At 39.6% G+C, this 71867-nt stretch overlaps 5 protein-coding genes across 5 annotated transcripts; 3 read left to right on the plus strand and 2 right to left on the minus strand.

The window, feature by feature from the left end:
- Positions 1-4466: 4466 nt before the first annotated feature.
- ccn1l2 (cellular communication network factor 1, like 2) lies at positions 4467-9358 on the plus strand. The gene is made up of 5 exons (XM_026342266.1): positions 4467-4758; positions 4944-5160; positions 6098-6460; positions 7779-7981; positions 8251-9358. Exons 1-5 carry the CDS (start codon positions 4693-4695, stop codon positions 8548-8550), a joined length of 1149 nt encoding a protein of 382 aa, XP_026198051.1. The 5' UTR covers positions 4467-4692; the 3' UTR covers positions 8551-9358.
- Positions 9359-16140: 6782 nt separating this feature from the next.
- On the plus strand, positions 16141-19629 carry si:dkey-90l8.3 (LIM domain transcription factor LMO4-B). Its single transcript, XM_026343674.1, has 5 exons — positions 16141-16474; positions 17183-17421; positions 17531-17627; positions 17976-18131; positions 18377-19629. The coding sequence occupies exons 2-5, from the start codon at positions 17207-17209 to the stop codon at positions 18383-18385; spliced, it is 477 nt and encodes a 158-aa protein (XP_026199459.1). The 5' UTR covers positions 16141-16474; positions 17183-17206; the 3' UTR covers positions 18386-19629.
- Positions 19630-19734: 105 nt separating this feature from the next.
- bcl2l16 (BCL2 like 16) lies at positions 19735-48271 on the plus strand. Its single transcript, XM_033326141.1, has 3 exons — positions 19735-20512; positions 47371-47644; positions 48221-48271. Exons 1-3 carry the CDS (start codon positions 20445-20447, stop codon positions 48269-48271), a joined length of 393 nt encoding a protein of 130 aa, XP_033182032.1. The 5' UTR covers positions 19735-20444.
- A 547-nt stretch (positions 48272-48818) lies between these two features.
- tubb2b (tubulin, beta 2b) lies at positions 48819-51500 on the minus strand. Its single transcript, XM_026343669.1, has 4 exons — positions 51351-51500; positions 50330-50438; positions 50122-50232; positions 48819-50034 (listed from the first exon to the last, which is right to left on the minus strand). The coding sequence occupies exons 1-4, from the start codon at positions 51405-51407 to the stop codon at positions 48974-48976; spliced, it is 1338 nt and encodes a 445-aa protein (XP_026199454.1). The 5' UTR covers positions 51408-51500; the 3' UTR covers positions 48819-48973.
- A 10049-nt stretch (positions 51501-61549) lies between these two features.
- LOC113150765 (Golgi-associated plant pathogenesis-related protein 1-like) lies at positions 61550-65324 on the minus strand. Its single transcript, XM_026343446.1, has 6 exons — positions 65167-65324; positions 64987-65013; positions 64578-64787; positions 63743-63820; positions 62355-62504; positions 61550-61923 (listed from the first exon to the last, which is right to left on the minus strand). The coding sequence occupies exons 2-6, from the start codon at positions 64991-64993 to the stop codon at positions 61919-61921; spliced, it is 450 nt and encodes a 149-aa protein (XP_026199231.1). The 5' UTR covers positions 64994-65013; positions 65167-65324; the 3' UTR covers positions 61550-61918.
- Positions 65325-71867: the final 6543 nt, after the last annotated feature.

Genomic DNA, 71867 nt, shown 5'->3' on the forward strand with positions numbered 1-71867 from the left:
TTTGGCCCTCTACCACGGGATACTTGCCCCTACTGCTCGGGCCTTGGCTGTAGGTAAAAATAAAAACTCTGGGACCATAATGATTTATGTGGACATCTCTACTGTATATGACCAGTAGTGCCACAATTGCAGCAGGTAGGCCTGCCCAATTTGTCCCACCTAAAGTTTTTTGTCCCACCTAGAGATCTTTTCTTTGTTTCTTTCTATTTTTTGCATATCCAAGTTAACTTTTTTATGTTCTTTCTTCTCAGGAATGGAGTGTAGCACAGCTTTAAAGTAAATTTTTTAAAACTATATAGTGTGTAAAATGTGTACCAATGCACTAGTTCCTTCCTTCATCAGGTCCTCCTGCAAATCTCTGTAGTAATATGAAGGATTTTCCTAGCAGTTTTCTGCTTTGACTGGTTGGGGTGAGTGGAAAGAGAAGAGGGAAAAGAACAGCAGGCAACAAAACAACAACAAGCAGCAAAAACATTGGGCAGGTCAACTGGATTCTGGACTAATACAGCTCCAAGGCTGAGGACACCTACAGAAAAGTACAGAGCGACAGAGAGGAGAAAGCACAACTACGGGAGAGAGAAGACACAAAGTTAATGACATGAGACACAAAGTTAATGTCATGTTCAAATGGAAACTGTAGAATAACGATGGGGAGGCAGTCAGTCAGTTGTGGACTGAAGGTAAAATGTGGACTTGAATATTGTTATATTAATCAGATGTCATCCACCGGATGTTGTGTTCAAAAATATTGTCCTTTGTTTTTGTTATCTGGTGCACAAAGTCGATAAAATTATTACAACAACAAAATGATTTTGTTTGAAGTGACCAAATATTCTATGTAGAGACTGTGGTTATTTATTAATGCTGCAGTATGGTCACTGCAGGATTTTTCTTTCATTGGCAGTGAACTTTTCATTTGTACAACAAATGAGCTTTTATTTGAATCTAACATAAACTCACTGATGTGGGTGCAGTCTAGGTTAATGTTGTGTCTCCTTAGTCTTCTGTGGTTGACTAAGGCATTATGACACCTTATCCTCATCACTCATCCTATTTATACTTTGAATTACTATAAAAATGTGGTTAGGAGTTGTTCTGCAAGGTTTGACCCTCGCCACCACACACTTTCGCAAAAGATCCACAGCATGGTGGACAGAACTGTCCCCTGTGGTACAGAACACAGTGTAGCACAGGTGCTCCACAGGGGACAGTTTTATCTCCATTCCTATTTACCCTATATATCTGAAACTTCAGGTACAACTCAGAGTTCTGCCATCTTCCAAATTCTCTGATGACTCTATAGTTGTAAGATGTATTCAGGGTGGAGAGTACCAGGGAGTAGTGGAAAGTTTTGTGGACTGGTGTGGACTCAACCATCTTCAACTCAACATCAATTCAATTCAATTCAATTCAATTTTATTTGTATAGCACCAAATTACAACAGAAGTCATCTCAAAGTGACAAGGTTTAACACCTTACAGAGTCATCAGTAAAACAAAGGAGCTTGTGATGGACTTCACGACATCTGGGAGTCCTCCTCCCCTCTCTCTCCACAGGGGGAGGAGGTGGAGGTACAAATACCTGGGAGTGTACTTGGACAACAAACTGGATGGGTCAAAGAACTGATCAGCACTGTACAAAAATACTCAAAGCTGGATGTATTTTCTGAGGAGGCTCAGTTCCTTCACACAGACTCATAGAACGTCTGCAGCATGGTGCTGCAGCCACAGGCTCCTCTCCCCTTACATATTCTGTATATACATTGAGTTTTCTGTATTAATGTTATTCTGTATTTGTGTTGGAGTGGATCCTTCCTGGTTGTGGTTCCCTTTCTTTCTGTCTGAGTTGAGAGCAACTATAACAAGGCAAAACATTTTACCTACTGGGATTAATAAAGTTTTTTGAATCTTGAAACTTGATATGTCCTGTTTATTAATACATTTAAGGAAACCTCACAGTGAAAGTCTCTATGGTTGCAACCAGTCACAGACTGAAGTAAACTAAAGTTTGTTTGAATTTGAAAGCACTGTTCACTGTTACCTTGTTTGAGGTTTGTAAGAAATCATACTTTTTAGGACGGATTCCTCTGGTTGGTGGTTGGTTTAAGACAGGGGCGGCAGTAGCTCAGGTGGTAGAGCAGTAGCCGTAGCCTACCGACCCCAGGGTGAGTGGCTCAATTCCTGGTTCCTCCTGGCTGCTAGCTGAGGTGTCCTTGGACAAGACACCGAAACCCTGTAGTAGCGCCGACTTAGTCTGGCAGCTGTCCAAAACGAATTTTCCCAAGGGGATCAATAAAGTATACATTGTTATTATTATTAAGATGTTAAGAAAAAAAAAAACAAAAAACAAAAGCTGTGATGAATCGCAGACAACTTCTGACCTCCATGTGTTTTGAAAATGTATGTCTGGCTAACAAACAATGGTTGGCACATGGCCAGGCAAGAGTCTGCCGAAGTGGCAACCCCCCTAACCCCACCCCTCCGCTTCTCCTGCTGTTCCATCAGTGTCCAACACAACGCAGCCCGTACACACATCCTGCCTTTGTGGGCCAGGAATGTCAAGAATTCAGACTGCTGCCCAACAAGGTGCTCTCAGCCCACCTCCCCTTATGCCCCATCTCACCCCAGTGACCCCTTAACTCCAGCTTCTTAGGGGTTTTACAGCCCAGCCGGCTGCGTGTCCGGGTGGCTGCTTGCATAAGTCTTTTCACTGTGTGTAGTTTGATGTTGTCCTCTCTCTGCACACAGTAACATCACTGCTTCAGTCTGGAGCTATACCACATGCACTCAGGAAACAAGCTGCATGTAGTGTGAGTTATAGTAGTGAACCTTTGCAGAAGTGACCAAACCCTCAAAATTCCTCCAAGAGCAAAGCAACGACTCATCCAGGAAGTCACACAAGAGAGAAGGAAAACATCCAAACACCTGTAAGCCTCTTGCACCTCTACTGTGTGTTCATGGTTTTTCTATTAGAAAGACACTAGTCAAAAGGCCTTTTGTTAGTTTAATAAAATACATAAAATACATATTGATATCACAACATTTCTGGGAGAATGGCTAAGGGACAAATAAAAGCTCAGGGAAACACGTCTGCTCTTCACCTGTAATTTTCAAAGGAGAATATTTGGTCATCAGTCTGTTATTTGAAAACCAAGTGCAACTGGTTTATGCAGCAAATTAATCCAAAGCATAAGAGCAAGTCCATCTCTAGTTTAAAAGAAGGTTTTGAGGATGACAAAGTCAATGGTCTGACTGAAAATCCATTGAAATACTGTGGCAGGACCTTAAACAGGCAGCTCTTCAAAGTGTCTGAATTAAATAATTAAATCTGGATGAATGATCTCCACTTATCTTGGTTTTGACTTGGTTTAAGTTGTTACTACTCAAACAGCCCACTAACTACATAATAATTACCCAGTAATTGTTTCACTACTTCTATGAAAGTCAATCAGTTAGTCTTAAATGAAATTTTGCTTCAATTGTAATGAAATGACGGGCATTTACGGTGATTCAAGTTTAAAATGTTAAAATAATTTGCTGGAAATTGATGCATTGATTAAGACAATATTTCATGCAAATAATGTAAACAGTGATTTGTCTTCAGTGATAATGGTGAAATCTATTACAGTCTTACATAGATTTTCTTTTGTAAATTACATTTACAGTCAGTCTCAGTAGTTCTCTCAGCAGACTGTGTCCACACTGGTTATATAGAGCGGAGGGAGACCTCCAGCAGCACTATCAAATGTGGCAAAATACATTTTCCATGTTCTGTGACAGCATGAGCCATCACTTAAATGTTAGGACTTTCCTGCTTTCAAACAAAACACTTTTTATCTGCCCCTGAGATGACAATAGCAATGCAGAGTCCTTCCTACTAATCATGGGAACCTGAGGATAGGCCTGTATTTCCTGGAAAGCAGCCCAGTTGGGAAGAAATGGGGAGAACACAGGATTTCCTGAGCACAATGTGCCACAGTACACTGCAGAGGACAGGTTGGCCAGAGCTGGTCGAAGAGTTGTTCACAGGGATTCTGTCTACATCATTGCTTCCTCTGTTAAAGATGCTTCCATGATCAAGTGGCATTCCCTGTTCAGATTTTCCATTACACCTGTCATACTATTGTTTTTTTCTTTAACAGAATTTGTCAAAGGTGACCTGACATATCTAATATTAAAGACATTTTGGGTCTGTGTGAGAGAATTGTGTTTAAGTACAATGTTTTCTAATCATTTTGTAACCAGGATATACAAGTTAGTATGAATTATCAAACAATTCCTTCTTGCTGTCCCACTTACACAGTGCTTTTTCAGTATTTCAACCAACGAATCCGAACACCCTTCCATCTGGACACTCTCCTGCCATGTTGAGAGGAAAGTTGATGATATCACTATGGGGGCGGAGGAATGTGTGTTTATAAGTACAGGCCCCTCATGGGGAAACCTCCATGTGAAATAGAGCTGGGTTGTGTTAACCTGTGCCTACACCAAGACACTATAGAAGAGCTAACAGACGGATGTACCCCACAGTGCATGCACTCTGAACTTTGGAGACATTTTCATTAAGACAAACAAGACTTTTTCCTCTTGGGACTGTGGACAGTTGATCTGGACAGCTCCTTACTTGTGCACATCTTTAATTCTTTTAGGGGTTTTGCCAATTTTATCATTTTGTGTATCTGTTGCAACCAGGATGCTTAGCCCTGTTACTTTGCAACACATTATTGGCACCCTGTTTATGCTCAGCAGTGCTACAGTGGTAAGTGACTGTGGCTTTTAGGAGCATGCTTTGAAAGCTTCTGTTTATATATTTGTGTGGATTATCATACTTAATCTTTACAATTAATTATGACTCAATTATGACTGTTATCATCTTGATTTGTATTTTTTTTATCAAACCAACCGCTGTGACACATCCTGACCTGATCTCTGATCTTGACCCAGACAGCAAAGGGTGAGTGCACGACTGAGTGTTCCTGTGCCTCCATACCCCCTGTATGCCCACCAGGTGTCAGCTGGGTGACCGACCACTGTGGCTGCTGTAAAGTTTGTGCTAAGCAGTTCAATGAAGACTGCAGCGCTGCAGAACCTTGCGATCACATCAAGGGGTTACGTTGCCATCTGGGGGCTGGCGGAGACCCAGAGAAAGGACTGTGTCGAGGTGAGGGCAACAATAAGGCTGAGCAAAAACATTTTATTAAATTAACTAAACGTGACTAACCAACATCTACCAAGATAATTTGCATATGTGACAGCTAAATAGCTTTAGGTGTAAGTCACAAGACAAAAACAGTCATTATCATATACATGCTGTCATGCAAAGCGACTTACAAGTGAAGTACAAAGCATGCAAAATATCTAAGCCAAGGAGAAGGACTTTAAACTAAAGTGCTATAGGAAGAGCTATTTAGTTTAAATGGTCTGCACTTATATAGCGCCTTTCTACCTAACTGGTACTTAAACCACTTTTACACTGCATATCATTCACACACACTGATGGCAGAGCTGCTAGGCGGATCTGACTCACAAGGGGCTACTTGGGGTTCAGTATCATACCCAAGAACACTTTGGCACGTAACAGAGCCAGGAATCAAACCACCGATCCTATGATTGGCAGACAACTGATCTACCAATTGAGCCACAGCCAGTGCACAGAAAGGTTGAAGTGCGATGAAAAGTTCAAAAGAGTTCAGTTTTCAGCAAGTTTTGGAAAATTGAGAGTGAGCATGCAGAAGTGGGAAGATCGTTCCACTACTGTAAAACCACTTAGCTGAACAGTTTTGACTGGGATCTCTTGAGGTGAGGTAAGGAAACCACTAGCAGTAATACATTGCAGTAGTCCAGACGAGATATGACCAAGGCCGGCATAATGAGTTGTGTTGTGTAGTCCAAAAGGTAGGGTCTAATCTTTCTGATGCTGAAAAGGGCAAATCTGCATGCCCTTGAGGCAGGGGAGATGTCGATAAAGCTCAGTTGACCATCAATGATCACCCCCAGGTGTTGCATTATGCGAGATGTCAGATCCAGGGAGTCCATCAAGTTCATACTGTAGGTCTCTTTTCAAAGCTCTGTTTCCTGTTTTGTGTGTGTGTTGATAGCTGAGGCCCAGGGTCTACCTTGTGAATTCAATGGCCACTTGTACCAGCATGGTGAGGACTTTCAGCCCAACTGCCAGCACCTGTGCACCTGTATGGATGGAGTAGTGGGCTGCATGCCTCTCTGTCCTCTTCAAGTGCCCTTACCCCAATGGCGCTGCTTGCATCTCCGGTTGGCAAGGTCTGAGGGTGGCTGCTGTGAGGAATGGGTGTGTAATGACAACAACCACATCAGTGAGGAGCCAGAGGAGCTGACACACATATCCCGGTTAGACAACCAGCCCATTCCTAACCACATTGGTGCCCTGCTGCAGGCCCAGCCGCAGCCACGGCACACAGCTCTCACCAGTTGGACAACATCCAGAGGTAAACACTGCAGTGTCTCTTGTCTTGCCTTTTTTTTTCTTATGGCTGCCAAAAACACTAAATATCATCAAAGGAGGTTTTTCATGTTGATGTGCAAGAAATGTACAATACTCTGTGTTAATAAAGTCATGCAATTGCATAGTAAACATCCTGTTAAAAACAGCTTCAGGTTCCAAAAACAATTTCAGGATATTTCTATATTACTTGTTCCCTGCTTGTCCAGGCCATTATTACATATATGTCAGAATCTATTTATCAGACATTTTTCTGCTGAGAGTGGCACTACAGAACAGCTTAGAGTGAGTACAATAATAAGATTCAATTCAATTCATTTTTTATTTTGCACCAAATCACAACAAAAGTCATCTCAAGGCACTATAGAGTGTAAGTTTTAAGACCTCACAAAATATAACTGTACACACAATTATATAGAACACCCAGCACTCCTAATTCAGCAGCACTGGGCAACAGTAGAGAGGAAAAACTCCCTTTAAGGGGAGGAAGAGACTTCCAGAAGAACCATGCTCAGAGTGGGCAGCCAGTGGTGGTATTTGAATGGATAGATGAAAGGGGAGGAGCTCAGTGTATCAAGTGAGGTCCCCCAGCAAATTAAGTCTATAGCAGTGTAACTAAGAGATGGTTCAGAGTCACCTGAGCCCCCTCTAACTGTATAATAATTGGAAAGTTTTAAGCCTGGACCTAAATGTAGAGAGGGTGTCTGACTCTTGAACTTGAACTGGGAGCTGGTTCCACAGAAGAGGAGCTTGATATCTGTAGGCTCTGCCTCCCATTCTAAGTTTGGAAACTTTAGGAACCACAAGCTGCACTCTTAAAGCTTTATAAGTGAGGAGAAGTACTTGAAATTTCAATTCTGGATTTTACTGGGAGCCAATGGAGAGAAGCTAACATAGGAGAAATATGATCTGTCTTGCTAATTCCAGTCAAACCTCTGGCTGGTTCAACCTCAAGGGAATATGACTATGCTCAATAATTAAACCTTTGCAATAGATTTTATATTTGCTGTATTCCACTTAGATTTTTTATTTGGCATTACCTTAGAGTAGTAGTCATATAGCTGCCAAAATCCTGTGAGAGCCATTAGTGTTCACCTTTAATTTGAAGAAAATGTACTCAGATTTGTTGAGAGATTTATAGCTCAGGAACAAACAAAACAAAACAGCTACTAGGCCTTCATCTCCATTCTCAGGTTGTTCCAAGGCTGGGGAAAAATAGCACCCATAAGCATAATTTAGTGGAAGTCTTTGATTCTTGAATGTTTAATTGTAACAAACTTACAGTATATTTTCCTCTCGCACAGAGATTGTGCCCTTCCCCATGTCTAAGGTATTATTCGAATCCAGTTGTTTCCCTCAAACCACTGATTGGACTGAGTGTTCTACCACATGTGGCATGGGCATTTCAAGTCGGGTGACCAATAACAATCCCGACTGTCAACTGGTCAGAGAAACCAGACTGTGCCAGGTCAGGCAATGTGAGCTGCAGCTTCCTGTAACCATCAAGGTATGCTTAGAACATAACCAATAGAAAATTAAAGAATATTTAAGATAAACAAAACACATTAGTAGAGTATAATGGGAATTACACTGCAAACTCATCTGGGTCACAGTACAACACCTGCAGTGAACTGGTTTTAAGTTAATTTTTCATAGATCATGGAAAGTGATTAAATGAATTAAGAAACACCAAACTGTCCCTTATGAACATTAAGTTTATGACTTGACTTAGTTGAATTTTATTTCAATGGAACCTCTGTTTGTGTCATCCATAAGGGGAAGAAATGTCAGCGAACTTTCCGTCCCCAGGAACCACTCAGAATCATCTTTGCTGGGTGCTCAACAGCACAGCGGTACCGCCCGCGCACCTGTGGGGCTTGCACTGATGGCCGCTGCTGCACACCCTCCCTCACTCGCACCATACAGCTCCGCTTTCACTGCCCTGATGGAGAGAGCTTCCACAGAAACATCATGTGGATCCAACGCTGCAGCTGCAACACACGCTGTCATAGTCACAGCAGGCCCTCCAGCCCTTCAGCCAGTCTCCACAATGACATCCATACCTTCAGGCACTGAGGCTGACTCACCATGTCCTGCCCTCACCTGGCAAGTTGGGCTAAGACTCTATTTTTTAAATCTTGGATCTGTACCTACCCCTCCCTAAACCCACTTTCTCCCTGTCTGCCAGCTGGGAGGGAAACTCTGAGCTCCTGTCACCACATTCAGGCAATACACTCACTTGCACTTTAAATTTCCTGCCAAAATGGCATCAGTTTGCCCACATGAGAGGTGTGTTACCTCTCTAGTGCTATGGCAGCACTGAAGACAGCACACATTCTGATGCTGTATTAGACTACTGGCAGACAGTTTTTAATGAAACTTCTGTTATTTAATTGTAGCTTTGCAATTCTGCAGACATTTTGACGATCATGACATTTTTTGTCTGATGGATTTTATATTAGTAAGGAAGAACTAAACGACATACCGTATATTCATTATGGTCTGTCCTTTGTTGTTCAGTGTTTTTGACTGATTTTACCTGAGTGTATCAGTCCGTTTAGGAAATTATGCTTTCTATACTACAACAGTATATAGATTAAAGCATATAGTGTATAGAGACTTAAGGATCACCTCATTTTTGGGGTGTGATTTTACTTTATTTTATTCTGTGTTTGTGTGTGTTTATGTGTATGAGTGTACATACAATGTTTTATTTTGAGGGATGAAATGTTATACGCTTAAGACATATGTGTTCTTGTTCTTGCATTTTTCTGTAAACTTCTGTACATCAAATAAAAATGCAACCTGTCTTATTTTTTGGCTAATCTTTGAATTCAGTGTATCAAGAGGCTTTCCAGTTGTACAAATGTTCCAACACCCATGTACAGTCAGATGTACACACTGTGTACAAATATGTTAATATACAGCAGAACAAAGTAAAGTGTGAATTTAATAATTTAAAAAATTAAAAACTCACAATGTACACATGGTCGAGTGACCAGTGAATCGTGTTTCCCTGTGGATTTTATCATAACGAGAGAGTCTGCAATCATATTGCTGCATTCAAAATACAGCTGGAGTGACCCCAAATCGGATCTTTTTCTGTGTGTCAGAATTTTTTCATTGAAGTTTAAACAATGTGATTCCTTTTCAATCTTTGACAATATGACCGCTGTCAATATGGTTTGATTGGAATTAATCTGTCTTTTAATTGTGTCTCTTGCATGTTGCCTGGCATCATTAGTCAGTGCTGGCACTGTGACTCACCAGGCTCACACAGTCTGGTATTGTCTGCCTTGTTTTGGCCCTGACTGTTTCGATTGTTCACTTTTTTCCCCTGCCTGCACCAGCTGATTTACTTATATGTCTACATTTGGGTCCTATCTGTCTGCTGCCTTTCTTAAAATGAAACATGAAACAAACCTTACCCCAGACCCTGAGTGTCCTGGGGAATTACCATGCCCAGCCTGGACCTAGAGGCTGGTACACCTATAAAGAAGAACTCCTGAGTAGCCCAACATCTGCTAATCTGATCACCCTGACAATCCCATTAGTTAATTTTGGCTAAAGCTTGTCCTGCTGAGGGGTTCGGTCTTTTCTGAAGGCCTCCGGAGGTGCTACACCTTTACAGTGCCCTTCTGCTTACTTTTGTGAATCATGACCAGATGAGGAGGGAGCTTAAAAGCCAAAGCAGCAGTGGAGGAACACAGAGAGAACCTGCACTGGCTCTGCCTTCTGAACTTACAAAATCACGAAGGTAGGTCTGACACACTGACTGTCTTAAACAATTTGTTTTAATTATAAGTCATAATTCAGTCAGGCTTACAGTACATGCTGTGTAACCAGTGTGCTGAGTTTGGTGGTTGTCACTCACATCTTTTTGAGGTCTGCATTTGTATTGCCTCCTGGCCCTACACTTTACCCCAACTGGCTCTGGAGCACAAACATTACGGTGGGCTACTAAATTCCTCACCCAGGCCTCTGCCTCCTTCTGAGAGGAGAGAGTAACACTCTGACCTTCTGACTGCCTCATTCAGAACTACTGACGACACTGCTTCTCTACCAACTCTCAAGTTCCCACTTAACAACAGGACCAAATACATTTAGTTTGTGGGATTCTAATTGAGGCAGAGATTGGCTTATTTGGTGGGTACTACACATTTACCATCAGAAATGTGTGATTGTGACCTGAGATTGTTTTTGGTAAATTTTATGTCAGTGTGCCAGTTACACCTTCATCAGGTGTAAAGTTGTTATGTAGCAGCCTGGTTTCTATTGCACATGCTTTACTCAAAGTGGATATTTGCACATGACAGCGTTGCATTTTGTTGCAGCAGTTTTGTTTGCTGCTGCAGAGTTTTACCAGCTGAAGGAGGTAATTTTCATACAGTGGCTGGAAGCAATCATATTCATTAAATGATTGCCTCTCAACCTAGTATACATGTAAGTTGTGTCCTCATTAGAATTAATCGTTTTTTCATCTGGGCACCATTATATCAGTAACTAATGTAATGTAATGCTGTATTGTGGTAACCCATCAAAATATTCTGTGAATTATGGTGTTGGATTGATGGACAGACAGATGAATGGTCTGATGATATGGCCATTCTTTAAACAGAGTTTTAATGGCATAAACTTATTTTTGGCTTTTTTTGCGGGTCTGTTTCTATGTAGCCAAATATGCAGTAACATGCAATAACATGGTCATAATGACAACTTAAATGAACTGATACTATACCAGCCGAAATTTGCAGCTTGTTTGCACAGAAATGGCAAAATATATAAATATATGTTAAAAAGTTAATTGTTAAATGCTTGGTAGCCCTCAACACAGGTTTAATAAAATCTCTAATACCCACAATATGTCCATGACACAGTTGTTTCAGGTGTGATATATAATATTCATCAATTTTTTTATGAAACCTTGTGGCAGAATACATCTGCAGTACAGTCCCAGCGCAATGTAAAATAGGCTACCTGCGGTAGGAAAGCATTTGTCCAATTCACTACAAAGCAAGTAGCAAGCAAGCAGTGTTCTGACTTTTCATGATTGTCAATGTTTTTGTTGAACTTAGCAATTGTAAATTCAACTGACAACAGGTCAAATATTTGTATCCTCTGGATCCTTCTTCAGTCAAGGCTAAATTCTTTTACCATCCAACCAACACGCTGGAACAAAAAAGCACACATAACTTACCATTTCACCATGGAGATATCCTCACCATCTGCTAATGTCATTGATGGCACCACTGGTTCCCATTTGACTTAGGCCTTTAAGCATTACCCTTGATGACGATATTTATCTGCTTAGGGTGTTTAGTCGGAGTAAATTCAGGGAAATGAACTTTCCAACGAAATTGTTGTACACGAAAGCGGGTGTCGCATGACAACAATTGGCTGTTGTTTTTTTGTCAGTATTACTGGCATTTCAGATAAATAGACATAAATAATAGGAGAAATAACAAGTTTATGCATTTGAGATGAGCTGTGTGGTAAATAATGAGTCGCTGACATTGAGTTAAAGGCTGCAAAAATCATATTAGACATTTGCTTACCCTCTGCCAACTGCAGGGGGAAGCACTGAGGTACCTGATTTTAAGTAAGTCTGCCAATTTTTATTTCCCTTGTAATTTAACTTCTGAGGCATAGTAACTAAATGCTATCCCTCCATGTTTAGCATACACATACAACAAGCAGACACAGTTGGGAGGTTTTATAATTTTATGGACATCCTAGCTGCACAGTGTGCACAGCAGGGAATCAGATCAGAGTCAGTATAGGTAGAACTGAACTGAAACTGAAACATGGTGCAAAGTCACTTGAATGAAAACTGCTTACCTTGCACATGAGCCAACACGATATCGGACTCACTGGGTTGTTTTCTTTTGTACAGCCACTGCACATCTGCATTAGTGTTTCTATCACAGTGCTGGAGTTTTGTAAACATTACTGTCTTGGCAGCCTGTGGTGCTGTGATGCTCCACAGCTGTTTGGGTTGTCTGGGAACCCAGACTGTAAGTTACAGGTGTTGTCCAGTCTCACAGCAAAATCACTTTCAATACTGCCTTGACAGAGGAACAGGAAATATGTAAGATAATCAACAGGACTGGTGGAAATTGGCTGCCAAACCAACCATGGTAGAAAAATTTCATCTCTACCACTACCTCTCCTCCACTTAAAGGATGCTGTTCCTTTTCAGGATATTATTAGTAGGTAATAACACACCTTCCCAGTTGATTGACTTGAAAATGAATGAGCAGAACATTCCCATAAAGAATCCCACTCAAGCTGAGGGTTCACAGTCGAGTAAAAACTGTGACTTACCACTACTAAAACCACTGCTACCACTGTGCTTAACAATAGAGATACTATGACTACCATTCATTTTGATTTCAGTTATTCACATACTCTAAAGCTTTGGGAAAATTCTGACCTGAGTCAAGATAGATAGCTTTAAATAGATATATACTTTATTAATCCCAAAAGAAATTCAATTCAACAGCTCCGTTAAGAACACAGCACCACAGTCACACAAAATGCCAGGATAAAAATAAAAAATAAGAAAAACAAGCAATAGAACAATAAAAAAAAAATCAATCAAATTTAATTCATAATGTTATAACATAATATGTTTTCCAAATCACAACAAAAGTAATCTCAAGACACTTCCCAATGTAAGGTTGAAGACCTTACAGAATATATCAATTCAACTACATAAGGAATTATACAGAAAACCTAACGATCCCACTTGAGCAGTACTAAGTGACAGCAGAGAGGAAAAACTCCCTTTAAAGGAAGAAACCTCTGGCCTCAACCAGTTGGGGTGAGTAAAAAGAGGAGAGACAAATAAACAGAAGGCAACAAAAGAACAACAAGCAGCAGGCAAAACACTGAGCAGTTTGGAAGGACCAGTAACTGCATACTGGACACATACATCTCCAAGGCTGGGGACACCTGCAGAAAAGTACAGAACCACAAGTAGACCTGCACTCTGAGAGCAAAGTGTTCTGCTGGGGCAATCAGGTACTATGAGGTCTTTTAGATATGATGAAGCATATGATGGTGCTTTATGTGAAAGGCGAAGGATAAATGATACCAAATACCAACCCCCGCGTGAGGTAAACTGAAATACGACACAAATATGCAGAAAACTGCACCATTACAGTTTGACCAAAGTGAGAATGTGCTTTAACCTTTGATATTTGATGTTTAGTATACCCTTCCATAAAGAAAAATTCTGAAATCTGTTCACAACTCTGTATATAAATAATATCTGAGTGTGTAATTACTTTTATGAGCCAATGTTATATACTTGAAATATGTTCCTTCCTGAGTTGATTTTAAACACTTTCCAATAAGAACTTTAAACAAATGTATAGTGAGTGTTGATTACCCTGAAGTGGCCTCATTGAGTAACTGCAACAATACGTCAAACTTGTATTGCACATTTCTGTTTGCTGTACACTGAAGACATTTGTGTGTAAGATCAGAAGATGAGACAAAACATTAAGAATGTCAATTTTTATTGTGATGTGAAACAATGTCACACTAAACATAACATAATTTTTCATATTACCCATTTTTTGGTGAGCAAAAGAATTGAAACATATATTTTTACAATGAAGGTATTTGATTTAAATCCCAGACTGCAGTGTCCTTCATTTGTTGTTTGTTTTAGGGGGTCTTCTTCCTTCCTAGTACTGTACCACATATCTTACTGTAATGTCCGAATGTAGTTCGTATAATATAGAAATGCAGTCACACAAATGAAATAAAACAAGCCCTGTTGGCTTTTCAGTATCTGAACACTAATTTTAGTCTCGTATCTGTTCACAATATAGGTCTAAAGAAAATATGTACAGCTTTTTAAGATAAGATAAGATAAGATAAGATAAGATAAGATAAGATAAGATAAGATAAGATAAGATAAGATAGACTTTATTCATCCCACAATGGGGAAATTCTTTTGTCTACAGCAGCAAGGTGACATTAAATAGAACAGTATAGAAAAGCAGTATAGAGTGGCAAGCATCAATATTAACTACACAAGAAAAAATAAAACAAATTACAAGACAATTAAATTAATTAATGAATTACACATTAAACAAAGATAATATAACCAGTTAACACCAGTATAAAAACAAATGACAGAAACAACAACAGCAGCAATTAATGGAATACATCATGTAGGTACATAGTGTCAGCAGTATTGGACTTAGTATTGGACATGGTCAGTTAGTCACAACAGTGCCTCCATGGTAGTCTTCTCTAACCTCTTGTATCACATTCTACAATACAAAGCTGCCAGTGTCTGCTCCCAAGGTTTTGTGATGCTGTCCTCTACAGGATCCCGGCTGGAAGTACAGTATTAGGACCCTCTGAGGCTCAATCTGCAGTACATTTAGGCAGATACTTTTATCCAAAAAAATGAAGGCAGGGTAAGTGTACAGAGATCTTGCCTAAGGATCTGTACTGGAGGTAGGCCACAGCTGGGATTTGAACCCCAGGCTCCTACATGAAAGGCAGTACACTAACCAGCCACTTATACCAGTACATCTAAAGATATTTACTCACTCTGTCTCTTAAACAAAGGTGTATAAACTGCACAACTTCAACACTCAAGTAAAAAACCACTACAGGTGGGGGTGGCCTTTACTTTTTCTACTTAAGTAAATGTAGACCTACTAAAGCACATGATCTAAATTTTATTTAAAGTACAAAGTATTTGTGTTGGGGTGGATCCTTTCTGGTTGTGGTTCCCTTTTTTTCCTGTCTGAATTGAGAGCAGCTGTATATTTAAACAATGTAGAATCTGACACTGGTGGTAACATAAATGTAGGTCTGGTCCAGATTTGTTTGACAAACTCTCTAAGGTCAAAATTCTGACTAAATGTGGTTACCTACAGACTGTGGAACAACAACAGCAATCTGTAAAAGTGGAGCTGATTTTAACCCCTGTATCTAGTGACAAGAGGTTAATCCACAAATGATCCCCCAGCATTTTATATATATAAATGATTATTTTTAAAAGAATATAATCCTGGAAAAAGTAACATCTAACTTTTGATGTTGAATGTAGTGTTAAAGTGTTTTCCTCAAATTTGTAGTGGAGTAAAAGTAAAAAAAAAAAAACATCATTGAACTTAGGTATAGTTGTTGAGTAAATGTACTTAATTCCTTACCACCTCTGCTCTTTAACACAAACGTGCGCACATACAAATACATACACATATGCACAAACAACACTTTTTTTTTAAACCTACATTGTAGGCAGATCCTGTAAAACATTACATCTCACAATCTTTTAAGAGAACTTTGAAGTAAAAGCTGCCTTGTACAGTAGCTTAAGATTGACTGTTTGACTTTCAACTAATCACTATTACTTTTTCAATATCTAATCTAAGAGTTCCCTCAGTGACAGATATGAATAGCTTTTTCTGGTTGTCCATAGTTTTTGATCTACTTCGATCTAAACTATGAACAACAGAACAGAACAGTGTCGGTGTCACTCGCAGGAGCTTAGGACACGTGAACGTGCATATTAATAAACCACTATGAACCCATAAATCATTTTGACTCTGGACACGCCCCCTGCTCTCCTATTGGCTGCTGCGCGCTTCATGTCGGCTGCGTCTCCTGTTATTTAAGTAGCCCCTTGCGCAATTTGATGAATAGTGTTGCTGTCAAAAGCATCAGAAACAGATCAGGGCATGTTGATAGACAAGCAGCGGTGTCAGAGCAGCCAGAGCAGCCAGAGAAGCGTCGTCATGTCTCCTTATAGTTACATGTAGTGAGTTCGAGCTGGATGTCGGAGAAGAGTTTGCTCAACTGAGACCGTTACCGCGCCGTCCCGAGGTCAGTCTTCTGTTTGTCGGCGCTTTTTTTCTGGAAAGCCATGGAGACTAAGGCTGTGTTCAAACTCTGAGCGTGTCGAGGTTTCTCGAAACACTCTTCCGCCTTTCAAACTTCAACGCAGCAGGAAAACCTTTGGCTCGACAAGGTAACACATCTCTTCCTCTTTCCTCGTTTTCTCTCCGCGCGCATTTTGACGAGACTTTCCCTTGAAGAAACACGAACCTCCAGCTGTTAAGCTAGCACCATTTAATGACTGTAATGAAGTTAAAAACTGGAAATGCGTCGTAAAGAAAAACTTTTACAGACACTATTAGTATTAGAATACATTTAATTTCATTACTGCCCCATTTGGTGACCTCCCCTTTAAATTACAATAATGTTAACGCATGGAAATCCATTTCTTTCTTAATACCATTAGTTATTACCTTTATATATAATTATTACAATACATTATTATGTTGCGCCTGTTCATAAAACATGTTGTACATGTCATGTTGCAGTTATTAATACTCGTATTGATTATTGAGGGAATGTTAAGTCTGTGACAGTATGACCATATTTTCCTGCTGACGCCCAGTGTAAATCTGTGTAGTTGTAAATACACATGAATTAATATTAATGCTCATGAGTCAGCTGTACTGTGAATTTGTATTTATTACAAGTTGTTTTAAATGAAGCAATTAATTAAATCAATATCTACCAGAAGTAAATAGTACTTAATCTTTAAGACAATTATGTCAGCAGTCTATCTGTTGTCTAAAAAAGAAAAGGTGGTAAACTGAACATAGATTGATCTGACTCCACCACTGACTACACCTGTCTCAGCTGTCAAACCTCTGTCCTGTCTGTCCAGGAGCCTGTGAGGAGCCACATCAGCATGGTGAATAGCCAAACATCAGGTGTGCCGCCGGCCTCCAGGTCGTGTGCAGGATGTGGAGGAAAGATCGCTGACCGCTTCCTGCTCTTTTCCATGGAACGCTACTGGCACACTCGCTGCCTCAAATGCTCTTGCTGCCAAGCCCAGCTGGGGGATATTGGCACTACTTGCTACAGCAAAGGGGGCATGATTTTGTGTCGGAGTGACTACATCAGGTGAGAGGAAGGAAGAGGAGGCAGACGATAAAGGAGGAGGAGAGCAAGCTGCTGCTTTTAGATTTTGGAGGCCGTACAGAATGTGCAATCTGTGTTTTTGTGTTTGCAGACTGTTCGGGCACAGTGGGGCGTGCAGCGCCTGCAGCCAGTCGATCCCAGCCAGTGAAATGGTGATGAGGGCACAGGGAAATGTTTACCACCTCAAGGTAAATCCCAAGATATCGCATCAGTGTGCTTTGTCTCCTGCTGCTTGTTTGACAGAAACATCTGGGATTTGGTGATTAGAGACAGTTGGGCTGGGAAGACGTCCCTGCTCAGAGAACGAAATGCCCTCAATCTTTTTTGTGTCATTATTATCACTCTTAAACTTGTTTCAAACTCAAACTCTTGTTTGAGTTTAAGCTTTTTATGTTTTAGATAGAGTGATTTAGATTAAGATAAATTGGTTTTCAGTGTTTCTAATATTTATTATTTCAGTTTCTCACACCATTGCGCTCCACTCAGTTTTTTAGACAAAAAAAAAAGTTAACATCCCCTTTTTTGCTCCTCTGCAGTGTTTCAGCTGCGCCACCTGTAGAAACAGACTGATGCCTGGTGATCGCTTCCATTATATCAACGGTACCATATTCTGTGAGCATGACAGACCTGGCGCTGTCTTGCTCAACAGCCACCTGCCACTTCAGAGCAGCTCTGTTCTGACAGACCAGAAGGTAAATAAAGCAGCTGCTGTGACATTGTTCTGAATTTACAGCAGAGCTTAACATGAATTTTGGTATACTGTAATTTGAAAAATTTAAACCTGTTGGTGCTGTTGATATGAAGAAAATGATGCTTCAAAGTGAAAAATAAATATGACCCGAGTAAAATCAGAGTTACAGTAGTTTACACTACAGTGTGTCAGTGCAGAAATTTGTAAAAAAGTAATCTAACTAAAAGTAAACTAACTGGTCTACAGGTATGCTGAGTGGCAGGACTGCTGCATGTCGTCTCCTACTTTCCTCCTGAGCTTCACTTCTCCTCGGTGCACTTCTCTTGCTGCTGTCGCCGATGTTGTGGATTCTCATCACTTTCCCTGTCTCTCTTCTCCTGGAGAGGATGCAGTTTACCAACAAGATGTCCCCGTCGGTCACCATATCAGAGACTCTATGTACTGCATACAAAGTCACATTTATGTTGTGTTCAATGTTAAAGTAGTCTGTGCATTGGTGCACAGTGTGTGTAAACTGCACTGGCTAATGGCCCCTTCAGGACTCCAAGAAAGCTGTGGAGGAGAGCAGTGATGGTGAAAAGCCAGCATTGACTGGAAAAGGGAACAACAGATGCTTGAATGAACGTTTGATGGACTGCTGTAAAATGACTGTCAGAGCTTTGCTTACACCATGTGGCATTACTTCCCCTGAGCATCAATGCTTTTAATGAACTCATGATCTCTCTCTTGTACATGTTAATCTGAGATTGAAGATGATGAATGTAAAATTGATGGGTGTCAGGCGTGTATCTTGAAAATGTCCAGTCATGAGAAAACCTTTAAATGAGTTTAACTTTAAATGGGTCAGAAGGGATGTTCAGACCCACATCAGAAACTTTTTAAAGCACTCAAGGACAAAACAAGCTGTAATGTTGCTGTTATCTATAATTACTGATATTTCAGGTGCGCAAAGAGTAACTGAACTGATCCACTGGAGGTTTCGCTTTTTTCTGTGAAGTTTCCTTTATGAGATGATCAGTGTGTGGAGAAATAAACAAGACTTAAAAACAAAAATCCTATTAAAATGATTTTCCTGTAACATGTCACAAAGTGAGCTGGGGTCATTTTGAAGCCTGTTAGTGGCATTAGAGTGGCTTTCATATGGTGCGTGGTGCCTAGCATGGTGGTTGTGACTGGCTCTCTCACTCTCTTTACCCCTGTATGGTGAATACATGCCTGATTACCCTGAGGAATGGAATTAGAGCGCTTGAGCTCTGACCATTTACAGAAGCAATTAAACATGAGCCCTGTATCTGTGCTGCTGTAGCTCCTAAGAGGCTGAACTTGGGGCATATCCTGTGGCTGACTGGCTCGGTGGCTGCCTGCCTGCTTGTCTCTAATGAAGCCTAATCTGAAAGCAGGCTAATTAAAGGGGAGTGGTCCCCTCTACATCCAGGGTATTTGAAACAATCTGATGTATTTACTGTTTACCATGTTCCAATTAAAGCTCCCACACAGCCTGGTTTGTTTCCCATCACAGCTTTGTTCTCTGCCACTCTGCATGGCTTCTGAAAATTATTTTCCTGAGCTGCATCTAATTCGCTCTAACTCAGTGTGCCTTTTTAATGCTATGTAAAACGTCTCAGCATACCATCAGAGGTTGGGAGTTAATCTTCGTGTGATAGCGGTGGTGGAGTATGCAGCGTGCAGGAAGCAGAAGATAGCATCTGCTCTACTTTCACACCTTGCCTGGGAGCATGGCAGCCATCAGACTTGCTCCTTAATGCGCTTAGCTATTTCAAAATGTCCCACTTGTCATGGTAGGTGCTGATGCTGCATCAATTATTTATTCCACGTCTGATCAAGAAGCGTCACGCAAATTCATTAACGTATGCAAATGATCACAATTACAATTATCTTTGTATCGTGATGGCAAAGAAATAAAACCTCGGCACATTCCCGAGTCCCAGTGCACAACAAGTTACACTTTGCATTCAAACTAATCAAGCCTCATCTGCCTTTTCCTAATTAGCCGGAACGTTTTCAGATGCCAATTAGCAGGTCTCATGAAAAGGCTTTTTGCCATGAGGCGTTGTCTTTTATCTGAGCTTCTGCAGGTGTGTGCCTCACCATGTAGCCTGTGTCATAGGAAAGTGTTTATTTCTGCTAATTAATCATATTAACACATGCAGATGAGTGTAATTGCCTGAGCTCCTCCACCTCACACTGTGTGAAGACACATGATGATGCCAGGATATTTATACATGCTTATGATGAAGAAGAAGACTGGCAGAGCCGCCTCCTCGCCCAGACGCTCCTGTGATACAGATTCAAGATGGCTGCCCTTCTTGCCTTCCTTCAGCCCTGTTCCTGTGCCAGCCAGATGCTCTTTCCAATGACAAGGTCTGTCTCTCTCTCTCTGTGTGTGTGTGTGTGTGTGTGTGTGTGTGGACAGGCCACACCAAGTGTTTGGAACTGGACAATGGGCTGGCATTAGTTTATACATCTCTGTGAGGTGCCAGTCTGCTTTTTGTTACGACATGTGAACTAAAGTCTGAACAGCAGGAGAACACAGAGGTTCACTTCCCATATGGGGAAGGATGTTGTTAGATATGTTCTTAAAATAGAGTTATTTATATAACTCTCACTTTATTAAAGGGTCATGATATGTTTCTGAGCTGCAAGAAATGACATCTTTTCAGAATACTACATCTTAGACTGTACAAACACTAAACTTTACCAGAGTGCTTATTCACCTTTACCACACAGTGCATAACTCATATTTCTAATGTGTAGACTGTTTAAACTGTTCATTACAAACCACTACAGCAACTTTGTCTAATGCGTTTTTACATATGTAAATAAAATTAGTTTGATGAGGACAAGGAACACCCTCTCGGATTGTGGTGGTTCACAGCAGCAGTGTACAAATTAAATAAATAAAAAATACAAATGGGTTGATATAACAGATGTTGTTTCATCACCTAGGCAGTCATAATCCAAACTTTCTGGATGCCTAGTTTTAAATTTGGATGAAGTCATCGTTTAAATGGCTTTTAATGCGTCAATTCAAAAAGACCTGTGCAGAGACCTGTGATTAGTACCATCATCTTTGTGGACTAAATTGTTACTGGCTCTCTATCATATTGATGAAACTTGACTGTTCTGCTTCTGGTATCTGTTATTTCTCGTAGATTGTACAGGTACAGGTGTATCTAATAAAGTGACCAGTGAACATATATGGTACACAGATGTAAAGCTCCATGGATCATCAGTTTTAACAAAAGACTTTAGTGTTTAGAAAAGATTCTCCATTAGTAGAGAATAATAGCCAGATGAGTTGAGAAGGAAAGATGCCAGGGAGGTACAGTGTATGTGAACGAATGTTGATAGACAGGTCTTGTCTTCCCTTAGGCAATGAGCTCACCGTAAATGTGTTTGTTTTAAAACCGCCATCTGGCTGCCCTAAGTTTCAGAATCCAAGCATGTAAATGCAGTGATAGTGTACTGAAGTCTGTGGCATTAAACTGTGCTGACAATTGTTCTGGAAGCTGCATGGGCTGCTAGAGCCATTTATGAAAACTCCCAGTCCCTGGTCATTGGATTATTGTTGAGGAGTAGCTAGTACAATTACACACACCTAATTGGTCAAAACCATATTGTGCTAAATGTTCCAAGGATTTCTGAATCCTCTTTGGACTCGCTAAGGTCTCCAGTGCTGTGCTGCATACACTACTACGTATGGACCTGAAACATGAGACACTGCTGAAACATGTAAGAAGTGAGGCATGTTGCAGCCATAAGTCACTGCCTTCAGCAAGGAAACAGAGGAGCATAATGACAAAGAGAGCGACTTTACAACTTTGAACTTCATACAGGAATGTCAGGGAGGGGAGTGAGAGAAAAGTTCTCCTGGCCAATCGGAACTCTTTGAATAATTAAAGTGATCGGCTTAATTAGCTCAATTACGTTAATTTGACCACGGAACATGGCCATATGGTGAAAGGAAACAAAAGAGGGGGGAACTAATTAAAAGTAAAATAATGAGGATTTTAATTAACTGGCTCCCCAGACAGCAGAGCGCAGGGATCAGGAGCCTGCTACCATAATTAAAGTGCTGTAACGCTGGCAACATCTCTCCTCTCTTTCTTATATCTGTGAGAGCTCTATCCATCTAATTAAATCTGTAAATAAATTAGCAACATTGAGGGTTCCTGCTTGACTTAACACTGCCTGCAATCCACCCCCCACCTTCCCAATAACACGCTCACCTTACTTTCAGCAGACTGCGCCACCCATATGTAGGCAAAGGTTGAGCTAAAGTCTGTCATTAACAGAGGGATGTGGGTTGAGGATTGTGTGACTGTGTGTGTGTTTAACTCTGTCATGTTTGTGCAAGCTGATGCTTGCTCCTTTTCATAACCCTGGATTCTGTTTTAAAGCTCTATCTGCTGGAAACACTGGCTGATGCAGATCACAGGAGGCCACAGCAGAGGTGACAGAGGCTTCTCCTCCATGTGTTGCACAGATTCAGGGTGCAACCATCCACCATGCATGTTCAGCATGTGCCATCTTAGCATCCATTCTGTGTTCTTAATACACTGTACCTTACACTCTATCCTTCAGACACACACGTCTTCAGTGCTGACCCTGGCCTTTTTCTTTCTTCCCCTGACACACAGAAGCCCCCACCTCACAGAAGCAGGAGCATTTTCATTAAAATGCACTCAGATTGACAAGAGACTTATTTGCATGTTAAATTAACAAGCACTTAAGAGTTCTGCACGAGCTGTTACACTCCCAGCTCTAAGTAAATGAGGAGCGAGTGAGCGTTCAACTGTCATTACCCACGGCTGTCACTGTTCGACATGGTTGAGGAACGGTGTGTTCAGTAATACAGAGACACACAGAGACAGATAAATGTGACAAAGTCAACGAATGTATTGCTCTTCCACCTCAGCTGGCCCAGGTATAGTTAGATTCATACGTTCAGTTGATAAAAAATGCTTTTTCATTGCAGTCAGTCATTTTTTGTTAGTTTCTGTAAGACAGCACTTCATCCGTTAATATGAGTCACTAAAATCAAACTTATCATATGTTAGTGGCAGTAGTATTGATGCTATTAGGCCATAGCAGTAGCACCAATGCATAATAAACACATCTGTATAATTTAATTGTAAATCAGTCCAAACACAACTTTGAAAGTTCACATTAATTCCATGGTATTTTCAATCAAACTGGAGTATAGTTATAAGTAAGTAATCTGTCTTTGTAGTGACACACACCATAAATTTACACAGTTAACTCTGAATAACCTGTTATGACCACAAATGTCACCTTATATCTGATATGGAGTTGCTTATTGTTTATTACACATTCAGCACACACAGCAACTGTAGCATTCATTCAACAATCCCATTCTGTAGATATGATCAATATTCACACTACTTCTATCTCAGGTTTTGGTTGTCACAAGAAAAATATCTGTAACTAGTAGTCATTTAATTTATTAACATTTAATTAACAAAGATTATTGTAGATTGGTGTTCAATCTCCAAGTGTAATGACATATCTAAAATGATATGTCCTGTGTTCCAAAACAGTTAGCAAAAATGTTAAATAACTCTGGACATACACTCAATCCATATTAGCCAAATCTAAAACAAATGAAAATACTAAAATGAATTGAAATGAAATGCTGTCAATATGTTCCACGTATCAACCATCAGTGGCATAAAAAAAATGTATAGCAATGAAACTGAAGCATTCTAATATGATTGGTTTTCATTACAATGGCATTTGTTTTAAGAAACAAGTGGTGAATAGAGCGGGCCTCCTCTGCAGGGCACACTCCAGAAATGTTATGAATCTAAGACGTCAGAAATTCAACAGTCTACAGTTTGGCAAACAATACACAAATGCAGACACATTGGGACTGTGGCTACTCTTACCAAGAAGTGGGTGGCTCGTCAAATAACCCCAAGAGCACAACAAACACTCATCAAAGAGGTAAAGAAACAACCCAGGATGACACTTAAAGATTTAAAGGCATTATTGGAACTGCCTAACATATGTATTATTACATTACATAAAACAAACAGTAGGGTGTCTATGGAAGAACACCGTGAGAAGTTGCTGCTTACTAAAAAGAACATTGCTGCATGCCTGAAATTTGCCAATGGGCACACTGACACTGCACAGCACGATTGGCAAGATGTTTTGTGAACTGATGAAACTCAGATTTAACAATTTGGAAAAAAAACACACAGCACTACATCTGGCATTAAAAAGGCCCTGCCTATCATTATGAAAACATTATCCCATTCATAAAATATGGTGGAGGAAAACAGATGATTTGGGCCTGCTTTGCTGCAAAGGCCCTGGCCAGCTTGCAGTGATTGAGGGAAAGATGAATTTCCAAGTGTATCAAAATATTCTTTAGGATATTGTGAGAATGTCTGTACGACAGCTGAAACTCTGAAGCTGGAGTTGGGTGATGCAACAGGACAATGACCCAAAACACTGGAGCAAGTCCACAACAGAATGGCTTCAGAAAAACAAAATCCTCTTTTTGGAGTGGCCAAGACCTCAACACAAAAGAGATGCTATGGAACAACTTGAAGAGAGTCATACACATGAGACATCCAAACAATATGACAGGATTAACGCAGTTTTGCAGAAAGAATGGACTAAAATTCCTCCTGAACGATGTGCAGGTCTGATCCACAGCTACAGGAAGCACCTGGTTGAGGTTATTACTGCCAAGGGGCGGGGTCAACCAGTTATTAATTCCAAGGGTTCACATACTTTTTTCGCTAGCACTATGAGGCTTTTATGGTTGTTGTGTTATAACTTTAGGCGCATCATATACACCACATCATATTTGTTAATACTCTTGACTTTGATGAAGATCAGATCACATTTTTTAAGACAATGAAATTCCAAAAGGTTCACATACTTTTTCTTGCCACTGTACCTTGAACAAACCATTATCATGTGACATTTTGATTATTCTTTATTAGCAGTCCCATAGAGACTTGCCCACTGTACATACAAATGTTAGATATACTACCTAATGACAGTGAAACTATGGTATCACTCCTCTATTTAGCGACAAATTGTATCAAGACATTAGGACGAGTGTTCAAATGTTCAGAAACTAGTAGAAGCATGATAGAAACTGCAAGGGTAATATTCACAAACATTTCCCTGGCTCTTTTCATGTCCTCTATTTGCTATGGTGTACCTATTTTTCTCCAGGTAAAGTCATAGTCTTGCCCAGCAGTGCTGCTGCAGAACATCACCTTCATCATTAGAGAAGGAACTGCCAAACTGCTGTCAGATGAGTGTCTGGGGATCAAGCACCCCTGTTTGTCTTGAGACCATTTTTACGATATAAGAGCTGGGAAAGGCCAGGCCCTCATCAACCCCCCACTCCAACAAACCAGGTGGAACACACGTGTGTTCATTAGCGCCCTTTAATGAGGAGCAGATGCAACAATGCCGCCTCTCACTTTCTCGCTCTCAGACATAAAGAGCTGTGCACAAAGGCAGATTAAAACACACACACACACATTCTGAAAATACACAGATACTGTGGTAGGTCATTGAACTGATTTGTATTTATATTAATACATACATACACTGTCAGAGAGGCATATAAGACTGATTTCCACACATTAAAATAAATAGATCTTCATACATGAAAATACATAATGAACACATATATGCATGAATTCCCACACACATCCTTACCCACATTAGCCCATTTATTCAGTTCTCTTGAGGGGTTGACAGGGTGGTCTTTCACAGCTCAGATGTGTGGGCTGCATTTGTCCAATTTAGATGAATGGCTGAGATCATATATCATTCCCCTTATGACTATTTTTATCTAGGAGGAAGTCAATGCTAGTAAACTGCAGGAGTCAGAAAAATGCAGTGTGTGTGGATCTGCAAGAGGCTTCTGATTACTGACAACAAAAGCAGAGAGTGGGGTGGGGTGGAGGGAGCGCAGTATCTCTTTGAAGGAAACACACACAAACTCCTGATGAGCATACTGATTTTTTTACATTATGTCAGAGAAACATACATAAAGTTTGTCTGCTATTGGTTTGTTAAATACATGTTTTTGTTAATAAGTCAAATGCATGTAATTTCTTTTTGTAAATTCATGAAAAATAGGTTTATAACAATTACATTGTTGAGTGGAACAAACCACTCAGGAAAATAATCTTGACTGAGGTTCACATAATTCATGCATAAAAGGTTTAAACTTGATTCACAACATCCCAGCCTGGTTTCCTAATTAAGACCTCTGAACTGTGGGAGCAGGTGGGGTTCGTACTTCCACGTTGGGCTTAGACTCAGCATGGGGCTACAAACACTTTGTGATGCTGGCTGGAGAATCAGAAAATGTTGAACAAATATCACTGAGATGCTTGGAGTAGAAATATTAACACATGCAGAACTAGTGTTAACAGACTGGAGCAGTGACATCAACAGAAATAAGTTCTGCCAGAAACTTGTTTAGATCAATCAATGTCATTGTCATTGGGGTGGCTGTGGCTCAATAGGTAGAGCAGTTGACTGCCAATCATAGGATTGGTGTTTCGATTCCTGGTGGGATTTCCCCACGTCACATGCCAAAGTGTCCTTGGGCCCTAGTTGCCCCCGGTGAGTCAGGTCAGCTGCATAGCAGCTCTGCCATCGGTGTGTGAATGTGTGTGTGCTTGTGCGTGTGAATGGGTGAATGAGATGCAGTGTAAAGCGCTTTGAGTGCCTGCTAGGTAGAAAAGCACTATATAAGTGCAGACCATTTACCATTGTTCAAGCAAAGATAAGCCATCTAAAACATGATTTCTCTCGGCTGTACTAGAATTATATTCTTTAGTTATAATTGTTATTATATACATCTCCCTATCATCCTGAAAGCTGGGAAATACTTTCTTGTTGTTTTTACCCAGTCATTTTCATATCTCTTTGTGAGTTCTCAGACTACAAGGATGAGACTGAAGGCGTAACCCTAGCAGCTCTCACGTTCACAGTGAATTTCATAACTTAACACTATTTTTTCAACTGGGGACCAGTTAGAAAACTCACACTGTCACTGTTTTATGATTGCTAAACAAAATCACAATTAGATATGTGTTTCATTAAACAAATCAGTGATATTGTATGTGCTAAAAATAGAACCACGATGAGCGGAATCAGGGAACATTGTTGAGCAGCAGTTGGTATTAGGCTAATACCAACATGTGTTAAAGTTACCATTGTACATCATATGATCATCATGCAGTACATGCAGTTTACATCCAGACTTTACTAAACCTACAGATAAGATTCTCTACAGTAGATGTTTATGTGAAAATGCTGTTGACAAATTTAAGGAGGTGGCGTTCCACCAATTTAGATGAATATTGCCTAGCCTGGAAAGATAGTTTAATAATATATAAAAAAGCCCTGCGTAAAGCTAGAACTTCATATTACTCCTCATTAATAGAGGCAAATAAGAACAACCCTAGGTTTCTTTTCAGCACTGTAGCCAGGCTGACAAAGAGTCATAGCTCGGTTGAGCCTAGTATTCCCTCAACTCTCAGCAGCAATGACTTCATGAATTTCTTTACAAATAAAATCATAACTATTAGAGAAAAAATTGATCAGATCGTCCCTGCATATAGCATGGACTGTACAACAACTCTAGATTCATCTGCAAGACCACGCTCGTACTTAGACTGCTTCCTCCCCGTAGATCATTCTGAATTAATTTCATAAATTAATTCCTCTAAACCATCAACATGTCTCTTAGATTCCATCCCGACTAGACTCCTCAAGGATGTCTTACCTTTGATCAGCACGCCCATATCAGATCAGATCAATCTGTCTTTACAAATAGGCTACGTACCACAGGCTTTTAAGGTTGCTGTAGTCAAGCCCCTACTCAAAAAGCCTACTCTGGACTCAGGGGTCTTAGCGAATTATAGACCAATATGCAATCTGCCCTTTATCTCTAAAATCCTTGAAAAGACAGTTTCTAAGCAATTGTACGACCATCTGCGTAGCAATAACTTGTATGAAGATTTCCAGTCAGGATTTAGAGTACATCATAGTACAGAAACAGCACTGTTAAAGGTTACTAATGATCTTCTATTGGCATCAGACAATGGACTACTCTCTATACTCGTCATGTTAGATCTTAGTGCTGCATTCGACACTATAGATCACAACATTTTATTACACAGACTGGAACATGTCATTGGAATCAAAGGAACAGCACTAGAGTGGTTTAAATCATATCTATCGGATAGATTTCAGTTTGTACACGTTAATGATGAGTCTTCCATGCACAGCAAAGTCAGCTATGGAGTTCCACAGGGATCTGTGCTTGGACCGATTCTTTTCACTTTATATATGTCCCCTTTAGGCAATATTATTAGGAAACACTCTATAAATTTCCATTGTTATGCAGATGATACCCAGCTATATTTATCTATGAAACCAGGAGAAACTAATCAATTAGTCAAAATTCAAGAATGCTTAAAAGACATAAAGATCTGGATGTCCTCCAATTTCCTTCTCCTAAATCCAGACAAGACAGAGGTTATACTGTTTGGGCCTAAAAATCTCAGAGACACTATGTCTAAACACATTCTCACCATTGATGACTTAGTTCTGGCCTCAAGTAATACTGTAAGAAACCTTTGAGTTATCTTTGATCAGGATATCTTCTTCACTTCATACATCAAAGAAATCTCTAGAACTGCCTTTTTTCACCTAAGAAACATTGCTAAAATTAGGAGCATCCTGTCCCAAAGTGATGCTAAAAAACTAGTCCATGCATTTGTTACTTCCAGACTGGACTATTGTAATTCCTTATTAATGGGATGTCCCAATAACTCATTAAAGAGCCTCCAGTTAATCCAAAATGCTGCAGCCAGAGTTCTGACTGGAATTAGCAAGAGAGATCATATTTCTCCAACGTTAGCTTCTCTCCATTGGCTCCCTGTAAAATCCAGAATTTAATTTAAAATTCTTCTCCTCACTTATAAATCCCTTAATAATCAGGCTCCATCTTATCTTAAAGACCTCATAGTTCCATATCTTCCAAGCAGAACCCTCCGTTCTCAGACTGCAGGTTTACTTGTGGTTCCTAGAGTTTCCAAATGTAGAATGGGAGGCAGAGCCTTTAGCTACCAAGCCCCTCTCCTGTGGAACCAGCTCCCAGTTCAGGTTCGGGAGGCAGACACCGTCTCTACATTTAAGACTAGACTTAAAACTTTCCTTTTTTATAAAGCTTATAGTTAGAGATGGATCAGGTGACTCTGAACCATCTCTTAGTTATGCTGATATAGGTTATTCTGCTGGGGGACCTCTACTGATAAACTGAGCTCCTCTCCTCTCTCCTTTCTCCTGTATCAATGCAAATGCCACCATTGCATGTCATTAACTTTGTGTCTTCTCTCTCCTATAGTTGTGTTTCCTCCTCACTGTCTCCCTCTCTCTGTACTTTTCTGCAGGTATCCTCGGCCTGGAGCTGTACATCTCCAGAATCCAGTTCATCTGCCCAATGTTGTTGATGCTTGTTGTTGTCTTTATTGCCTGCTGTTCTTTTCTCTCTTCTCTTTCCACTCAGCCCAACCGGTGGAGGCAGATGGCCGCCCACTATGAGCCTGGTTCTGCTGGAGGTTTCTTCCTCTAAAGGGAGTTTTTCCTCTCCACTGTTGCCTAAAGCTTGCTCAAATGGGATTGTTGGGTTTTCTCTATAATTTTTTGTATAAATATTTTCTGTAGGGTATTAAACCTTACACTGTAAAGTGCCTTGAGATAACTTCTGTTGTAAATTGGCGCTATACAAATAACATTGAATTGAATTGAATTGAATTGAACATCCACATTCATTTCCACACAGTTGCCATCTACAGTTTGGTCAATAAGTCACTACATTTTTCCTTAACTGTCAAATTGGATGCCTGCAGTCAGCCAATGTTGTGTGTGTTGGTTTCACACAATAGAAAACTCATGATTTTATTATTTATTTATGGAAACATGAACAAACTAGGGAAGAGGACCATGTGAAGCTCTTAGTCAGCTTAAGGAACTCTTCATTCATAATTTATTTAAAAAAATTTATATATATATCAACCACGGCAAATACAGATAGATAACAAAATCTTCTTAAACAATCAGTGCATTTACATGTACTTAAGTACCCAGGTTACAGTCTCAGTTCTTGAGTAAACTTATGTCATGTAAAGGAAAACCTGGTTTCTGTAATTGCTGAAAGAGAAATCTAACTTTGGCAGAGTTCTCCCTGAGAACTCTTTTTCTGCAATTTATATATGCAACCCAGTTTCAAATTAGCTTTTGTAAAAGGAAATGTGCATGACAGAGGCTGTACACATTTGTCACTCTACTACTTTCAGTAGAAAGGAGCAGCTGGATGAAGATCATTACATGGAGCGATGCTGCCCTGTTTTCAAGTCTGTCCAAAATCTGACTAAACTGAAACCAGCACAAAATTCTCTGCAGAAATCTAAAATAAAATGTCTTTTAAATTCATACAATTTACTCTAGAAAAAGCAGCACTGTGTCTTTCTCCAGTTGTCAGTCAGCTGCCCAAACAAAAAAAAAAACAAGAAGAAAAAACAATCTTGGACTACTAATGTAAAAACTTGCAACCTGTCCAGACAATTAATCATACTGTATACAGAAAAACATCACAAAGTTTGGCTTAAAAGGGAATTCTAGAACAGTGTGAACAGCAACAAGGATTCTGCTGGGAGAACTAATCCTCCACATAAACAATGTATTTTACTCCACTTTGGTTTTGTTCTGTGGGTTTTCTGTTGACAAAGAACAGTGTAACCAAAAGCATTGGAACAGAGGCCACTTCCTTCACTTTTGCTGCAGACTAAAGAATATTTTCATTTGACGCCAAAACATTTCAGTTATTATTTTCAGGTCATTACTTATAGGTTTGATCACTGATAGCACCCCTTATTTGAACCCACACATTTTTCATGTGAGCAAACATTTTAGAACATGTAACAGGTGTGTTTTGTTAGTGCGTCCTGTAACATTGCAATAAATAACAATAAATAGCACTGAATGTCTACTGTCAATTTCATATACTGTATGTGTTTTGCCTGTTCAGACTGCATTTATAGTTAAGAGGTGTAATCAACGTGTAAACCAGTGAGCTGTCTACGGCACAAACATTGGTCATAGCCAGTTGAACCATGTGGATGTCATGAAGAAGAAACAAAACACGGGTGTACTAAGTAATAGACGTCAACTGTTAAGAACTGTTAGTGACATCAGGGACATGCTTAATAATCTTCATTGATGATGTAACACATGATAGCAACAGCAAAATTAATTCAGAATCTTCTGGAAGCATTTGTCTAACATTGTAAAGAAAGACGCAACTAAACTGATTGAGAGATCCTGCATCGTGCAGGAAGGAATGACCCAAAACACACTGTCAAAACAACAAAGGAGGTTATTGGGGTAAGAAGTGGAGGTGGACTGGTCAAGTCAGCCTCCAGACTTAAACCCTATGGAGCATACATTTTACCTGATAAAGAGAAGACTGAAGGGACTAACCCCTCAAAACAAACAATAACCACTGACACAAGGAAGCTTTTCTCCACTTGCAAGTAACTCCTCTACCCCCATCCACCTCCCCTCTCCACCTCTCTCACTGCTGATGACTGTGCCACCTTCTTTACCAATAAGGTGGCAGCCATCAGCTCCCAGTTCTCTTTTTCGAACATTGACATACTACCAACCTCATCTAACAGCATATCTCTCACCTCGTTTGCATCCAACCTCCTCCTCTCAAACCATCCTACCACCTGTTCTCTTAATCCTATCCCCACCACTCTCCTTCAAACAACTGCATCCACACTGATCTCAGCCATTACACAAATCATTAACACATCTCTCACAACAGGCACATTCCCCTCCTCATTTAAGCAGGCCCAGATCACCCCACTCCTTAAGAAAGAGACTCCCTTCTAGAGAATTACAGACTTATCTGTCTTCTTCCATTTCTGGCCAAAACCCTTGAACAAGCAGTCTTCAATCAACTGACTTCCTTTCTAACCTGACCTCCTTGATGTCAACCAGTCCGGCTGAGTGGTCACTTCATACAAACTATGGAACTACTATGAAATCACTACGGGCTGCTAATTCTGCCCTTTACAACAACAGAAAGATCAGACTCTACCTTCTGGACTATTCAACACAACTCATTGTGCAGGCTCTGGTCATATATCGGCTTGACTGCTACAATGTATTACTGATGGGGTTATCAGCGTGCGCTATCACACACCTACAGATGATCCAAAATGCAGCAGTATGTCTCATTTTTGATCAGTCAAAATGGACACATGTTACAACACTTTTCAGATCTATGCCCTGGCTTCCTGTAGGTGCCTGCATCAGGTTCAAAGTCCAGACCTTTGTCTACAAAGTGGTCAACTCAACAGCACCGGCTTACCTGAACTTCCTCATCCTGGTCTACAATCCCTCACTCTTACTGCGCTCTGCAAGCGAACTACATCTACTGGTCTCCTCACTTCACCTCACCTCAAAAGATCAAAGGGAATACATTTCAGCTCTGTGGTTCCATGATGATGGAACGACCTACCCACTTCTGAGTCTGCCTCACTCAGGATTTTCTAAAATGTGCTGAAAACAGAACACCTTTCTGTACCATAATCTTTTCCTGCACTTAAATCTTTCTCTGCACCCTAAAACCGTAAGAAAATATAAACAAATATTGCACTTATATTTAATGAAACTGACACAGCTCTTTCTAGAGCACTTTGCTTCAAAGTTTGTCTTCTTTGCTGAAATATTTGCTTGTTTTGTACCTCACTTGGAAAAGCATCTGCCAAATAACTAAATGTAAGTGTAAACAACAGAAAGAGGCTTCAGTGAAAGCCTGGAAAAGGTAAAAGTTTGGTGATGTCAGTGGGTCACAGACTTGATGCAGTTATTGCAAGTAAAGCATTTGCAACTAAATATTATAATAAGTCTTATTCACTTTAAACTATTTTAAGACTACATTTTCCAATATTTTTGTTAATGTAAAAATGGATATGTTCAAATAAAAGGCACTATGTAAGCAACTTTTGATATCAAACCCAAATGTTTTTAGTCTACAGCAAAAACTAAAGAGCTGGTCTCACTGTTCCAATAATTTTGGAGGAAAGTGTATTTGCATCCACTCATGTTTCTCTATTGACCTTGTATACAGGACGGTGATCTTGTATTTTATTTTTGTTATTTTTTTCTATGTATAAAATTTTGTTGGCACGTACACCACATTTTTTTGATTACACATTTGATACAGGGGTAACATACACCCTACCTTCAACCTAAAACCACTCAGCCATCAATACAATTCTGCAGAGCTAAGTGCAGGGAGAGAAGTTAGCGAATCAGAAACGATGCAGCCAAAATGTCAGTGTGTGGTTTGTATGCATGTGTGTGTGTGTGTGAGGTTTGGCATTTTAGACAGAGATATCATTGCTAGAGCAGGGTGAGAGGTGTACAGTGCTGATTCAGAGAGAGTGGGGGGTGGTTTGTTCAGTCTCACCCTGAGAGTGGTGTACTGTGGTTTTCCTGATTCAAGCGAGGCTCTACTGCCAGATAACAGTGAGTGAGAGATGCTGGGATGCAGGCTAGGAGTTCAAGTCCCTATGGCTCTGCTGGGTGCCTGCTCCTCAGTGCCCGCCTTGATAAGCAGCATCGCTTCTGCCCTTCTTAGTATAACCTCTCCCGTGCTAGAAATGCCAGCATAGGGATGAGGGCACAATTCGCCCCTCACAGTTTCACCTCGTTGAACCATGGGGCACCTATGCTTCTTATCAGCACCCATACACCTGTACAGCCACTACAATAGAAGACCATGAATATGTGTCTGTGTGGTGGTAGTTGGGGGGGGAGGCAAACAGATGGACAGACAGAGGAAAGGCTGCTAGACAATGAGGCCCCTAACTAACTTGCTTAACTCTTGAGTGTAAAGGAGCACATCTTTCCTTTCAAAAACAGACCTGACAGTTTGAGGTTTGTCAAGTCAGTGTGCCTTTGACTGTATCTGCTGTTGAACTGAACTTTTCCATTCGCACTAGAGGTTAGGGTAGGTGCTGTTAGATAAGAGATCAGGCCAACAGCCCTCTGCCAATCTCTGGGCCTATCTTTTGCTCTGTTTGCTTATTCTGCTTGGTCGTGACCTCAGAAATAGAAGAGAACTGAAACAGAGCACCATTTCTTAGCCAGTAGGTAAAAGCTCTGATAGATTTTTTAAAATAAAATAAGCACACTGTAGTCGCTGTTTGTCAGACATATACGACTTTCTCTTTATTGGTCAGTGCAACCACTCTGCTGCCTCGAGGTTAAGTTGATCTATTTTGGATTTAAGTGGGCTGCTAAATGCCTCTTTGCATCTGTGTGTGCATGTGTGTTTGTATGTGTGTGCGCACAAGCATGACTTTAGTGTATGTGTGGCTACACACTCTTTTGTTTTCTATAATTGCGTAAGCCAATGAGGAACTGATAAGCCTAGTGGAGCCAGACAGCAGACACTTTGAGATGTCTGCATTGATAATAAAAGAAGAGTTTAGTGTAGGCCACCTCTCCCCCAAACAGACACACACAAAACACTTTATCATTTAATTTTTTCAACCTGCTAAACTAACTGAACTATATACACAGTTGCATGTGTCTGAATAAATATTTCTTTCAGGGCGCAGGTAAACACATTAATCTCATCACTGCTTAGGTGGTGGGTAAATCTTAAGATGAATCTTGGTCTATGCAATGTTATCATGATGCCATTTGTTGTCATAATGTCTGCGCTGCATTCTTGTGCGACCACAGGCTGAAGTGGACATGTACTGTAGCTCTTTTTCACAGTTTAATGTAAATCTACATATTGATAAAGGAAAACCAAACATGTGATCATCTCTGCTGTTGGGAGATTAAAGCACAGAACAGACAGAGTTGAAGCAGGCTTATCTAACCAGCGTGGCAGGGGGGTCAGTAAGCTTAAAACAGCTATGATCTCAGCACTCATTGAAATAAATTATCCACGGCCGCACTCACTGCTGCACCACTGTGGAGAAAGAAACTGACTGCAGAAAGGGGTTAAAAGCTAATTGATTACATGTTGTCAGAGTGTGCAAATAGTGTGTTCTCCTGTGTGTGTGAACATGTGTATTATCACAAGTGCCTGTGAGTGTGCGTGCAGTGCATCCCTTGTCCCCATCCCTCCTGTCTGTGTTTTTGAACTTGTAGATGAAGCCATCTGCCCTGCTCTCTGGAGACACCGGGTTCCCCCGTCTCCTCATCTCTCCTCCATTTTCTGCTCCTGCTGTAATGGGAAAATTGCTCTGTCTTTCCGCTCTAGTTGGGATTGGCAGCGTTGATAAGCATTGCAGGGACAATTAGAGGTAGGAGGTTTTAGTGAGAGGCTTTCAAACAACACTGGGCTGTCATTGGTGGCTGATACCCCACGGGACATACCATTGTGCTGAAAATTTTTGCCTCACTGACAGAACGCCCCCATTTAGAGGAAGAGTCCAGTGTTTGGGTGAACAACCTTACCTTTACTGTCCTTTCATGCTGTAGTTGTAATGGCATCAACATGAACAGCCTTCACCTTCAGTATGTACTCACATAAGCTAGTCTTATTCCTTTTTCTTTGACTTTATGTAGTTACATTTTCTGTTGCACACAATAAAAACAACAGAAAGCTTTTTTTCCCACTAAGTCTTTATTTTAGCAGGTTCCAACCAACATGACTTTGCCTTCTTTTCCCCCTTTTTTCAGAGATATGGATAAATTAGGAAAATAGCTTGCTGCTGCAGTCCCTCAACTAATTGGTGTTAAAAGGTCTTGTATAACTTGGAGGTAGGCAAGCAGTCGGAGGCCGGAGCTTGTAGGCAGAGAGAAATATGAAGGTGTGCAAGGGGCTGGGGGCATTGTTTATGATCTAAGTGAAGTGGACCATCACACAGGGAGTCAAGTGATGGAGAGAACGATTAGAGGAGAGTGAGAGGGGGAATGAAAGAGGGGGTGGGAGTAGCAACATTCCAATGTAGGACTCAGTCCCTCATTTCAGTAACAGGATATTTCTCTCTCTGCAGTGAGGGCGTCACATGAAGAAAAGTCAGAGCTGCTCTGCTATCTTAGCTTTTGTGCTTTCTGTTCAGTCCAAATCTGGAAGTGGTGAGTTTTTACATCGTCATTTTCAGCCCTGCTCCACATCTGAGAAATGATACAGTCACATAGCCCAGTAAAGATAATCATCAGCATTCTCAGAACCATTCTAACACTCTTCTTATTTTCCAGTTCTTAGGACTTTGTCGCTAATGTCAACCATTACAACCCCAACTTAGCAGCCACTAGATTTTTCTTGAGCTCAGATAAAATTTGTATTAATAACAATGTTAGGTGAGTCAGTGGTGCACACAGCAGGCTGCTAATTGGCCATAAATGAACCCATCTGGTTTCATTTGTTTCGTGAGGCAGCAGGATAGCAACTCGCACTCAGACATGCTCCCTTTGCTTTGCCTGCTCAGCCCTTTTGCCCGCCGACACCAGAGACCACCTAAACTGAACTCAGAACATGAAAACTAAACTACAACTCTCTATGCTAACACAAAACTTATTATTAATCATTTAGTAATTTTGACTTTTGAATTGTTTTGAGTAGTTTTTTGTATTACAGTTTTTAAGAGTTTAAAATTCAGTAATCTATGAATTACACATAGAAATATGATTATTTTAATATATTCTTACTTTAGAATAAACAGTTTTGTTTGGTTCAGTAGTTTACTAAATATTAGTGTAAATAAAACACTGCTTCTTTGTTTTTCTACTTAGATTTTTGTTTTCGTGATGGTTTTACGGCACTTTACTGTTACGATGTCTGACATTTGTGTGGCTTTGTTTAGTATCATTAGAAAAGTTGCTTCCTATTTCGCAATACTTTCTGTCACCAGCATTATGAGGTTTAGATAGATAGATAGACAGATAGACAGATAGATAGATAGACAGATAGATAGATAGACAGATAGATAGATAGATAGATAGATAGATACTTTATTGATCCCCAAGGGGAAATTTTGATGTTGCAGCCATTACACAGAAAACATTTGAACATTAAGTAACATAATCTACACAACGACAATACACAAAACACAGTACAAGAATAACACACTGTATAGACAATAATAACAACAAGTTTACAGTCCATAATTAATGGAACAAAGTTAACATTTTTTGGAATTGTTCTCTGTACATTTAATTTAAAACACTCAAGAGAGTGTAGGTCAGCTCCTCTAATCTGGACTGCGTCATCAGTGTTTTGCACCTTACATTCATTGACTTTAGTTGTCATCAGACCTTTTGCTGTTGTTGCTGTCAGATAATTTCTTCTTTGTAAGAATGATCTAAATCATTGTTTTGGCCATTTACAATCTCTTTATGATGTTTTATGTATGTTTGATGATGAGTCTACTACAACTATTTGGACTTCATGTTCCAGTGAACAACTACTAAATTCAAATGTAACACTTACAACCACCTCCACATTAGTCATGGAGTAATGAGGGAACAGGCCACCTCTGACCATGTGTATATAAAAATGGCTGTTATTCCTGAATGGTTAGTGCCACAGTCAAACCACTTGAAATAAAGCTGAATGCCCTGACTTTGCTCACATTGAGTGTTTAACTTCCAGTTCAATGTGGGGGTGTACAAGGACAAATATATCCTTGTATCATAGAAGACACAATGTCACAGTAAGTAATAAAATTAAAGATGTCTGCATAGGTTTGAACATCATATTTTGTTTTCTGGGCTCACTGTAACACTACAACCATGCCACTGTTAATGTTACAATGTAACAATTTTGATGAGCCAGCATTGAATAGATTTTGTTAATAACTCATCGGAGAAAAGTAGAAGCCTTACTATTTGTTGGATATACTGTACATTGTGTGATATACTGACAGATCAAATATGCAGATGCTAAAACAGCTGCAGCAGAATGTAGCAGTTACTTTTAAACTGCCAACATAACAACAATAAAGTAACTCTCTCAAAGTCACAAACTCCATTAACCTTTGCTTAGTTTAAACTCAAATAATGGCAAATTTGACTGGTTCCACTCTGTGGGGTCCAGACCTGTTGGCACCACTTCTCCACCTTTAGCCTCAGATCAGTCCCAGCACATCCTGCCCATTCTGTTTACACAGCTTGCTGCCCAACGCTCATACTAATACAATACATTAACGCAAAGCAGAACAGACTACAACCTGTCATATTGTGAAGTGGGTGCAGCTGGATCATCAAACAGGGGAACATACTGGCTCTGTAATGCTCAGGACAAGATTTGAAATGGCTGACTAAAAGCTTTTTGAACTGACTGAGCAGGACACAGTATAGGAGTTTTTCCAGTATCATTCCTGTGTTTCCACTATCTGAGGTAAAACAATTACTCAGTTTTTTTTCTGGAATATAGTAATATCCTCCAATCTCATGGTTTACTGTTTTAATTTATACAGTTTGGAATATACTAACTGCATCACAAAACTGAAATATGTTCCTGATTCTAAACTGCAATCACAATTATGTTTTTGCAGGGAATGTAATTTTAACCAGGTTAATTCAACACATTTCAAAGGCAAAATGTGCTGGGATGTGACTTTACAGTTCCGAATAATGGTTTAATTATGAAGATATCATATACTGTCACTGCACTGCTTTGATTACAGTTATACTTTAAGTGGCTCTTTCATGTCTTTATTTCTGACATGGCCCGATGAGCATAAAACAAGCAAAACAACAGAAAACGTTGAAAGTTAATAAGGTTAAGATACCAAAATCGGGAATGGGACCTTATTTTTTGCATTTTGCTGCTTGTAGGACACACCACTGGTGATGAAGAGCTAAAGGGACTTGAAAGGGATTCATGAAACTGAAGAGGATGTAGCTGAAATGTTCGTGTGTAAGCTGGGGGCTATTTTATTTTGTGATTTATTTATTTATTTTGGTTTATTCAACCAAATAGATTCAGTCAAGGTTTGCAACCTATTTTAAAGGGACCTGGTCAAAATGGCCACTTAAAGGTTACAGAGTAGCCCAGAATTCAACAGAAAACACAGGAAAATTCCTTCACTAGCCACTTTGGAGATCTGCCCCTGGTTCATGGAACAACAAATAACAATCAAATAACTAAATATGTTCTCCTATACCCTATATGTCCTTATACTGATACTGTTCTTACCTGTTCTTACCACCACAACATTACCACTATTGCTGCCAGTTAGTTAGTTGGTTGTTATAGTTGTTATTTCCAAGTTATTGTTTAATTGCAGATTTTTTGTCCAGCAAATGTGACTAAAGTGAATAAGAAACGTCAGTAACAATGACAATGAGCATGTATGGCACAGTAGTGAGTTTTTTTTCCACATGCTTCACCCTCTGCATATGTACTGACATGAGTTATCATAGAGTTACTGTGTTTCTATATCATCTCAACCATAACACACCTCAACACCCTTACTGATGTATAGGTTCATGCTGGAATAATGTAAATAATAAATATGTTCAGGTGAGTGATACAAGTAACAGCACTAACAACTGCATGTCAAGTGTTAAACTGGGAAAATGGGAAAAGCGACCACGATAATAACTGTAGTGATGTGGAATGTTTCCTCTAATGCATCATTTGCAGGTAACTGACTAACAAAAATAGATTTTTGATCTCATTATCTCCCAAAACAGCTACACAGGAGGAGAGAGAGGAAAAGAGTGTGTGATAAGCAGAACTCAAAGAGTATGTATGTGCACCGTGCATTTGTGTGTGTGTGTGTGTGTGTTAATAAATGAGTGTTTTTGAGCAGGAGAGAAGAGAGAGATAAGGAGGGAGAGAGAGCAGGAGGGGGTATGGGTGTACAGACACAGATATGCACCCTCGCTTCCTCCCACCCCCAGGTGCTCTAATTGAGAGGAGGCTTTTGTTATATAAACAAGAGGTACACCTAAAGTTGAAAATTAAATATTTGGAGAGCAGGAGGCATACTTTTGAAAGTGATATATATTCCAGTGGGTGAACGCTGGTGTCAAAGGGGTACCGATGAAGAGGTGGTTATTGGCATGGAGAGCCTGCACTCTGCACCAAAGAGTCAATTCTCACCTTGCCTCTCCTTCACAACAATGAACACAACAGTCTCTAAAGCTCTATTTCTGTATGCTCCAATTGGATCATGCTGCTGCTGATTGTTCTACATCTCAATAGGCTGTTAAAGTGGTAATCTACAAGTTCCTTGTTATTTTCCTTTTTTACTTTGTCTCCATGTTTGGTGCTAAGCGCTCATTACTGCAGGTTTTGCTCTGCACATCTCAGAGATCTATCAGTGCGTAAGGTACTCCAATGTCTTTTTCCTTGCATTTTTGAAGTTGGAGTTTCTGTAAGTGGCATGCTTTTGTCTCTTCAGCTGTGTGGCTATTGCTGCTCATACTAATTTGTGTTTCAGAAAGTCTGACTTCCTGCAAGAAAAAGTGTAAAGGTGCAGCAAGTGAGGATTCCAAATAAAGCAAAATTTAATTAAACAACTTCACTTTGTTAGGGTTTTAAAGAATTAATCAATTATTTGTTTTTATATCTGTATTAGTTTGACCATGGACAATTAGACCTTGGCCACAGTTTGTGTGACAACATAAACTTAACTTAAAGGTTCTCTAACTGTGCTGACCTTGATCCATTGCTCTGGTCTTGTGACGGCACATGTGCTAGTTTAGGCTGGTGATGTAAACCCTAAGATGTGGTTGAAAGCTTCAAAACATTCATTCGTGGACCTTGTTGAAATGGATTATTATTTTGTGACAGCTGTAATGACTATGAGTATGAGATTGTTGAACTTTTGTCTGCCAGCTGCCGAAGGCCACTAGTTGGGATGAAATTAAAGATGGAGGGTCAATTAACAAAGCATGAAACCACACAGTAAATCATCATCATAATTGAAAGGTTGATCTGAAATGAAAATATGTGCAAGCCAAATAGCAGCCTTCAGACTCAAATACTAGTACTACTTAGCAAAAGTGAACTGCTGTACAACAAAGAGCAGAGAGTAAATTTGCTATTTGAGCCTAAATGAAACTCAAACTTTTGAGTTCTGCCCAAAAGTGAGAAAGCACAATTCTATTTACATTTGAAACTATGCTAATAACTAAAAACATACCCTCTCTCAACAGACCCTTGCATGCACCCATGTTTATTTTGATTGAGGAAAAATGAGAGCACTGTGTAATTTTTACTGTCCCTAGTAGGAGTTGACAATCATGACAGAAACATGATTAAGTATTTGCTTGCTTTTGAACTACAAAGCACCATTGACAGCCATAGAAAAGGTATCTTCAGTCAGAATGAGATCATTCTGATTGATGAATTGCTTACATAGACACTGATCTGATAGTGTGATATCTATGTGTGTTTACATCCTCAGAGCACATAATCAGAGTATTTTAAGCCACCCCTCTCATTCAGATTGAAAATTAATTCTGATCAAGCCACTTGTCCTGGTTGAGTTGGTTAATTGATCCATTTTAGATTACATTTAGCTTTTGTCTGATTGTCCCAGTGTCCTTTAGGTATACTGGAATTAAAAAGTACATTTGCATTACATATAGTTATTTGAAGCCTCAAAACCAGTAGTATTTTTTACTTTAGCTCTGTCCCCAGTTATACAAGCTATACAAATAAAAATGATAATTTAGTTACATTTACGTTTTATATTTAGCTGATTTTTTGGGACAGAATTATTGTTGAGAAAGATTGAGAGTGTTTATTCCTTTTTACAACAGATTCTGCAAGATGCAGCTTTAGTTGGAGATGTAGTTTAATACGTGAGGGTGCATTTCAGAAACACTGCCACATTTCCTTGTGTCTGCATTGATCTTCCACACATGAGAAAAAAATGTGTACTCATTTATCGGTACACCACAATAATACCACTTAACAATAGCTGCCTCTGTAGATACAGCCACTATCTAAAAAGCTTGTATGGCGTAGCAGAGGGTAAATGGGAGCTGGAGAGTCTGGTGCGATCGATAAAAGCCATCAAACACCAGAGGGGTCCCCCAATTTTCCCACAAACCACTCCACCCCCTGGGCAGGGGTGAAACAATGGTGGTGCATCAATATCTGCAATTGGGAGAAGGTGGCGCAGGAGACAGTGAGAAAACCACACAAGTGGGTCACCTCTCCTTCAGACAACAAATGGGCCCGCAATCGTTTGCATCAATTCAGTGCAGTGGGAGATGGAGGACAGGATGGGGAAGGGATGCCATTAGGTGAATATTGGTATAGAAGGTGGGTGCTGGGAGGAAGAAGGGGTGTGGAGGTTTTTAAAGCAGGTAGAGATAGAGACACAGGGGGATATAGGTGTTTTCAATTACCCACAAATTCAGAGCAATTTCCTCCTCTTTCTGACCACACCTCCCACTGCGAGGCTGATGGGAGTCCTGAACAAAGAGGCGGGGAGACTGCAATTGTTTGACTGCAGGTTGGTTGGGAGGAGCAGGAGGAGGTCGGTTTTCATCCGTTTTCCTTGTTCAACCTTTCTCTGTCACCTTGCAGCTTTTATGGAGCCTTCTTTTTTTCCGGGGTAGGAACTTCAAAGTGCATTTCAACTTCTGTGTAGATGTTGATAAGCCACTTCCTGGGAGTGAGAGATACTCTTATGCTGCTTAAAGATAACAGGCAAAACACAGACACACACTCACACATACTGCATTGTTCCATTCAGCAATACAAGTCTGTGCTGTTTCTGTTTTGCAAAGTGGTTAAATTTGATCTGTGGCAATGCATGCCTCATCTCACTGATCACTGGTGCCTTCAATTAAACCTCCTCTGAAACTCGGTCCTGTATTAGTCGAGAACAAAGGTTTGAAATTCTTTGGATGAAATTATATCTCTTACATACTTAGTGTGTGAGAAGTGTGTCTGTCTCAACAGGGATGCAAAGTGACAGAAGTGGAAATATTGTGTTCATTAGGAGGAGGGGGTGTGAACCATGATAACGCTATCCACTCATACAGGCCTGTCTGGCCCGTATCGACTCACTCTTTGTTGGGAGAAACTTGTTCCCTGATCCAAGGTTAAAGCGTTGCTGTTAAATTACTGATGATAACAGACTCTAATTAATTTACTTTTTCTACAGGATAATTTGAATTAACAACAAGTAGAAAAATGAATCACAAGTGTAGTGGTATTACAGCATGGCAGAACTGTATGGCTGTAATTAAGAATGTGATTCATTCTAACATTCCACAAAGATAAATAATAAAACAGAACAGAATGGCATTTAACCTGAGCAGAGAGTTTGTTCTGAATCAAGTATTTTAGACATGACACATTCCAAAGCCTTTGATATACAGATAAACTTTTAGGTGCACTTTATGAAATCAAACAAAAATACAAATTTTTCTGATGAGCTTAATTGAAACAAGAAAGAATGGCAAGCACAAAATAATTTCAGTGATCAGAGCTTGCAGCAGCTAAACATTTGACTCAGAGGGACTACTACTTAGATTCTTAGAAAGGAATAATTTCATCAAGCCATCATGCCATTTCCACAGTATTTCACAGTAACTAGAACAGCTGTATGTTGTGTTACTGCAAAACACAAGGAGACAAATTCTGGTAGATACAAACCTGGGTGTGGTACAAGATTTCAAAAACCTTTGAGAGTAAACTAGTCAGAAATGTCAGCAGGAATCCTCAGATCTCTACCAAAGTAAGTGTAGCTGAACTGGCCTCTTCTGGACTTGATGTTTCAAGGTAGACTGTTTGAGGACTCTTCATCATGGTGAACTTCAACTTCATCAAGTTGTCACCACAAACAAACAAACAAACAAAAACTCATATGACCTGATCATGTGGATGCTGCTTTTGTTTGGTGTAGGAAGAGCGATGCCTTCAGCATAATGCTGTGGGACTCTTTGGCTGCTTCAGAAACAGGGAACCTTATTTTGGGTGCATGATATCATGAAGAAAGATTTTGGTTGACTTGGTTGAGATTTTCTCATTGTACCTTTGGAAGCAATAAAACTATAAATATGTTTGGTTATGGTCATTTCCATGGAAAGGTTAAGAGTTGTGTTTAATTTCATGAAGAGGGCAAATCATTTTGTCTTTAACTGTACTTGCTTTCTACAAACATGTATAGTGCCACCAGTGCCATTGTTCATATACTTGGCTACAACATTGATGTTGAAGTATCATATACTTTGTATTTGCAGAAAAGCTCAATGAGCTTCTCTTTAAACCCTGTTACATCTTCAGTACATGTATGTTCATTTTTGAGGAAATGCACAAACAGTGCTTCAGGATATATCTGCAGGATGTGCAAGCCATGATGCACAACCTACAATTTTAACCCAAGCTCAAAAACCAGATCTAACGCCTCATACTGCCATGTGAGGACTGGAATAAATGGCACATTCTGCCACAGATATAGTATACCTTGCATTTAGTGTTTATTTAGCAAATATTAGCATATTAGGCTAAACTGGATAAATAGTATACCTTCCAAGAATCCACATACTAGTGTTGTTATTGCATCAAATTCTATCACTGGTGATTCATAGGCTCACAGTGTTTGGAGAAACATATTGCAGTCAAGCAGCAACGGTGAATTACAGCATGTTTCCTATTAATTTGCACCTTGCTTGGCGATGCAACCATATACAGCGGACACATGAAAATTCTCTCTACAGGAGACAGGAAGTATCCCCTGCTTGCAGATGTTGCCACATGAGAGGTCTGATAGCAGTTTCTATCAACCATGTCACTTCCCCTGTTCCTTGGCTCAGCAATGAGGAACAATTAGGTAGCCATTTTACACAGTCATCGTGATCTGAAGTACTGTGTATGAGTGTGTGTGTGTGTGTGTATGTGGGGGTTAGGCTTCTATCTGGATGGTTAGTCTTATCTTCCCTCCCATGCACATTCACAATATATGCTGCGCCAGATGGCCAGAGAACACAGAGCCACTAATGGTACCACTTGATCATGTCTTTGCTCTGCTATAAATCATTATATTAACAACAAACATAAATTCTATACACATAGCATTTGATTGATCCCCATGTGACACATAAAGCCATTTCATAAAAGGAGAAGAAACACTTAAAGGACAATGTAAATTTAACCATGTGTGCCCCAGAGATCTCGCTGGCAGTACCCACAATTTAAATACATTGACTTAAATCTAATTAGAATGACTCTTCATGCTTGCATTTACATATATTTTTAGTTGATAGAGAAATGTGATTACTGATGAACATGTGGGCAGAATTAATTGCCTTGCATATATGATTCAATGATTCAAACAGCTTTTATTTTGAGGTTCATTGTAAACAAGTGGTTATGAGTTCAAATTCAAGGGAGAGCTATTAAATTCCACGTGAGCCTGCTATAGCTCTCTCTCACTGTCTCTCTTACACACAAACACACACACATGCATAATGGTAAATGAGAGGTAGTGTGTCTGTAGTAATACATTACTGCTCCCATGTGGTGAAATTCTGACTGCTGTGATGTTTCTGCAAGCAGTTAACTTGTGCTTTTATTGGGTATTGAGATATATGTCTCCAGGTGTATGACTCAAAAAAATATAATGGGGTGTTTGTGCCAAACGTTGGTTAATTCACAGAATATATACAGTATGGGTAGCAATGTTCATTGGATCACTACTTTTTAGCCATTAAATATCCATAACATTCAATATATAGGACTATTTTCAAAACCAAGAATGTGGATGAATGTAAGTAGAATTCTAACTCATCTGCATCATTAAGGGCTTAAAGGTTTGCTCCATGATCAGTAAAAAAGACTTATCATAGTGGTTTAATTCCCAGTTCCTCCTGGCTAGACAGTGAGGTATCTTTGGACAGCACATCGAAATACCACAGTAGAGCGCCATCTACTGCAGCTGTCCAAACATCATCATCAAATGTAGAGTAAAATGGCCTGATGTTACTAATAGTATTTCCAGCATTAAATTGACAATTAAAAAATGTAAATGTAAAATGTGGTTTTCTTCCCTCTAACGTTACAATTGAATTGCTGAATGATGGTCATCCTCAGTCTTTGGAGCACAGTTAAACATTTTAGTACAATAATGTGTGGCTCATTGATATCAATAGCTTTCGAAAAACAATGTACCTTCTTTGGCACAGATGAATAACCTAAAATCTGCTTCTGGATTCACAGATGTTACAGTGAATAGATGCAATTAATTGCTGGCTACAATCTCTGTATGGGAGTTGTTGAAAATAGGAAAAACAGAAAATTGAGTCTTATTCTTTAATGTAAAAAGTGAGCAGAGAAAACATTTCTTATTCTCCTGTAAAACACTGTGATTACACATGAAATGTTAAACCACAATACAGCCTATCAGCAGCACTGTCTCTGATTATTCTTACCTTTACTCACCTGCTGAAACCAGCCAACACACCTCTGACCACCACTGTGAAGCTAACCTGTTCCTACTCACTGTGTGCTCTTTATTTAGCCCTGCTGCTTGTGTTGGAATGGGGATCTGTGTCAGGACAGCTATGATTGTGCATGTGAGGTTGGAGATCAGTGTCAGTTTCCAACAAGGGTTATATATTTAGCCGGTGAGGAGACTGGGTGACCCGGTCTGATTGGGACACACACATTTCTCTGGACCCCAACTTGTCACCTGCTGGCGGCTCTGTTGGCACTGGTGTGTGTTTATCTTATTAAAGAGGAAGTAAGCTCAAAGTATTCTATTTCCTAATCAGACATGACACTGCAGTTTGACACGCATGTTTACTCCCCTCACTAATGGGATTTGTTTCATTTTACCTTAACAGCATCCACACACAACCACCATGAAACATTGACATGACTTACACAATGGCTGTGCTGCTTGGCAATGGAGCTGTCATCTGTGGCCTACTGAGAATACAGCTTGGTGATTAGCGAAGTGGCAGTTACAGGCAACCATGTGTCAGTCAGAGGTGCCAGACACCAGATTGGGCCTGAACAGTCCTGACCCACTAGTGAGAGAAGCTTTTTTGATGGCCTAAGACCATATAGACTATGTAATCACAGGATGGGCAGATGGGACCATTGGTCCTGCTCCTACAGCCTGTACTGCAGCCTTGCACCACACTGTAGATGAGCTCCTCACACGTTTCCCCATCTTCTTCAGGTGCTGGCCTCGCATCTTCAATGATGTGACAGAGAAAACATCTTGCCCCATACTCATAAGCATCCTGGATGAGCACTTCTTTCCCCAAGTCCTTGGGGGGAGGTGCAGGGACCTGGCCTGGAGTGCGGTGCTGTCAGTCTATGTGCTGGCTGGCCAGATGGCTCTGCATTATCACAGGAGGGGCATGACAGTGGTCCTGTCCCAGCTGAAGGAGTGTGTGGGGGCCTACATGAAGAGGGTCATCTGCTCTGAGATACAAGACAAGGGAGGATTGGTAAGAATTCACAAGTGACAGTACATTTGAAGGAAGAACCTGATTCAGCTTAACATAGCATCCACAGTCTTTAAAGCCCCCTCCACTCAAAATATGTTTAGCTTTGGTTTTACTAGACTGGGTTGCCCTCTAGTGTCTGCTCAAAATGATGCGCATGCACAATATGACCTTACATGAAAGGTTTCTAAGGCTTCACTTGTGAAAAACATTTACGACATTAATCTGATCTCAGTCTAATAAGCCACACAACACATTTACAGTGAGAGAGTGGGTCATGAGGAAGTAGGAGACTGAATTTAGAGAAATTTTAAATGCCTGCTACCAAAGGGAACATTTACTAAATTGCCATAATTTATTATTCATTACATAATATGAACGATCAAATTACCTTAACAGAATCTCTCATCAGTGCTTCTTACACACTCCATGGCCCTAATTTAAACATACTATCTGCTATAACAAATGAAAAAATGATATTGTACACTCTCACTGCTGTAAAAAAAAAAACTCCTATTGTCACTAAGCATTTTAAGATATGTATAATTTAACTTGAAACATTTGTGTTGTTCCTGGCAGACTGATTTCATGTTATGCTTTGAGAGAAGCAGGACTTGGAGGGCCAGCTAAAGAAAGTGTGCTGCTGGCACTGGCCACAGGAATCCTCACCTATTGTGTGTGGAAAAGAATTACTTATTCAGCACTGCAACCTAGTGACCATAACCAGAAACTCTGCAAGCATATAAGCATTAGTAAGTGTCTGCAGATTACCCAGCCCCCCCCATTACATTTTTAAATGCACATTATATGTTGTGGTGCAAACTTCACATTCAAATAGTCCCATGATAGCAAAAGCTGTTCAAACAATGTTGACACAGCACTAAGTAAACTTTGATATTAAAATAATCTGCATTCAGCTCCACATCAGTAGACTGGAGAAGGATCATGACTACTAAGTTCTGAAGTAGTCCAGATTCACTATATTAACAGTAAACACACTGCCCAAAACTGAGCTTTTAAAATGTGGCCAAGGCATGACTTAATTATGTGTAATCAACTGACATTAAAAACTCATTTTGCAGCTAACTTTATGTACAGTGTAGTGCATCTGGTTAAACCAGACAGATCATTTGGTGCATTTATAGTAAAGAGTCATAAAGTAAAACCAGAGACAAACTTCCAATATGCATTAGAATTTATTAACATGAACAGCAGACAGAACACTGAAAACTGGAAAGGACTTGGAACGTTACACTTTCTGGCAAATGTGACAGCAGAGCTTCATTTAAAATAAAAAAAAAAAAAAAAAAAGGAAAGAAAAAGAGCAAATATTTAGGCCAGCTCCTCCTCACCCTCCTCCTCAAACTCTCCCTCCTCCTCAGCAGTTGCATCCTGGTACTGCTGGTACTCAGAAACCAGATCATTCATGTTGCTCTCTGCCTCTGTAAACTCCATCTCATCCATACCTTCACCAGTGTACCAGTGGAGGAAAGCTTTGCGCCTGAACATAGCTGTGAACTGCTCTGAGATGCGCTTGAACAGCTCCTGGATTGCTGTGCTGTTGCCAATAAAAGTGGCAGCCATTTTGAGGCCACGGGGAGGAATGTCGCACACTGCGGTCTTGACGTTGTTGGGGATCCATTCAACAAAGTAGCTGCTGTTCTTGTTCTGCACATTGAGCATCTGCTCATCCACCTCCTTCATGGACATGCGCCCACGGAAGATGGCAGCCACTGTCAGGTAGCGTCCATGACGTGGGTCACAGGCAGCCATCATGTTCTTGGCATCGAACATCTGCTGGGTGAGCTCTGGCACTGTGAGCGATCTGTACTGCTGGCTGCCTCTGCTTGTGAGGGGAGCAAAGCCTGGCATGAAGAAGTGCAGGCGAGGGAATGGCACCATGTTTACGGCCAACTTACGCAGGTCAGCATTGAGCTGTCCCGGGAACCTAAGGCAGGTGGTCACACCGCTCATGGTGGCAGAAACCAAGTGGTTGAGGTCACCATATGAGGGAGTTGTGAGTTTGAGGGTGCGGAAACAGATGTCGTATAGGGCTTCATTGTCGATACAGTATGTCTCATCTGTGTTTTCTACAAGTTGATGGACTGATAGTGTGGCATTGTAGGGTTCAACGACTGTGTCTGATACTTTTGGGGAAGGCACCACGCTGAAGGTGTTCATGATGCGGTCGGGGTACTCTTCACGAATCTTGCTGATGAGGAGTGTACCCATACCAGAGCCAGTACCACCACCCAGGGAGTGGGTGAGCTGAAAGCCCTGCAGGCAGTCACAGCTCTCTGCTTCCTTCCTCACCACATCCAAGACAGAGTCCACTAGCTCTGCACCCTCTGTGTAGTGACCCTTGGCCCAGTTGTTGCCAGCACCACTCTGGCCTGTAAAAAACAAGTAGTTGAGTGTCACAGAAATCAGGAAGTGTCACAATAGTGAAGATCTCACATTCACACACTAAACAAGCTTACCAAAAACAAAGTTATCTGGCCTGAAGACTTGGCCAAAAGGTCCAGACCTCACAGAGTCCATGGTCCCTGGCTCCAAATCAACCAGCACAGCACGGGGCACATATTTGCCACCTACCGATGCCAGAGAAGAGGGAAAAAATGTGAAAATGCCCAAATCATAAATGTGAATGTCACTGAAATACAAATTACAAGATGGCTGAAAATTTACCTGATGCTTCATTGTAGTAGACATTGATCCTGTCCAGCTGCAGGTCACTGTCACCATGGTAAGTACCCGTTGGGTCAATACCGTGCTCGTCACTGATTACCTCCCAAAACTAAAATTAAAAAAAAATACAGACCCATTGTTAGCTCTAGGAAAACTTTCAGCAAGCAGCATGCCTTCAATATCATCTGAATATATGTAATTTTAATTGAATTAACTGTTTAAAGATCCACACGTATTGCACTGTTGAAGAGTAAAATTCCCGCCATGCTGATTATGGCGCGCGCGATCTTGATCCCCATTGGCTGCGACTCATGCTTATGAATTTGAAAATTCATGGCTACGTCACTAACCGCCAAGACCGCCTCCAGCAGACAGAAGCCGGGCGCAGTCCAAACAGCAGGGCCAAGTAGGCCTCAGTAAGCCGCGATCTGCGCGCTAACACTAAGTCGACCATTTTAATGTAAGAAAAGCTTTAAAAAAAAAAAAAAAATCCATGAATATAGACCACTGCAGTATTTTATCGACGTTGTAGGCAGTATAAATGTGCCTTTTCATTCCATCGAAACTATTCACTTCCGTTTATGCATTGCGGGTAACGCTAACGTCTGCTGTAGAGACCCCCAGTTTGTAAAAAATAAAATAAATTGTAAAAACCTTAACGTAAACCGACAGCGGAGGGCATACGGATGCCAAAAGCGATCGTTACTGAATAACGATTTCAATATGGTCCGAGCCAAACTACGGCATTTCAACGGTTAGATTTTATAAAATGGTAAAATTGTATCTTTTTAAATTTGTCTGTACTAATGAATGCCTAAACAGTATCATTAAAATAAGTGAAGTTCAGATTAAAGGTTCCAATCACTTCACGAAATAGGCCACATCATTATTCACAGGGTGTGGTTTCTACGACGCATACCGTTAGCAATATGGAGACAAAGCACTGCGTCCTAGAGCCCCAAATCCAGTCTCTCTGAAAATAACGAAATGCAGCACTCAAAACACACGCAGTTCAACAAACCTTGGCACCAATCTGGTTTCCGCACTGGCCAGCTTGAAGATGTACGATTTCCCTCATTTTTCTTAAAATTTAAAGGTAGCCTAGACCCTTGAATGAATGACTCTGGGTTTTCTTTATGTGCGTGCACAACGGCTTGTCGCTCCACTTTATACTTCATTTAGACCCGCCTTTTCCTTCTTAACTCGAACATTTATTGGCTGATACACGTAAGCATGTTTTACAGACATACGCTTAGCTCAATCAACTGTTCACATGCTCATTCGCCATTGGTCCATTTTTGTGTCAATCACATACATGGCGAGAGAACGACTGACGTCAACTCTGTAGACGTTGGCCTATTTCCCGCATGATGGCGGAGAAGAAATGTGATAGCATATTTTATTTTGCATCTCAGTGCAACATACCAGTTAAAGACGGTGCGTCGTTTAATTTCGTAGATCAAAGTAAACATTCATATTTGAAAAGGTATAAAACAACAGTCCTAGTTTACTGCTCGTTATCAACAGTCCACGTGGCTGAGTAATAGAATACAAGGTCCAGTTTAGCAGAAGTTTCACTAGCGGAAACTGCCGCAGCATGACTGCTGATGAATCATTTGCAGATACAACTGTGATTTTCAGTCATGTGCCCTGTAAGCCTAGCAGCTAAAATGGGTTCTCCTGGCAGCTAAGCAAACAGACAACAAACAGCCTAACAGAAGCTTACGGTGTAGATTAGTGCCCCATTCTCCGTTCAGTATGCGGTAACGAGCTGGTGCAGTTTGGAATGAAAAGCTGGATTCTTGGACTTACGTGGTTGAACTACCAGACAATAACATCCTGTTTACGGACACTGTCTAAATGAAGATTTTTGCGAGGTTATGTAAAACAAAGGATCGCTACAAGAAATACTTTAATACCAGTAACGAACATCTTCAGAAACAAGCAGTATGGACGTTGATTGACACAGGATATGAATTTGACCATGAATGTCTGTCTTATAAACTGCTTTCCTGCACTCTGAATTGAGACCTTCAGCCTGCCTAACTCAGTGTTTCCCCATCACACAGCATACTGATCTGTAAGAACATAAATAATCAAGCCTTGTTGTAAGGTTTAAACATGTATGCTGGCTAAGGCACAATACAGGTTATGGACAACACAAGTGTGTGGCTGCTGTGAAGCAGAGTCGGGGAATGAGAGCAAAAGAAATTCATCTAAATGCCAGGCAAAAATGTGGCTGTGTGTACTGCACAGTTGTAACAGCCATGTCTCAGAGGCCTGAAGGGGAGAAACATACCTCCAAGATAGCTGTCGCCATGACGATCAGGCTTTCCCAATCTGCTTTCTGAGCATTAGTAAAGAGCTTTACATAATGTAGGTACTCAGCCTTTAGCACAGTATGTGTGCATGGTGGCCACACAGGCCAGAGCTCTGTGCAGGCCAGTCGGCTTCCACCAAACCTGGTTTCCAAACAGTTGCACGTTAGCTTACTGCCTAAAATATTATGGTATGCTAAAACATTTTCTTTAACAGGTAACCAGAACGGCCCAAACCTATTATTAAAGGCATATGTCTAAAAACATTTGTACATCAGATTTGGGGGTAACTAGGGGGATTTAGACCTATGATATCACCATTTCATAGATTTAGGTTATAGCCATGCTAACATCATGCTAACAGCTACATAATTACATCGTGTTGTCTAACATGTAAGGCATACTGCAATATACTGTATGAGTTGGACAGGATGCTGCAGCCAGCCGTAGGACTTGGTGGAGATTCTCTTTGATCTAAATCTGTTTGGTTTCTCTGCGGTCTTTGTCTTTGTGCTACTGTATAACTGATCAATTATTCATTGACATATTCCTTTGGGGGGTGATTTGTGTGCATTGAGTGCTTCGTGGCGACAGCTTGAGCAGGTCATCTAGTGCATAAAGCAGTGGGAGGAGTATTGCTGTTTGAAGCTTTTTATGAGCACAATAACCACGAAGAAGCACTTCCCACTGTACATTAACACACAGTGTGTCTCTGTGAAGCCTGGTGAAATCAGTGCTGCTTACCATGACTCAGCACCTTACAGGACACTGCAGCATTCAGCACTCAGCCTCCAATAGACAGTAGAATCCATATCAGTCCTGCTCAGAGATTAGAATACTTTAACAAGGCTACCTCTTGTGGTATTAGTGTCATTTGATTACAAAATGTCCACTTCAGAAACAAACTTTTGAAGTAAAAGAATATGTATTATTATATATATTAATTATTGTATATATTTTGAGCATGGATTTGCTGAAATGTAAATATGTTGATGTATAGGAAGCATTAATCCACAAAAACAAACAGATATTGCTCTTAAAAAAGGAAAGCAGAAAATCAAGACCATGTAACAGTAGAAAAGACATAGAAGCCATCATTGTATAAATGGTTTACAATTTATTAAAGTCAGTCATGCTTTAACATGAATTAAACAGAATAACTATGCAGGCACAACCATTTAAATTCATTTTGAGGACAAAATGTGGGATGTTCATCCAGTGCATGGCTGGTTGCTGTTATTAGGGTGAACAGGCTAAACTGGAACAGCTGGGCTAATGTAGCCCACAGTATGAGAAACACTGATACACTCTAATATCAGGTTACTCACTTCTCACTGTAGCAGCTTTCAGTCAGTCTCATATTCTGCTGCAAACCACAGCCCTTTTAGGCTATAGAAACATATACTTACAAAGTATGTCAATTAGTTTCACTGCTGTTACACCCTAAACTGTCTTTATAAAATATGCTGGAAAATACAATGGCTCAGCTATTTTAAAAAAAAGCAGAAAGAATAGAGGTTTTACAGTGAAGCTTGACATAGATACTCTGTGATATAGGCAGAGTATAGAGTAATTAGACTTACACATAATATCTTAACACATATACTCCCCTCCAAAGGTAGCCTATTAAAACAGTGAGGCCTGTAGACTGAAAACATTTAAGTTTGACATCAAAAGATGAATATGAGACAAAAGATCAACATTTCAGCTTTTATGACCCAGGTGTTTACATCTAAATCTGATACACAACTTAGAAAATAGCTACTTTTGTTCAATCCAGATGTCAAATGGGTAGACTAAGGAAGATAAAAGAAACATTGTGAGAGCTGTAAAGAAAGACAATTGTTAGAGAGATCAGCAACAACCTCCAGAGGGCAGGCGTAAAGTATCACAATTTACTGTTCACAGAAAACGTTATGTACAGAGTTCAGATGACACCAGAAGATGCAAACCACTCATTAACAAAAAGAATAAGAAGGCCAGGCTGGATTGTGACAAAAAGTACAGAAATTAGCTTTAAGCATTCTGGCACAAAGCTTTATGGACTGTGGAGACAAAGCTCATCTGTGAAACACAGTGGAGATAATGTCATGGCTTCGGCTGTCTCCTTCTGGGACAGGCTCAATAATCTTTATTGATGATGTATCACATAATGTCAGCTGAAAAATGAACTCAGAAGTCTACAGAAACATTTTGCCAATTTAACGAAAGATGCAACCAAACTGAGTGGGAGATCCTTCATCATGCATCAAGATAATGACCCAAAACACACTGCAAAACAACAAAGATATTCATCAGGGGCAAGAAGTGGAAGATTTCAGACTGGGCAAGTCAGTCTCCTAACTTAAACCCTAAGAGCATTTTACCTGCTAAAGAGGAGACTGTAGGGAGTAACCACCCAAAACAAGCAACTGAAAGAAGCTGCAGTGAAAGCCTGGGAAATTCTGGTGAGGTCACAGGGTTGATGTAGTTATTGAAACTAAATATTAAGTCTCATTCACTTTAATCTATTTTCCGTCTATCTGTTCCAATACTTTTGCTCTCAAGAAAAATGGGTTGGCTCCACAAAAGGTGCTATTTTCTAAGTTGGCTATCAGATTCCGATGTCAATACCTGAAAATAAAAGCAGAAATGTTAATCCTTTGTGTCATATTCATCTTTTGATGTCAAATCCAAATGTTTTCAATCTACAGACATATCTAAATAAATAAAGGAACTGGCCTCACTGTTTCAGTACCTTCAGAGGGGAGTGTATATGCACAAAACCTAGTTCTGACCTATCAATCCAAAACATATGATCAGGTCTAAACTTGTTTAATCTTGGAAAACATGCGTACACCAAAAAGAAAGGCTTCAGCTGTGCTGCCCTCATTCAGGTTACTTCCTCTTACAATGGAGCAACACAAAACAAAATTTTTTGTCATGAAATGCAGCTATACTAGCTGCTGCACAACCTCTGATCTGAACAGCTCCAGAGAACCTAGCTGAAAGACAGTTTGTCCAATTCACTCTGAACCTGAACCACTCACACATGGCTTTCTTGAGTGCAGGTGTTGTGTCTTGACCATGGATACCATCCCTAAGAATTTCTGTTGTTTTAGATATGGGAGTTGCACACTGCCAAAATGTTTCTGTCTTACTGCAATCTTAATTGAATATACAGTCAATAATACAATAATCACAGAAAACCCAACCTTATTTTATAAAGGTTTTTATGGATATATGTAGGCCTCAGCACAAAGGGAAAGCATTAAGGCACTTGAGTCTGTCTGTAACTGATGCTATAGTGATTCTGCAGTGACTGAATATATCAATAGAAACTAAGAGCCTCCCACTGGCAACTGGAATTACAGCTGAATATGATATAAACAAATTGCATTACAGAAGTGGAGCAAAATGGTTTAAACTTAATTTAAATAAGACCATGTTTGTCACATAAATACACATTTGAAGTGTAATACCTGCTTTTTAATAATAAAGGAAAAGAAGCATTGATTTTTCCCCCATTATATACTCCATGTTGTGTGTCTTGAGTGCTGTCTCTGCTTGGCTACTCTCCAGAGAGTTGGGTGAGTTTGATGCTAATACAGTCAGTCACTAGTAAGCTATGCACAGCCACAGCCCATAGTGAACATGACAGTGAGAAAATTCCAGGGGAAGTCACCCGCCCACCTTACTAACACAGGATATTATATTACAAAAATACACCAGAAATGTCATAATGTTGGGTGTTGCTGCAGGCTCAGCTCGGAGTCGGTCTAGTTCTGCAGTACTATCTACTCCCAGTCTATATCTGTAAAAGTGTATACACATGTATGTTAGTGATGAGCCTAAATTTGCTGTTTGAAACTATCTATAGCTTAATTGCCGACAAGAAGGCTGGCTGCGTCAAATGGCTTTATGATTGCAACGCAGAACTGGTAACAGCTGGAGGCTCACCGGAAATTCACTTCCACCAAGGGGGAGGGAAATAGATAGGGTTTATGGGAAATGCGGTTTTAATTTCAGACAGAAAATTCAGAGACAGGAAATGTACTTCCAGTGTCAGGAAGGAACAGTTAATCAGACACCAGGATTACCCACATGTCTGTAGCGTAAAGCAGACATTGGAAAAGCTGGAAAAGAGGTGGCGTTACCCTAATTTAGGCTAAAATCTTCCCTATCTTGGAAAGACAGTTTAATAATATATAAAAAAGCCCTCCGTAATGCTAGCACCGCATTATTCATCCTTAATAGAGGCAAATAAGAATAATCCCAGATTTCTTTTTAGCACTGGACTCTGACTTTACGAATTTCTTAACAAATAACATCATAACTTTTAAAGAAAAAAATTCGTCCTTGTAGTTGGCACGGATGAATTGTTATGTAAAATAGTTCAATAGAATCTCAGAGTTATCTCTGACCAGGATATCTCCTTTACCTCAAACATAAAAGCAATCTCTAGAACTGCCTTCTTCCACCTGAGGAATGTTGCTAAAATTAGGAGCATCCTGTCTCAAAGTGATGCTGAAAAACTAATCCACGCATTTGTTACTACAATTCTAGATTTTACAGGAAGCCAATGGAGAGAAGCTAATATAGATGGCTCAGAGGACTCTGAACTGTCTATTTTCCCCTCTACGCTTCTCTTCTCTCTCCACTTATATGGCATTATTGCATGTCATTAACATTGTCGTCTTTTTTCCATGGTTTTCAACCTGCCCAGTATTTTATCTCTCTCTCCTCTTTCCACTCACCGCAACTGGTTGAGGCAGATGGCCACCCACCCTGAGCCTGGTTTGGCTGGAGGTTTCATCTGTTAAAGGGAGTTTTTCCTCTCTACTTCTTAATTGGAATTGTTGGATTTTCTACATTATTTTTACTTGTAGTGGTATACTTTCTATAAGGTCTTAAACCTTACATTGTAAAGTGCCTTGAGATGACTTTTGTTGAGATTTGGTGCAGCATAAATTAACTGAAATGAATACACCTGCATATTGTTCCCCTGTAGACTAATGTTTAATGTTGACATTCATGCATGGTTTCACTTTAGTTATGGGATGTAATAACTGGCATAAAAAAAAAACTTTGGAGTACAAATTCTGTTGCAGTTAGACTAGATCAGTGACATACATGTCTAAAAATAGGAATTTATCACCACAATACCTAGCACAGACAATGTCTCACAAGCAAGCAACAAGCAGCTTTTCTATCACTTATAGAACAAATTAGAACTTTTATACCTAAAGCTGCTAAAAAAGTCACAAATATTAGTATAAAATATTAAGATGTTAAACACACTTAAGTGTTTTACACATTTACATATATATTAGCTATATATAACTATATAAGTTAACATAACATACTAATAGACTCTTGTCTCCTTTTGCTTCTCCTTCCTTCTATCCACCTTCTTATATTTTATCATATTCCTCTGACCATGTTTTCTCATTTGTAAAATGTAAAGAATATTTTGTTTGCATAAAATCTGCTATACAAATCAAATTATAATAGCCTTCTTTAAGGAAATACATATGATCCATGATACAACTGCTGGGAAATGCAGTAGATGTCTCTTTGCAGAAATTGTAATTGATCTTTCTGGTTCTAGCATCAAGTCCTAGAACAGTCTTTGTGTCTGTTTGTTGCTTTTTCTTTTTTTTCTTCCTTCTTTCTTACTACTGTATTGTGTATTTGTATGCCTTTCTCACTGTATGTTGCATTAGTACCAAGCACCTAGTAATACTGACTTTTTGAAAAGTGTATGGACAGTATACACTGTCCATTTCTGTTAATAAAATACAATATTAGCTTTGCTGGGTAGATACTCCATTGTTAAGACTACCTGAACCTTTGTTTCTCATTCTACCAGAGTCTGCATTCACAGCAAAATGTCTAAGCAGGTGCTGATACAAAAGACAAAACCACATCACAGAGAAATGAGACCTGTGTGTTGTTCATTCACAAATCATTCTCTTTGTTGTTTTATTCACTAACAAATAATAAATAAAACAATAGAAGGAAGAATGGAATTGTGGTAGCTTTGGCTTTGAATCCTTGTATGTAATGTTTGGTGATAAATAGTTTTTCCATGCCTACACCTACATACCTCCTACCTGTAGCAGCCAAACATAGAATATTTTTACCTGTGCATTTGCTGCAGCTGAAGACGAAAGAGGGGAATAATCTACTAATTGACCATCGGAAAGAATTTAACACTTAATAATACAGAAAATACTGAAAATACAGAATGGGAAATGTAGTTTATACCAACTATAACTAGTATCTACACTTGTGGTCTCTTTCTTCTTTTCAGGGGACTGTACTTTAAAAGCATTCGATTTCTGATATTGTTGCAAATAATAAATAATCCAACATGCACAGTTAGCTCAGTAAAGGGACATTTGTTGTGATATGCTGGCACCTAGTGGTATTTGTGGACTGTCTGTACTGGAGATGCAACAACACCTTAAGCAGAGATAAAGATTTTAAACAAAAATGTCACAATTCTGCTATAATTCTGCATTTCTTTATTTCATAGGACAATACAGCAGGTCAGCAAATATAGAACATTGCCTTTTCCTGCCATCTCAGGCACCTTCCAGGACTTACAATTAATTACTTTTAGACCGACAGACCGACAAACTGATAATGGCCAACCAACCTGACATAGTAGTGGTGTACAAACAGGAGAACAAGGCTGTAGTGATGTAGCAGTCCCAATAAGACCGCTCCAAGGCCTGGGTGACTGGGGATTTTTAAAATATATATATAGTAACTGTGACGTTAAATAAAATTGAATATTACTAAAATAAATTTGATGGAATTTAATAAACAATTAAGTCAATAAATTGTCTTAAGCTTTATACCTTTTTGGAGCTCAGGCCACAGTAGATGGCAGATGCTCTTTCTGAATAGTCTAAAAGAAATTTCTGAATAGAAGTTACTGTTCTGAATTATATATTGACAGCACATATGATTGATCTAGCATGTCCCGATAGGCAGATAGGCCAAACAGTATATGGAGGCTGAACTTGGACCTAGATAGCACCTGCTGCTACTTGTCACATTTTCAAAACAGTGCTACTTACAGTTGGATTTTGTGATTTACACATTCTTGAGATGAAAATAATTAAGCAACATAAAAAGATGTTATATTGTGTGTAAGATAGTTAACACTATCACTAATGATGAGACTAAATTTCACTGATGAGTTCTGTTGTTCACAATGATGATGTTAACTGACACTAAGGGCTGCTACTGGTGTTACACTCCTCACCACTAGGTGTCCCTGTGAGACTGTACTTTAGTGGGTTAGTGAGAAAGAAGCGGCATGTGCAGAGTTTGGACCTGTGCTGTGAGTCACTACTGATCTTGTGCCATTAGATTAAGTAGAAGATATATCTGTATCTTTTTCACTAAAAAACAACTATTCTTATGTTGTTTTTGATTATTAATCTGCGCATGTTTCCTGTGTAACTAATGAAATAAACAGGACATCTACTCATTATTACACCTGTGTGTGATGGCTGCATGTACACCAGAGTGTGGAAATTCCTGAAGAACAACATTTGTTAACAGGGTAGATAAGAGGTCATGTCAAACAGCACATTCATTCAGCACTTTCCTCTGTTTTCACTACATTAGGAACAGTCTGTGTGGGAACCAACTCTAATTTGTGAACAGTAAATCAGAAGTGAGAAAAAACATACTAAAACATTTGTTTTAGTATTCTAATATTGCTACCATTACACAGCATACCACTTTCTGAAGTTGAAGCACATGTGGTAATGTTACTAACATTGCTCAGTGACCGTAACTTTATTCACAATCCAAAAGATAGCAATTTACAAGGTGTAATCCAAACTGATTAAAAATGTCTCATCTTGCTATTGTCAAGTAGTCTTTAAACACCTATACCCCATAATATGTAATAAATTAACGTTCAGCACATCATTGCAGTTATACATGTGCTCAAACACACAGTGTACTGACAGTTTCTGTATACTGTCTAGTCTAATTCTGTCTAATTCTCATTTATCAAGTATCACTTATTTATGCTCATAAGTCAATTCTGGTGGAAAAACTTTAAATGTTTGCATAACTAAATTGCAAACCCAATTAGAAATAAGTGGACTTTCAAAATTACACTAAACTTTAAAACATATTTTATTTTATTTATTTTAACATTACAATTATTTAGGTATGTTCAATGTTAATTTGAGAGCATGGCAAATACATGATGTTAGTATATCTTTAGCATATGAATACATAGTACAAGTCTTTGTTAGGCTACTGTATGTTTCTATATAAAGTTAATACATACCATGAATACATTATGAATAAGTTGTAAAGGTTAAATCATCTTTCAGGTGGCTATATGACCCAAACGTGGTGTATATTCTATGTGTACATCCTTCGTGTAAATTCATGACAGGGTTACATTTTGAGCAAGATGTTGCTTGGCTGTATGGTGGTGATGCATTCAGACATACTTTGTCTAACTGAAGGTAGAATATTAGTGAACTCCGTTTGTGTTTAACTAAGGCTTCATTCTGAGGTAACTACTGAGTAGAACTGCCACTATTAATGATGTTTAGTAAAACAACCACACTTGAAGAACTTGTGTGAATCAAGCTAAAGTAAACATTTGATTGTATTCTATAGTGTTGTCTGAATGTGGATATTAAAATAGCACATATAACATGTTGTATATGAAATTTCCACACTGATGTACTGACCTTATATTTGATCTCAATACATTCCACAGGATTCTGAATGAAGACAGTTGTATTAGACACAGCATACCTTTTTGTAAACATGGCAACAACCGGAAAATCTTAAAATTATTTAAACTGTCTAACTAGATGGTATCTATTTGATTCAATCATGTGACAAATATGACCCATAAGCTAAAAAACGATCTGGGGAGGATGGAAAATTTTTTATTTTATTTCAAAATGAATATATAGGCTTACTACCTACATAATGGATTACATTTAAGGAAAAAGAGAAACAAGAGTGTAACAATCACTTATTTATCTTACAGCCACCATGTTGCAATTTGTTAAGTAGTGATGCACACCTTTATTACCAGAAATATGTTTAATTACACTGTAAGTTGCAGGCTGTAATAAAAAGCGTTGGCAACATGATTTGAGAATATGTTGACCACAGCAGTGGTCTGTGGGGGGTTTCAGGGATGGTCCAGATCTTCTACAACAGTGTGCCAGTTTTCGTTGGGCTCACTGTAGCCCTCTCAGTGGGAGTGTTACACAAAATGCGCAGCTTTTTACACTGGAAAGTGACAGAAAATATTGGTCAGGCAAGAGTCAAACTGATAAAGCTAATGTATGAGAAACATCTTTGACGCAGAAAACTTTTGAAAATTCTCATGACTGAAAAGTGGCTGCATCTGCATGAGCTTTATATTGTGCAGTGAGCAAAAGATCATTATCATCATTATCTAAAAGCGTTGGCATCAGGTTAAATAAAAAGGTGAAAGGTGTACAGAAAATCTGTGCTGTTAGCTTGATTGTGTTAAGTCAAGCTGAGTCCAGGTCAGCGATGGACGATATACGTAGTCATAAAAATCATACAAGAAAAATCTGCATTACATAGTTGAAATATACTCAGTTACAGTTAAAATGCGTGCAATAAAAAACCTGTAAATGCATTTAATTTCCAGGTCAGACAGTAAAATATTCAAAACTGTGATAAAACTTTACCTAGTGGGAGGACGTTTTTCTCAAAGTATCCCGGCATGTTCATGTTGCCAGCTGGCCGGTACTGGCCAACCACAAAGACCCTATTGCCATCAGTGGCCACACCCACCCCCAGTTCTTTGCTATCTTTCCACACCACCTGAGTAAAATGGCCTGCAGGAAAAAACACAGCAGTATAGTAAGGTAATGTGTTGTTTATATTTGTCTGTATTTTTCAGTATGTTGTGTTAAATGCATAATATTGTACACCTACATTTATAATGCAATTAAAATATAGTTATACAAACTATAACATAGTTGACATAAACATATTTTTATATGAATAATTTCTATTTATTTGCCTTGACTACTAGTGCAGGAAAACCTGCATAAAGATCTCCAGTCAGGATTTAGAGTACATCATAGAACATCATAGAACAGAAACAGCACCGTTTACGCTTCTCTTGGCATCAGACAACAGACTTCTGTCGGTACTCGTCTTGTTAGAGCTTAGTGCCTTCCTTTTTTATAGCTAAATAGTCCCTGTATTCATACCATATGGGCTACTATAATGTTATAATATCCAAATTAATTACTGATCATCTCTCCATTTAATCCAGAATTCTGCAGCCAGTGTTCTGACTGAAATTAGCAAGAGAGATTACATTTCTCTTACATTAGCTTTTCTCCATTGGTTCCCTCTAAAATCTAGAACATGATTTAAAATCTGTCTTCTCACATATAAAGCACTTAATGATTAGGCTCCATCATATCTTAAAGACCACATACCGTATTTCCCAGCAGAACACTTTGCTTCCTTGAATCTGAACCATCTATTCTCTCCTCTCCTCTCCTCTCCTCTCCTCTCCTCTCCCTTTACATGCCACCATTGCATGTAATTACCTTTGTGTCTTCTCTTTACTGTAGTTTTGTTTTCTCCTCTCTGTCTCCCTCTCTTTGTACTTTTCTGCAGATATCCCCAGCCTTGGGGTTATATATTTATACATATATTAGCTGTATATTTCCTATGCACAGTTACTGGCCCTACCAACCTGTCCAGTGTTTTTTCTGCTGCTTGTTGTTGTTGTTCTTTTCTCTAATGTAGGATACCCTCTTCCACTTGCCCCAAACGGTTGAGGCAGATGGCCACCCATCCTGAGTCTGGTTTTGTTGGAGGTTTTCCTCTCCTGTCACTTTAGTGCTGTTTATTAGTGTGATTAGTTGGGTTTCTCTCTATCATTCTATAAGGTATTAACCTTACAGTAAAATGTCTTGAAATTATTTTGTTTGGATTTTACATTATATAAATAAAACTGAATTGAGTTTCAAGCATTAAAAATTTAAGGGATGCAGGTAAACAACCATGTATGAAACATTTCTCTGTGGAACTCATCAGGTGGATTGCATTTTACCAGTATTGCCCCTGAACCCAGAAGAGTTCCAGTTGTAATCCTTGATCTCTTCGTACCAAGAATCTACAGCTTCTTTTCCTGATTCAAGAAAGAAAATATATCAATATGACAATTTAAGCTAACAGTTGGAGTTAAAGATGACTTAAACAGAGTTACATTACAAGCAGATGTAATTTAGGTATCTGACTGACACATCAGAAGGTGGAGTCAGAGTGGAACTGTTTTTTTAAATGAAGTATTGCAATGATGAAGAGAGATTCTTGTAGTAATATAATGGAAATTGTAACTGTAACTAATGTTATTTAGACTTATCACAACCATTAAGTAAACGAGGTGAATTTTTATTTACTAGTTTGGAAACTAAAACAAATAAAGCAATTAAAACAGAACTTTTTTTGATAAATAGATAACACTAATGTGTTAGCTGATATCTATTTATCAAAATTATGATTTCATTCAATTGACAATAACAAGCCTTCATCAAACTTCCTTTTGTGTAACAACAAACCCAACAGCGAGTTTGAAGACAAAATAATGGCTTTGGGGCACTTACTTATTCCTAGTTTAATGCAACACAGTCAGTATGACAGAAGAACAGACTTTAACACTACATCAGAAGAAGTAAGATTTCAGCAGCAAAACCCCAGAACATATTGAATGAAAAACTGCTAATTTGTCAAACTGTTATTTATGACTAGTGTTATTTCTTTGTTTGATACTTCAGATAATCAAAAGATTTTGCTTTAATTAAAGCAAGCAGAAAATTAAATAGAACAAGTTGACAAGATATTGGAAAAGAACGAGGGTGAGGGTTACTGTACAGTACATTACCCACCTGTCAGTTTAAGAGGAGCTGAGCTCCACGAAGTAAAGACGTTCTCTCCATCCTTTGTGTCACTGTGCTCCAGGGTTCCTGTTGCCAGAAGGTGGTCGGCCCATGTCTGAGCTGCAGCAGTCAACTCACTGTTAAGTTCCAGTGCTGGTGTGCCGTGCTTAGCTCTGTAGTCATTGTGGGTTTTTAAAAACTCCTGCTGAAAGCTTACATCTATAGATGAAAATACATTATCAAATGATGAGCTGTTAGTGCTGAGCAGGAACATGTCTTGTGCAATTACAAAGGCTGGCATGTTCAAACATTGTAGATACATACAACATGATTCATGCCTTGCAGTAATATAAATCTGCACAAAGATTATTCAACACCTTCATGTGCAACAAATAAAAAAAAAAAAAACTGCACTTACCTGCCATAGTGTCTGTGGTTATGAGGCCTGACATGAAATAAGAACAGACAAATAAACTGAAAATACAGGAAATGATGACAGGAAAGCTATACTCTGGTGCTCATCCAGATTGTGACACTGATAAGTGTTAACAGCAGACAACAAAAATATCTTCCTCTAACTGTAATTGCCACTACTCACAAAAGACAGGCTGAGTGTTTTCCTGAGGTCTGGAGGAATGTCCTGTAAAGATGCAGTTTCCTTTGGTGTCTTGAAGTCAGTATTTTTATACACGAGCCTGGCCTCTCCCTCCTTCTCTATATGTAGGAGGAGACAGAAAGCCATCCCTCACCTGTGGTTATGTTACTGCACCGCTTATTTGTCTCTACATGCACATGTGCATATTTGCAAGATTTGCAGTAAACATACAATAAGCCTGCAACAGTTTTACAGTGAGATAGAGATGAAGTACATTGTGTGTTGTGTTTTTCTGTGTACAGTTCATGTCTCAGTACATTAAAGCTACCAGTTACAGCAGACCATCTCTGTCCGATAGCAGGGAGGAGGAGGGGTGTTTAGTTTTAAGTTGCTTAAAGTTAGCAGAACAAACAGCCCACTATGAGCCTGGTTCTGCTGGAGGTTTCTTCTTCTAAAGGGAGTTTTTCCTCTCCACTGTTGCCTAAAGCTTGCTCAAATGGGATTGGTGGGTTTTCTATATCATTTTTGTATAATTATACTCTGTGAAGTCTTAAACCTTGCACTGTCCCTTGAGATAACTTCTGTTGTGAATTGACGCTATATAAAAAAACTGAATTGAATTGAACCTTTCGTTGGGTTTTAACAATTCAATTCAAATTATTTGTATAGCACTTTTTACAATTGACATTGTCACAAAGCAGCTTCACACAAGAAAAGAAACTAGGGAAGTTTACACGAACAGTGAATCTGTATGAATCAATAATCAGATTGTCCCTGATGAGCAGGGAAGAAACCTTGAGAGGAACCAGACTCAACAGGGAACCCATCCTCATATGGGTGATTACATGCTGTGTGTTATGCAGCAGGCAGTCACTTAGGAGACATGTACATAGATTCACATCTGTGCAATGGAACACTTTTTCTGTACCTCTGTACCTCATACCTTTGGATACAAAATCCAGCCTTAAGTGAAAAATTAATTTCTGCATTTCTCATTTTGTATCGTATAGTCCGCTCTGCTGCTCTCATTGGTAACGTTAGTTGATTGTTAGTTGAGGTGGTAGTCCTTACATCCTTCAGTAAAATAAACATCAAATCTATGCACAAGAAAAAACAGAATGTAATGCCATAAACAAACCATAACACACGACACTTGTGATGAAGGTGGAGAGTGTTGATAACTTTACTAGGGATTTGGTTATGGAAGTACAAACTGAACACAGTCCACCGGGAAGGCGTCCCTGTAGGTGTTGGTGGTAAGTCAAAGTTGCCATTGGTACCGCTTGGTTGTGTGCTCGCCAATAACTGCTGAAGATTTCATGTTTGCGACAATGGCTCTGTTCAAAAATGTGTTGTGCAGTTGTAAAATGCCTGTGCTGTGGCAAAGACAATGCATAGAGAGTAGTGGATTTTGGAATCGTTGCCAAATGTGTTTTACTTGTGCTCAGTTGCCTCGGGCTTAGGAATTGTTAGAAGCCCAGCAGCCATTTTTTTTACCTATACTGTTGACTTATCAGTGTTCCTCATGCCATTTAGTCCAATGTCATTTTTACTCAATAATAACAAAAGTGTGTACTTGCACACATGACAGTAAGAGCTGGATAAGTTATTTTAATTCCACAATAGCCTGTTTTTTTTTGAGTATTCCAGATAATGTAGTGTGTCAAGAACCTGTCTTGACAAGTCTCAGAGTGTTTATGTTAAGTGTCATTGGTAATTATACTATGTACAGATTCCTTTGTTCATATGAAGGTTTCCTCCCTATAATTTCTAAAGGTTTAAGGGATATTACGATGTGTCAGATATGTCTGTCAAAACAGCTTTAAACTCTTTTGCACTTTACAACTTTACAAATCTTTACAATCATCTAATCCAGGGCGCCGGGGCACCAAGTCATAAATATTATGACTGAATTTTTTTTTATTGCAGCGATACATTTTGTGATTTTGTTTTTTCATCATCATAAAGACAAAAGGTTATTAAATTAATTTGCAAAGGATGCAAAATGTTGATCAAGACACATGGCTGTAAACATTCACTAACAATGTGCATAAAATTATGAACAGAGCAATAGAGCAAGATTAAGCTTATTATTGTGACACAGCATTTGGCTAATGGTTGGTCTGTGGTTGTTTAAGACTAAAATGTCAACAGTGACTGGAATCACGTAATAACAGAGCACATAATGGCATATTGGTAGCAGTGCACAAACACTGAGATATTAACCTCTATATTGATATGCCAAAATGGTTAGCAAACAGTAATGTTACTGCTCCTAACAGAGCATACTAAAATGAATCATCTAATCACTGGATGCTCATGTGCAAGCTATTTTTGAATAAATCTAATGTTACATTTAATAATGCTAATGCAAACATCAGCAAGCAAATACAATCACAATATTATATATATCCCTGTGTAATTATTGGCACATTCATGGATGTCATGTTCCATATACATATATATATATATCAGAAAAAATGTCACATAAAGCAGTGGGTCAGAACAGCTGCATCTGTGTGCACCGCCATGTTCTCATTATGTCCATTGTAAAAGCCACCCACCACCATTACGTGAGAAGAAAGATTTCCAAATGGTGGCACCAATAAAGAAAGAGTCCCTCATTCTAGAGAAATTGTCTGTTCTAATTGTGACCCTAGCAGCATTCCCTAAATGCTTCCAACTTTGTTCATCCACAAAGAAAACCAAGGCCATGTGTGTCCCATTACAGTACATAGTTGAGTTTCCAAATGTAGAATGGGAGGCAGAGCCTTTAGCTACCAAGCCCCTCTCCTGTGGAACCAGCTCCCAGTTCAGGTTCGGGAGCCAGACACCCTCTCTACATTTAAGACTAGACTTAAAACTTTCCTTTTTTAGAAAGCTTATAGTTAGAGATGGATCAGGTGACTCTGAACCATCTCCTAGTTATGCTGATATAGCTTAATCTGCTGGGGGAACTCTACTGATAAACTCCTCTCCTCTCTCCTTTCTCCTGTATCAATGCAAATGCCACCATTGCATGTCATTAACTTTGTGTCTTCTCTCTCTTTTAGTTGTGTTTCCTCCTCTCTGTCTCCCTCTCTCTGTACTTTTCTGCAGGTATCCTCAGCCTGGAGCTGTACATCTCCAGAATCCAGATCATCTGCCCAATGTTCTTGCTGCTTGTTGTTGTCTTATTGCCTGCTGTTCTTTTCTCTCTTCTCTTTCCACTCACCCCAACCGGTCGAGGCAGATGGCCGCCCACTATAAGCCTGGTTCTGCTGGAGGTTTCTTCCTCTAAAGGGAGTTTTTTCTCTCCACTGTTGCCTAAAGGTTGCTCAAATGGGATTGTTGGGTTTTCTCTATAATTTTTTGTATAAATATTTTCTGTAAGGTCTTAAACCTTACACTGTAAAGTGCCTTGAGATAACTTCTGTTGTAAATTGGCACAATACAAATAAAATTGAATTGAATTGAATTGTACTTTTGAAACAGTTTAGCCTGTAAACACAGATATAATGTTATTTGTGAAATGATTAGGTTTTGCCGAAGAGTCTGTCTCAAGGAAGTAAAAAAATAAAAAAAAAGAATTCGTACACTATTTCTAGTATGTATGAATTTCTAGTAGTAATTCTCTGTCCTTAGTCCACTTACACAAAACCTAGAACCTTTTCTAAAATGCAATCTGTGAAGCTGTGGAGGTTGAAAATCCCAGGAAACCTGACAGGATTGTACTATGAAGCAGATTGGATGGATGAAATTGATGAAGGTGAAAAATGTATGGTCATAATGACCTGGCTTATTTAGAATAGAATAGAATAATATAATTATATAATAAGAGCTATATAGCTAATATAAGCTCCACAATACAATACAATACTTGTGAAATAAATTGCATTGCATTATTGAATATATCTATGGATTTATAATAATTTAATTTATATATGCCAGATTTTTTATAATAATAATAATAATAATAATAATGATGATGATGATGATGATGATTATTATTATTATTATACATTTAGTTTAAAGCACCTTTCAAAACACTCAAGGACACTGTACAATCAACAATAAATCAACTCAACAACCAACACAGGACAAAATATTTAGAATGTTAGTTTATGATCAATCACAACCCCAAGAAATAGTTTTTTCTTAAACAGTTTTAACCCAACCCACTTGTGAAAACAAGCTGAAACTTTTATAAGGTGAAAACCCTTGTTGAAACATACATATGCCAACATGGACAAAATTGTTCGTATCCTTCTGTTAAAGAAAGAAAAACACACAACGGTCACACCAAAACAACCACACCGAGACCCCTAAACTGAGGTGATCCAAATCACTTAGCGAACTCTGGTGCGGTCCTCCAGGTGAGAACACGTACCGAACCAAAATGGGCCCAAACGCTATGAATCTCATGATTTGAGGGTGTTGGGTAGTGGGTAGATTTTCCTCTTTTTTGTTTGTCCACCAAAAACATGCTGTCTGATCAATGAAGGACAAAAGTGGAAACGTCAGGAGGAGAAGTGTCTCACAGACACCACGTCTGATGACTCTGTAGGAGATGTAACTTAAAAAAACAATAATCAACGGGATGACCAATCCACGTTAACATTCATTGTGAAATCATCGCCCTACTGTCACACAAACATACAGTAGTCCACAACACTTCACCTTCTTCCTGTATTTACTTTTTCTGTTCACGTGGCAGACAATCTGACCATGAAGCGGAGAGGACATTCTCGCGTAGTTTGAAGTGACATGTTTTGGTATGCCTGGATTTTTCTGTGTGTGAAACGAAACTGAACCAAGGAGAAACTGCTACAAGTTTACAAATGTATCAACTAATTCGGACCAAAGCAAACGAATTAAGGTTTGAAAGCAACCAAAGACTAAGCTTTGTGACACTGGGCAGCACATTTTGCTCCAGAATGCCTTGATAATCCCTGACACCCTGTGCCAGATGGAGCAAAGCAGCCCCAGAACATAACAAAGCCTCCTCCGTGTTTCACTGTAGGTACAGTGTACTTTTCTTTGTATGCTTAATTTTTATGTTTGTGAACATAGAGCTGATGTGACTTGCCAAAACGTTTTGTCTCATCTGTCCAAAGGACATTCTCCCAAAGCTTTGTTGCTTGTCAATATGCATTTTCTATTTTTCTTTACGATTTGCTTTCATCAGTGGAGTCCTCTTCGGTCGTCTTCTATTAAGTCCTCTTTGGCTTAAACAGTGACTGATGGTGTGATCTGACTCCAGTGTACCTTGACCTTGAATATTACATCTAATTTCTATGTAAGTTATTCTTGGTTCTTTAGTTACTATTTGTATTTTCTGTCTTTTCAATTTCAGTGTTACTCTTATAGTCACCGCCTGGGAAGTTGGCTACAGTTCCACGGACTCTAAACTTCTGAATAATATGAACAACTGTAGTCACAGGAACATCAAGCTGCTTGGAGATGGTCTACAGCCTTTATCTTTAACATGTCTATCTTTTCTTCTAATCTCCTGAGACAACTCTGTCTTTAGTTTTCTGTGGTCCATGTTCAGTGTAGTACACACAATGATACCAAACAGCACAGTGATCACATTTCACCGTTTAATTAGGCAGACTGACTGATTACAAGTTTGAATACACCTGTGAAGCCAATTACAGAACACACTTTAGTTTAACATGTCCATATGGTCAAGTCAAGAAGCTTTATTATCATTCCAACCATATATAGCTGAAACAGTACATAATGAAATGAGACAACGTTTCTCCAGAACCATGGTGCTACATAAGACGGTAACAAGACAGAACATGGAGCTGAGGACTGCTAAGTTGTCCTAGCCACATAAAGTGAATCCTGTGCAACCTAGTGCCAACAGTGCAAGAACACAAACAGAAAGTGCAGACAGACATCTGAAGACAGTGCAAAACAGAACACAAAACAGCAGAGACCGAACTGAAATGTACAATGTACATCTGATGTACTGTAAAAACGATGGTGGAAATGATATGCAAGAACAGCAACAGTCTGGTTGTGAGGGCCCGGATGCTCTGGAACCTCTTCCCTGATGGCAGAAGTGTGAAGATTGGGTGTGATGGGTGGGTGGGGTCGTCCACAATGCAGGTAGCTTTGCAGATGCAGCGTGTGGTGTAAATGTCCTTGATGGAGGGGCGAGAAACTCCAATGATCTTTTCAGCTGTCCTCACTATTCGCTGTAGGGTCTTGCGATCCGAAATGGTGCAGTTCCCAAACCAGGCAGTGATGCAGCCTCTCAGGATCCTCTCAATGGTTCCCCTGTAAAATGTAGTCAGGATGGGCGCAGATGGGCTTTCCTCAGCTTCCTCAAGAAGTAGAGATGCTGCTGGGCCTTTTTGCTGATGGAGCGGGTGAGGTTCTCCTCCAGTTGAACACCAAGAAATTTTGTGCTCTTGATGATCTACACTGACGCTCCATCGATGATCAGTGGAGAGTGGCCACTCTGTGCTCTTCTAAAGTCAACAACCATCTCTTTAGTTTTCCCAATGTTCAGAGACAGGTTGTTTGGCTTGCACCAGGCTGAGAGCTGATGTACCTCCTCTCTGTACGCTGACTCGTCGTTCTTGCTGATGAGACCCACCACAGTCGTGTCATCAGCGAACTTGATGATCTGATTCGAGCTGTGCATCGCTACACAGTCGTGAGTCAGCAGAGTGAACAGCAGTGGACTGAGCACACAGCCCTGAGGGGCC

This window comes from Anabas testudineus, chromosome 9, assembly GCF_900324465.2.
Source record: "Anabas testudineus chromosome 9, fAnaTes1.2, whole genome shotgun sequence".
Taxonomy (NCBI): domain Eukaryota; kingdom Metazoa; phylum Chordata; class Actinopteri; order Anabantiformes; family Anabantidae; genus Anabas; species Anabas testudineus.

Excerpts from the sequence above, each read along its gene's own strand:
- LOC113150765 (XM_026343446.1), bottom strand. Across the intron at positions 63,821-64,577 it reads AGCTCCTCTTAAACTGACAG|GAAAAGAAGCTGTAGATTCT; the intron begins GTGGGTAATGTA and ends TTCTTGAATCAG. Across the intron at positions 62,505-63,742 it reads TGGGTTCAGGGGCAATACTG|GCCATTTTACTCAGGTGGTG; the intron begins GTAAAATGCAAT and ends TTTTTCCTGCAG.
- tubb2b (XM_026343669.1), bottom strand. The coding sequence starts at position 51,407 with ATGAGGGAAATCGTACATCTTCAAGCTGGCCAGTGCGGAAACCAGATT. Across the intron at positions 50,439-51,350 it reads GAAACCAGATTGGTGCCAAG|TTTTGGGAGGTAATCAGTGA; the intron begins GTTTGTTGAACT and ends TTTTAATTTTAG. Across the intron at positions 50,233-50,329 it reads CTACTACAATGAAGCATCAG|GTGGCAAATATGTGCCCCGT; the intron begins GTAAATTTTCAG and ends TGGCATCGGTAG.
- bcl2l16 (XM_033326141.1), top strand. The coding sequence starts at position 20,445 with ATGGCTGCCCTTCTTGCCTTCCTTCAGCCCTGTTCCTGTGCCAGCCAG. Across the intron at positions 20,513-47,370 it reads ATGCTCTTTCCAATGACAAG|GTGCTGGCCTCGCATCTTCA; the intron begins GTCTGTCTCTCT and ends CATCTTCTTCAG. Across the intron at positions 47,645-48,220 it reads TACAAGACAAGGGAGGATTG|ACTGATTTCATGTTATGCTT; the intron begins GTAAGAATTCAC and ends TGTTCCTGGCAG.
- ccn1l2 (XM_026342266.1), top strand. The coding sequence starts at position 4,693 with ATGCTTAGCCCTGTTACTTTGCAACACATTATTGGCACCCTGTTTATG. Across the intron at positions 6,461-7,778 it reads CAGTTGGACAACATCCAGAG|AGATTGTGCCCTTCCCCATG; the intron begins GTAAACACTGCA and ends CCTCTCGCACAG. Across the intron at positions 7,982-8,250 it reads AGCTTCCTGTAACCATCAAG|GGGAAGAAATGTCAGCGAAC; the intron begins GTATGCTTAGAA and ends GTCATCCATAAG.
- si:dkey-90l8.3 (XM_026343674.1), top strand. The coding sequence starts at position 17,207 with ATGGTGAATAGCCAAACATCAGGTGTGCCGCCGGCCTCCAGGTCGTGT. Across the intron at positions 17,422-17,530 it reads TGTCGGAGTGACTACATCAG|ACTGTTCGGGCACAGTGGGG; the intron begins GTGAGAGGAAGG and ends TTGTGTTTGCAG. Across the intron at positions 17,628-17,975 it reads GAAATGTTTACCACCTCAAG|TGTTTCAGCTGCGCCACCTG; the intron begins GTAAATCCCAAG and ends GCTCCTCTGCAG.